This window comes from Saccostrea echinata, unplaced genomic scaffold, assembly GCF_033153115.1.
Source record: "Saccostrea echinata isolate AGI-Se365-2 ecotype Australia unplaced genomic scaffold, CSIRO_AGI_Sech_v1 ptg000054l, whole genome shotgun sequence".
NCBI classification, from domain to species: domain Eukaryota; kingdom Metazoa; phylum Mollusca; class Bivalvia; order Ostreida; family Ostreidae; genus Saccostrea; species Saccostrea echinata.
Genome location: NW_026889803.1, coordinates 32222595 through 32286335, shown reverse-complemented (window position 1 = coordinate 32286335; position 63741 = coordinate 32222595). Strand labels below are relative to the sequence as shown.

Sequence of the window (63741 nt, the reverse complement as noted above, 5' to 3'; positions counted from 1 at the left end):
TTATTTTCACATTGTGACGTCAGAAACATCTAGCAAAACATTACATAACATCTGCTATTTATAGAGCATATGAATGACCGTATGTGCATCAAATTTCATTCTGATCTGAATTGTGGTTTTGTAATGATAGAGATAGTTCGCGAACTTTTTGATCACCCCTCGTATTATTGCTCAGATATTCAACTATTTTTCTTACTGTAACTTGGCGATCTTTCAAAACAAATTGCTCAACTAAGGACACATCTTTTTACCGGCTTGCTTTCGCTGGTCAACAGAACAAACATCATTTTTAACTATCTCCCTGCCTTCACTAAAACATTCAGTCCAATTAATGATTGAACTTCTGGTAAGTCTTTTGTCTTCATAAACCTTGTACAAATTATCATATTCTACTGCAAAGGAATTTCCGAGATATACGTTAAACTTTACAGCCGTTCGTTGCTCGAGTACGACTGAGTCAACCATTTTTTGTCACAGTAACCTACATACTGACGTCATTTTCACATTGTGACGTTACAGACACGGAGCAAAACATTATTTAATATCTGCTATTTATAGAACATGTGTATGACTAGATGTGTGTCAAATTTCATTCTGATCTGAATTGTGGTTTTTTAAATATAGAGATAGTTCGCGAACTTCTTGATCACCCCTCGTATATTCAATTTGGTTATTGAGCCCAACATTGAATTTTCTCTCGATCCCGATCAAATTGTACAACTATTTCTTCGAGGTAACAGCTAAGACGTATACTACTAAGGAAACTGCTTATGTACTGCTAACATAACTGCTTAGGCAAACTGTTTTTCCCCAGCATGGGCAGCTAAAACATCCTTCTAAGGAAACTGCTAACTGCTTAGGAAAACTGTTTACTCCCCAAGCATTGGCAGTTATAATAGATCAGTTAAAGCTGAAACTGTTTGAAAACTACTTGAAATTTGAAAAAAATGCTAAAGAACTGCTTAATAACTTCCTATATAGGCAGTTCACTTTTCCAGGGGAATAGGCATACTTTATCGGGGGCTTGTAAACATATGTCACAGCATTGATTGTTAGAATGGCTACCAATATGTTTGGCTCCGAAATACTCTGCAATACACAGCTTTCTGCAGACTATGGAGTCCAAAAACTCTTTCATTGATGTTTTCATATTTCTTGCTGCAGCATTTGTTGCATTGCTGAACAGCAACGCTTCAGCTGAGTCACCATCTCGTCCAGCTTTGCCTACCTCTTGTACATATGCTGAACAATACCTTTTAAGGTTTTTCCATCCTCCTGTGATATCATAGGTTTTTGCAAAAACTTTTACTGATTTAAATTCATGCCAAATTGAAAAAATATCCTTTGAACTAAAGCTTGTTAATTGATGTAATGAACAATATTGTTAAGTAAAAGAATTGAAAAAATGTATATTTTCAATATTTAATCAATTATTAAATCTTTAAAAAATGTTGCTAAGGGCAATAACTCTTTCTCGGGTATCTTCTTCAAGCATTTTATTTATTGTACTTCTAAAATTAAATGGCTTCCTTGATATTCACAATTCAAACACATTTATAAAGTAGCAATTATTTTGGAACTTTCAGCATCAGAATTGTGTATTTCAACCAGTTTTTACATAATTTTTATAATACTGTGTGCTTAAAATGTATGATCTTTTATGACGACATATACCCTCTGTTTAATTATGTCTAGCATCTTAAAAAATATCGCAACCTATACATTTTTTGCGATTATTAGTTGATTTAAACTATATTCAGTGAAAATAAGTGCAGTTTTTCTACTTTGAACCATTAAATTTGTGATGGTGGAAATACCTTGATTCATCCTGATCAATTTTTGTCTGTTACCTTGTCATACTTATCTGACAGAGCTGTCCTATTTAAATAAATGAAAATCTGGTCTCTTGTCCTTAAATCATGTAATACAGGGAAACCAATATAATGATAATCTTAGTATTTTGATCCTCTTATCACATGTATATGTGCACAATCGATCTACATCACAGATTTGCCAAAACAAATAGCCTTTCATACTTTCTAATATTGAGGGCGCTCCAATATGTACACTTCTTCTTGCGTGTCTGAGATCTGCAACCATCCTCAGTGCAACTGTTGAAAAGATGAGACAGACGCTAGCTATCCCATTTCTAAGAGTCAAGAATGTACCTTTCCACCTATGTTGTGGATATCCTTAGTGCTAATGTTATTATCTATGCATATATACTTTGAATAATAAATAATTGGTAAATTGCTTCAAAAGAATAAATAGCTAGATTGTGAAATTTTCCCCAGTATTATCATAATCGAAGGAAATTAAATTTTGATTGTTGTGATCTTGAGTATCGATCAGTTTACTTATTCCTGATTACACAAAGAATGAAGAGAGAGACATTCTCCTGAGTTAGTTTATGGATAAAATTATATTTGAACTGAGAACACCCATGTGTATTACAAAGATAAGTTTTTTAAAAAAAAAAAAAAAATTATTATTACATATAGTCAATTTTTAAGGTCAAGGACCAACTACTTGCATCTACTTCTTTAACCCAGGAGTGTTTACTCCCAACTTATCTAAGTACATTAAGCCATTAAAGCTACAACTGTATCAAAGCCTTCGGGATTTAAATGAGGCACTGCACAAACTAGTCATATATTTGGCTGTGTATTCTTTTTAGTGCTTTTGGCAGAAAAAGAAGCATTTAGTAAATCAAGTACTTGCACATATTGTAACTAAAAGAGTTTTCATCAATATTTATATCTTAGACTAGCTCATTTAAAAGAACGCTAAATCGAATCTATGCTCATTGACGTACTAATAAATCAAATTCTGCCAAATATCGTACATGCTTAATATAAAACATTTACAGTATATTATATGACTAATATCGAAAAAGAAGAGATCCGTAAGCTCAGGACATCTTTTCTCAAGAAAAGGTGTCTGCCATTTAACTACTAGTGGTAAATCTTGATTCAGGTATGCATTAATTTATTATTTTGGAAATACTTGAAAATATTACTCATTATGTAACTAGGGCACTACCAATATCTTGATTTGTAAGGCGGGAATGAAATTTTAAAATGTATACACATTTGTACGAATATTACAGATAACTTAATGGCCAAAATGGTCATTAAAATGAAATGAATTTGATTATTATTAACTTCTTTATTGGATTTAATTTCTTAGTATCAGTATATAATTTATTTATAGGGTTTACTTATGAAATGACTTTCATTCATATACTTTTCATTTTAATGTGACCGGTCGGCAGGGGATTCTCACTCCTCCATGGCACCTGATCCCACCTCTGATGATTTGCAGGTCCGTGTTTGCTCTGCTCCTATTTTGTATTGTTTAATGGACTTTTGAGCTTGAATACTGTTCGTTATCTCCATATATTTCATACTTTTATACCCTGGCAATAACGTACATGTAATTATTTTTTCTGTATAATTCAAAAGACGTACAGGGTTCTCAGCTCATTGGAGAGTCGCCGACGTGGCGCAGTGGTTAGGGCGTTTGCTCTAGAATCGCGGCCGGAGTAAGGAGCTGATTCTCAATCCCACATGGAGACCGGTCCTTCGGATGAGACCGTATAAACCGTGTTGCAGAAGGTCCTGGCACTATAAAAAGATCCCTCACTGCTCAAAGGACGTAAGTCCCGAGTATAGGTCCAAATTTGCAGCCCTCTACCGGCAAGTGGTGGCGTCTCAATATAAGTGAAAAATTCTCGAAGGGAAATTTAACAAAGAAACAAACAAAAAATCTTCTTGGAGAAGCTAATGTACATGTAATAACAAACTAAATAATTTGTGTATGGACATTTTTTCTCCACTTTATCCATGCAGAATTAGTCGTTTCTCTCGTGTCCTTATAAATGTGCTCTCATTTCTAACATTTTAAGATCTGGTTTGTTAAATTTCCTAGATATTATTTTATTTACCTTTAGTTAGTATTCTAAATACAAACAATTAAACATGATTGACAGAAAGGTTTCAAAGATTTTTCTTTCATTTTGAAAAAAAAATTATAAAAATGTCAGTGTTGACGTTTTGAAATGCATTGCAGATAGAAAATCTGCACAGACAAACATTGACGAAAACATGACTTTTAAGTTCCCTTGTGGAGATAATTAAGACTGTCTATGTTAGATTTAAAGGTAAATATCATTTATCCCGATGCTTATCTTTATTATTAGCAATGGCTGCATGAGATTTTTGTTTGTAAACAATGAGCAAGAAAGCAACTTAAGTTAGTCAAGTTTCCCTGTTTTGAATATACTTGAAACAATTTTAATTTGTTTTGCGAACAGTAATCTACTGTTATATGATGAAATTAAAGATTTGTTGTTTCATTTTGATGATCAAAAAGGGGTTGTTTGTTGTTTAACTTCCCTTTCGAGAATTTTTCACTCATTGCGCCACCACTTGCCGGTGGAGGCTGCAAATTTGGACCTATACTTGGTACTTAGGGTCATTGAGCAGAGTGGGAACCTTTTCGTGCCAACACCTGCTGCGACACGGGACCTCGGTTTATACGGTCTCATCTGAAGGACCATTTGCCACGTCCCACAGTGGGATTCGAACCCTCGACCTTAGCATCAACTGCTTACCTCGCGAGTCTTGAGCAAACGCTCTAACCACTGAACTAGGCGGGAGACTCAAAACAGGGTTTAGAACAGTTTATTGTGTAAACCTATCTTTTAGTATGATGATATAAAAATCTTCATAATATAAATAGAAAATAATAAGAAGTTTAAAACATTTTGTCATCACAATTCAGTGAAAACTCTTCCTATTTACTCGAAAAGAAGTGGTGGCGAATAAAATAAAAGCCAAGCGGATGCATGTTTGTCCTTTCACAAGTCTTTGACTAGAAGTAGAAACTTACTCTTCCGAATTTTATTACAAAAAGACTGTCGTCTGAAGGACAAAATGCATGGACGACTTAATTATACCAGCAACAGCAACTACCATCTTTTTTCATTTTCGACAGGCTGGTGGTTTACCTTTCGTAAATTGTTTTCTCATCCTGTCTTAATTTCCACTCTTCCAAAATTAAGATTCTACACCACACAGCATGGAATTGCCACTTTGCAGCTGAAGAAGTCTAGCTCTCTTTTCAACCTATCACTACTTTTAACTAAAATATGTCTGAATGTACATAACAGATGTGTTATAATAACAATTTTGACATAATTACGTACAACTGTCACGAGAAAACCTACCTTTACATATTGAAATATATGGAGATAACGAACAGTATTCAAGCTCAAATGACCATTCAACAATACATATCAGGGGCAGAGCAAACACGGACCTCTAAAATGTCAGAGGTGAGATCAGGTGCATGGAGGAGTGAGCATCCCCTGCCGACCAGTCACACCCACCTTGTGCTCCTTGTCATGATCGGGAAATAATTAAAAAATCCGTCAACAATTCAGTGTGTAAATAATGATCTAACAGTTAGTATGAAAAACGTCAGTCAGCATTTGACTTAATGATGATTGTATTTGCTGACAAGGTCATGGTATCGACCATAGATTTACCAAATGATGACTTTAAACGAGATTGCTGATATTCTTGTTTCATCAACTTGTTTGTCAATATTTTACCTCGTTTTAGAAAATGTTCATACGTTGAGCAAGCTATTGTTAATCCATTTTCACAAGTTCTCCATTACAGATTTTAAATTATGAGCAAATAACTCTTGAAGGATTAAAAAAAATCTAATTCGGATGAAACTGGAAATTATTTTTACAAAATAATAATAAGACAAGAGAAATCCTCTACTCCGTTTAGATTAACGAGGCAGAATTTCCTCAAGTTTCGTTCAAATTCTTGTGATCTTTGTTTTAAATAAAATATGGAGATAAGGAACAGTATTCAAGCTCAGAAGTCCATTAAAACAATAAAAATCGGGAGCAGAGCAAACACGAACCTCCAACGATCAGTTACCATGGAGGAGTGAGCATCCCCTGCCGACCGGTAACACCCGCCTTATGCTTCTTGTCATGATCGGTAAATAACGGAAAAATCCGCCGACGATTCAGTGTGTAAATAATGGCTTAACAATTTGTATGAAAAACGTCAGTCCAGCATATGACTTAATAATAGATTGTATTTGATGACAAGGTCGTTTTATTGTCCATGGAACTTACGATTGATTGATTAATTGTTGTTTTACGTCCCGTTCGAGAATTTTTCACTCATATAGAGACGTCACTATATACCGGTGAAGGGCTTCAAATTTAGACTTTTTCTCGGCACTTAGGGCATTGAGCAGTGAGGGTTTTTTATCGTGCCAACGCCTACCGTGACACGGGGCCTCGGTTTTTAAGGTCTCATCTGAAGGACCCGCAGCTTTCACTTCAAAGTGTCGAGCACTTGACGAAATAACAGTTGCTACCTATTTTTAGGTCACCTGAGTCACTCAGGTGACCTATTGCTATCTTTTTTTGTCCGTCGTAGTGCGTTGTCCGTTAACATTTGAACATTGTTAATTGTTAATTTCATGGCCCCTGCCCCCCCCTCCCCCCGGAGCCATAGGGGTGGGGCTAAAACTACCAAAATTAATGCAAATTCATGGCCCCAGGATCAGGGTTTCTGGTGCTAGGGTGGAGCTATATACATGTAGATAATATAGTGAAAGTGCGTTATTTCTTTGAAAATCTTCTCTGCTCCTCAAAAAACTGACATGATTTTGAAGAATTTCCCTCCTTAGAAAGAGAGCTATGGGTATAAGTTGGATGGCCACTTGTAGAATTAAATCCAAGTTCTTCTAAAATGCAATTAAAATAATGAGCATTACAAACAAAGACAGTGTTGTTACCTGCTTTGTCAGCTGGGACCAGTTTATACTGATCGTATGATTTAAGGTAAGGTTTGCGACCCTTCCAAATTTTATGTTTTAAATTGTACATATGTCGTACATCAGTTTGGGAAGAACAGCTTCATCATTTAACACGATTTTAAAAGATATTGCCCGTCCCGTCCCGTTTTTTTTTTTTTTTGTTTTTTTTTTTTTTTTGAGTTAAAGACGCCAAATTTGAGGTATTTGACGTTTTACATGTTCAATCATTTTCAATGAAAAAAATTGATTTATTTTATATATTATTTTAAAATGGCATGAATTATTATATTTTATGCTTAATTTATCTTAGATTTTTATTTCTGTTATTGAAAATGTAAAAATTTGGGTAAAAAGAGTTATTTTTCCTTTCAATTTTCCAAAATAAAGTGAAACCGTTGCCATGACAACAAACAAGTAAAAATCGCCATTATCTTTATCTACCGATTCCACGAAAATCCAATAAATTGTTAACTGGATCATTTTCATTACAATGAACTAAAAAAATATGTATGTCCTCAATACCGTTTCCATGGAAACAGCTCTCGAGGCTATATAACGGGTTTTGTACATAAAAATCAGATTTTTTTTCTGCATTTTAAAGTAAACATTGATACGATTTTGAGGAAGTGTACTCCTCATACTAAATTTTATAAGAAATTGTTTTTAGCAGAAAATTGACCACAATAACACTCCTTCTATGCTACTAAATAATCAGTTCATGGTATACATGTCCTATTTAAGGACGTACAACACACCCACCACCAAAAAATTCCTGTCGTTTAATTTTCGCTAATTTTGTATATTTTATACATGACTATATATACAATGCGTATGCACATTTTGGACAAAATCGTTCGAGTCGTATTTGGACAGGAAGTTCCATAAGTTACCCCCCTTTGGTTGTTCACGCCGGGAATAAATTTTCGATCGGCTAGCTATAAAATCCTTGATTTTCAAAAAAGTCCAGCTAGTCTGGCTGTCAAATTTCATCGACTCATTCATTTAACCATTAACCACACAAATAAAGTATTTTTGTAGAGGTACACATCGCCAAAATATTTTTTGAAGAACTTAAACAGAAAAACTATGGTTCATTTAAGCCTTGAAAAATGCGTCTTTTTCAATTATAATATTTTTTACGAAAAAACCTATCGTTTAATTTTGTAAAAAATACGTTTTTCATGTAACTGGTTACAAAAGTAATCTCGATAATTTTTTGTAATTTTTTTAAACGAGCCGTTTTGAATTTATAGCGAAAAATCACCCCCCCCCTTTCTCCTTAAATCACGTTTCTCAAGGCTCTTTCAGACGTGGGACGAAAACATTGTTAGATCTACAAATACACATGAAAAATTCCAAGCTAGAAAATATCTTTTGCTTTAAAAAAATTATTTACATTATATATCAGAGTTTTTAAAACTTTTCAGTTCATTGAAATGCAGATGTATAGACAATTTTTGACGAAGCCCCTCCCCCCCCCCCTTTTTTTTGTACGTAGTCATTAGAGCTTGATGAAACATAGGTTACCTTCGAGATATATATTTAATCTTTTAAATCGCTGAAGTACCAATTAATTAATTCATTCATGCAGATTTAAATTCTGACAACTAGAACAAGAGTTAAACTATCAACTACTAGAATAAAAGTAAAACTTATTATCTAAGGATTATATGTCCACCTGTCCAATATGTAGTCCATACACATGGCTGACATGCATTTAATTTTATACCTGCGTATGAATTCAACTTACATTGAATTTCAATTTTTTTTTTTCATTAAAAGTGAACGCACAATGTTGAAAATTCAACTCTTCTCTTATGTATACAGGCTGGTAAATGTAATATATTGTTTCTTATTTATTTCAAAGAAGAGAGGGGTCTAAAAGTAACCCCCCCCCCCCCCTTGTATGCATACTTTTGTTGCTTCTATAGATAAAATGGAAATTTCGTATTCGTCTACATTAACTTAAATTTATCAAACTGTAAATTCTCCATCTATGTTTAAATTATTCATGTGTCAAAATATTCATGTACAGTGATACATGTATGTATAAAACGTTTTGTTTTGATTCGAGGAAATGCGCACTGAAATTGTTGACAGGGGTATATCATAATCTAGATGGTCGGACAAGGCCAGTTTGTCGCAATTCTGTTACATTTTCGGTACTTACTTAGTATATATTATAGTTTTCAGTTCTTGAGTTCATCAGAAGTCATTGTGTCTTCATAACTGTTCGACAAACAGGAGGAAATAACTCAACTAGGGGAGGGCGGAAATCTCCCACATATTTAGAGTTGTTCCTCTTTGATCAGTGAACTTTTGGAAACGGGTTGTGAAACATTTGTTTTCTTAAAAGGAGAACAAAACAGTATTTATATGGCTAATTCTTAATTTGAAGATAGGCCCGTGATCTGTTAATGCGAATGTTACATAGCTAACTGTAACAAAAGAAAGCAATGTATCATAAAAAGATAAAGAATATTGTTATGCTAATATTAATATTAATAATAATCATGGATACGAGTTTCATATAAAATTAAAGAAATTTTAGACATAATCTTTCTTTTCTTCCCTTTTTATGGAAGAAGGGCGGGTTAAATCAAAAGCGCAAATAATCAAGGATACGATTTGGTATTTCTAAAGAAACCACATCAAACCCGTTTTCTTATAATTACGTCGGGATCGATTCGGTCGTCATTTTGACGCTTTATTATAAACGTCAAATTTGACGTCAAGTTAAACGTTTAATTGAAATCGCAAGAGTTATCTCCCCCAGTGTGTTGTACGTCTTTAAAGCACCTTTACAATGTTAATGATGAAATAGTCAATGGAATTATGTTTCAACACCTTTTAGAAATACATGTATTTATAACATGCTTGAGGTGTATTTGTTCATCATGGTTTCTTAGTATGCTGCTGTTTGAAAACAAGTTTAAGTAATAAAAGCTTTTTGACCTCATGTTGATTGAATTATTCCAAAAGATTGCAACTACATGTATTAATTTCTAGGCATCCTTTGCTAATGTCTACTCCAGTGGAGGGCTGCAAATTTAGACTGTACTCGATTCTTATGGCCTTTGATCAATGATCAGTGAGGGATCTTTTCCCTGTTCAGCAAATACTGCTATACAGGACTTCGGTTTATATGGTCTCACCCGAAGGACCGGTCTCCAAGTCACGCAGTGGGATTCGAACCCGCAATGCAAGGATCAACTCATTCCTCCGTGATTCTAGAGCAAACGCTCAAACCACTGCACCATGAGTGCGACTTTGATCAGTCCCAGATTCTGGATAAATGCAGCTGTATGTAAAAAAACAATAACATTGGATTTCAAGTTACAAATTCACATTTTAATGAGTTTACAGTGCAAGTACTTCCGATATCAGTCAAATTGTGAAATTTTGCAAAGTTATTACACTGTCATGAATATTGGACAAGAAGAGTAAAAAATAACAATGCCATAATGACACAGATATATATTCTGTCCATTATCTATGGATAGTTTGCTACAACAATTTACATGAAATTTTACAAACACTTTTTGAATGCTACATCGAAACTTGTTAAGCAGACATATGCCACCTTCAATTATTACATCTGATGCATACATTTATTGTACTGAATACAAGTTCAAAGATGGAGAAGCAATATACTGTAATCATCTCAGACTCTTATTTTTTTTTTTCCAAATATAAGGAAAACAGCTTATAGATAGAATGTTTTTGTGGAATCATTGTTTCCATGGATAAATTTATTGAGCAACCAGTCTCCTCCAAATCCTGGGCCACTGGTATTACAATGTAGCATATCTGGTTCCATACCTTTGCTCGATCCAACCACCTTTCTTGAACATTCATGAGCTGGAATACAATGGTCTTTACTATGATAGATGGCACAGATCTTCTAAGCAAGAAATGAAGTTCATTTTCTGATTCTTTTCCAATTAATGATTCATAATCTGAAATTGTGTGTTCATTTTCATATAATGGAAGGAATGAAAAAAAAATGAAAAAAATGAATTTTCAACATACTCACTTATAACTAATAATGGTACAACTATTATAAAAATAGATGTATACAGTTCTACAGATTGAATTAGATGAATGCAATTATATAAGCTTGAGGAGTGAATTTTCTAAAACACACCCAAGATTATTCATAAATAGTCAAGCATAATCTGGATCTCTTTTCATTTAAAAAATGAAATAGTAATATAATTAGAACTTCATTCACAGAAAGTATTCCCAGGCCCCATTAAAACCATTCAATCTAAATTAAAACTGTCCACATGGCCGTAGGAACCTGTCGGGGCTGGGGGGAGGAGGCGTGCCCCCCCCCCCAATAATTTTGCCGATAAATACTATTATATGCTGCTTGTGCCCCCTCAATGATAACGTCCGTTGACCTTTTTTTTTGTTGAATTGTCAAGGAATTTTAATATTATTGGTAGTGCCCCCCTAAACTGAAAATGTTAGGGTTTCGTTGTGCCCCCCACCCTAAGCTGAAATTGCTTCTTACGGGCCTGATCCACATTATATTAATTTACACTTGGTAAGGAAAAAATATAATTATACAAACTGTGCATTAGAAAAGCTCATCTGTATTATGTCATAATTCCAATTTGTGTTTTGACTAAACGACTTACAGCGCATTTAAGATTGATATTTGTTTTTAAATGGATTTGGGCTCCAGACTTTATTTCTGACAGCGAGAACTAATTTTCAGTTAAAATAGCGCGTCAATCAATAATACAAACAATATAAAAAAAAATGAAAATGCTTTCCTGATTGTATTAAAAATTGAGAGAGAGAGAGAGATTTAAAAAAAAAAAAAATTGGATGACAACTTTTTCTGCATTGCGGAATTTTAGTCACATGCACCTAATCCGAGACAATATAAACAGATAAAAGCAGGGTTTAGAGTCAGAGGAATCTCGATTTAACATGCACTCTGATCTGTTCATTCGTTACTGTTAATGTCCGTTTAGGTCATTGACAACTTTCCATAATTCGTAATTGTAATACGCGATTATGAACTACGAATACTTAAAATTAACAGTTAAATAAATTACCTGTCTGATGCAACTATATCAAACTGTCAAATGCTCCGTGACTTCTCTTCCCTGTTCGGAGTGCATTATCCCATACTGCATACACCATGCAGAGTGTAACAGGATGCTCCCACAGCTATTCTTTCTTTCGTTCGTGATGTCATTTAACATGTTTAAGTGAAGCGGTGAAGTGCATGATTCACAATACATCTGATTTTTAAATCTTCTTTGCTCCTGCTGACTTGAATAACCGTGCAACTTGCGCAGTTCCGTATAGAAAATAAACTTACTAGTTCTCTTTATTGCGTCATCAATCGTGCATCACGCTAAACGTCTTACATTTGTCCGCTATATTCTGATGAGATTCCTGCACTTTAAATTGTTACACGATTTTCTACTGGAAATGTCCTTTGTTTGTTCCCTTCATGTATATGTCATGGTGTTTGACAGACGAAATTCAGTAGCAATTGAATGCTTAGAATCGCTGGTTTAAATTTCACCGGTTTCAAACGCTTAAGTTATTCATAAGCGTTATCTCCCTGTGATCGCAAACCTTACCTTAAGGAGGTTGGATCCTGCCATCAAAAGTAATGAGAATTTTTTATCAAGTATATTTTTAGAATTTATACACATAGCTTTATTAAAAATCAAAACAAAAAATGGGGGTCAATGCGCTTCTTTTGGCGCTACAGAGCTTTTAGTTTGACCTTTTTGCACTGTAAATACGTCTTACATATAAATCAATTTTTAAAGTTTTTCCTTCAATATTTTTTGTTCAAATAAATTATGGTGAACAAACACAGTCTTATTTCATCTTAAATAGACACATTAAAATTTGTAACAACGAAGAAATTTTTGAATTACTCCGCATGTTCAATTATTTGACCTTTTTGCACTCAAACATTTTCATTTTTCTGGTATTAAAATTTAACAAGCAAAAAAATCATTTGAAAGTAATGACATTTTACTGAATTTAAGAAGAATGGTTAAAAGTATCGTATATATTCAGAAAAGAAAATTAAAAGTGGGGGTCTGTGATGTTAATTTTTAGATATTACTAAATAGTGCTAATTTTAAGCTTAAATTAGGGCTATTTTTTTTCTTCATTTCCACGATATATTTGCTATATTTATCAAATATGATGATAGAATTCATGACAGTTTTTTAATAGATAATTTAGGACCAGTATAAAACAGTCCACTGCACAAAATAACTATGTGTGCAGACTACATGTAAAAATAGGAATCCAAACTTAACATACTTTAAATACTTCGAAAGAGAATAAATGATCATTTTCTTCTAAAAAACCTTCCGCCACAAAATATAGTTCCTCACTTAATGCTTTTGGTATGGAATTTAATCATGGAGTTTTAACTGAATATAGTTAAATTGGCATTGTAGAATCCAAATTTATTGTAAGAATTAAAACATTATGCAGAATTTTTGAAATATAGGTTAAGATAAGAATCTGCTCAAAAGCTCAGGAGCGAACCTCGTTAATTCTTTTTTCACTTCTGAATTATTGAACACAGAAGAATAGATGGTTTTCTTATAGCCCCTCAATCGCTTAATGCGAGATTTATACATGCATTTAAATCATATACGGTAACAATTTTGATGCACCTGACGAGCATTTCGACAATTCATGTCTTCAGTGATGCTCATGTCGAAACGTTGCAAATCCAAAATATTTTAGAAAAGACTTTGAAGAGCTGAAAATATGTGCCAAAGACTGGAGCCAGATATAATCTGATACATTTAACCCATTCTGACAAAGTGTCAAGGGTTTTTTTGTGGGTTTTTTTTTTTCATGTCTGGCACATCGCCTGGTGTAATCTTCCATAGAATTCATAATATTTATGAAATTATGATTACAGTTGAAAGATCGGGGTTTCCTAAATTTTGGCCCTTTTTCCTCGTTTCTGAGGGAAAGGTAGAGGCAATATCGTTTAAGAATAAAAGAAAAGATTTTTAGTTTTGACAGAGAGGTAGTAATGAATATTTTTTAACTTCAAATTTACAATTTAATTGTAGTAAAATAGTAAAAATAAGTATAAGTAATAATGTTAATTTTGAATAATATGCTAAATCAAAAGTGAATTGTCAAAAAACTTTTTTGAACATCAAGATGCGTCTTCGCCAATTTTTCCAAATTATCTGTCATTGGTCATTGATAAAGCTCAAATATACTGGTAATGATTTTATTATTTCATCAACGTAAGAACTGTAAAACAAATACAAAATTTATCAGTCATTACATAACAAAATCAGAAAATTATACATTGAGCACACAAACATGCACTAATAAGACCTTTAGTATATATGTGTAGACTAGAATATTCAATATTGTCAGCCAATTGACTAGTAGTATGTAATATGAATAACTATACATTTATTTAATTCGCTACTTAATTACCAGTAACAATAAGAAAATACAACTTTGCTATTTCACTTAAAACATGTAAACAAACTTGGCGCTTTACCTTACATTACAGTACGAAGGGGAATAACTCTAAGTTAATAATGACACAAAAGTTTCATGTGCTCAACAAATACTTTCACAAGCGACAATTTAAATAATAATGAAGTCTATTTAATCATAAGAACGATATGAAATATCAAAATACAAATTGCTATGGGATCAATTATTATCAATCAACATTTCACTACTCGTTGGTCGAAATGGCGCCATGTATAAAAACCAAACTAGCAATGCTTGTACAAAATGCTCTAAATACAGAGTAATCGCTATGTCTGAAGTAAAAGTAATGTCTCCAAGCAAGCTCAGGGATGTTAAACGTTACTGTGAGCATATAAAATGCATGCATATAATTGTTAAATACCTTGTTCTCCTGACCAAGATCGTTAGACATTAACGTTGACCATCGAAGATGTTGGGCGAAAGTTACGTTAAGCACAAGTAGTTGCCGGACCCAGAGATAAGAAAATTGCCCATCCGGAATTAATTACTTAAAAATGTTGCACACGTGATAACTAAAATTACAAATAAAAATTAACATCGTAAACAATAGTAAAAATTATGACATTTACATTATCCGAATTAAAATTTTCAATTTGTTCTAATAATATAAGCTGTGGTAGAAAAAACATTAGTTTAAATCCGAGATGGAGAACTTGTGAAAATGGATTGACAATATATTTGTAAAGATTGGTTTTCTTGTGACAGTTGTGTTTATTTAGTTGAAATTGTTAATATAACACGTCTGCTACGTACATGTACATTCAGACATATTTAAGACGACATGTCAGTTGAAGTGTAGGCCTTCACTGGTTCGAAATTTACACGTTTTCCAGAATCAAAACATGAAGGTTTGCGAAGAGAAGTGGATGTAGGCGAAATCCTGTCGACTTCTCTAAAGAGAATAGGGTGGCTACAGTAACGTTAGAATGATACATCTTAGGAGGACTGTTGAATTAAACACATGATAAAACTAAGGTACTGTGAGCTCTGAGCCCACAAAATGATACCCCCCTCCCATATGAGTAAAATGACAAAATTCATTTGTTGCTATGGGAAAGCTTAAATATCTGCCCGATCAAAAGATAAACTAGAAGACTGCAGATTGGTACTATTTGATAAAGATTTTGTGAAAGTGTTAAATTTATTCAGTGGCATAGGAGGTATTGCTGATAAGAAATGGGTACCCCTGAAATTATTGAAAGAATGGCGGTGTCCATGTTTTGCTATGGGAAATACATATCCAATCAAAAATTAAAATTCCTCGTAGGAGGTGCACAATGGCACTGTGTGTTGAAGATAAAAGATGGACACCCCGATTTTGAATGTCGATCAGTGTCCATGTTTTGCTACAGAAAACCCTTAATATGTGTCCGATGAAAAAGTAAAATATGTGGTGCACAATGGAACTATGTAAAGTTATGAAGATTCTGTGAAAGTATCGTTTAATTTTATTCATTGGTACAGTAGGAGCTGCGGAAAAGAGATGCACGCGTACCCAGAATCGTAACGGACGGACACCACATCACTATATAACCCCCCCCCCCTTGCTTTTCAAGAGGGGGATTTAAAAAATGGTTTACTTCTAATAATTCCAATTTCATCATACATTAAAATGTGGTTTTGAGGGTTGGGGAATTATAATATTTCTGATTATTTCGCAGTCTTACTATGCGTGGATGTTTTTCTTAACCCCGCTTGAAAGCAGGGGGTGTATAGTGATTTTTATCAATACAGTTGCTGTGAGCTTTCATGAGCATCTATGTTTATGTAAGGACCGAAGCCTAGTTTTCATCATAACTTGGTTAATTTCATGTTTTATTTTTAAATATTCACTGTTGAAACTCGAGCTGACCATGTGTTTGTTAAAATAAACATATCTTGAAAATATATGGCAATTTAAAAAAAAAAATGAAAGTATGTTATAGATTTAAACAGTTAGCGACCGTGAAGTATATTCTGGAGATTTAATAATGAGTCGCAATAAGAATTACAGACAGTGTTTATTGCTAGATTAGGTCGTCAGTTAATTCTTTCTAGAAATGTACTAGAGATTTATTTACAATAAATGTGGTGCTCCTCTATCAGAAAGTGGTCACATAGATATGTGATGTGCTTTAAATAAATGACAATTTCTTTTTAACATTTTTTCTCTCTAGGGTGAGGAAATTTTCGAAAATATAACTTTCCTTCAAAAACGGGAAAACCTAAAGCATTTAAAATTACTCATACAGTTTAAGATAAGAACTATGTGTAAAAGGTACCTTATTCTTTCACTTTATTGAACATAAATCGTCAAGAATGTGGTCTTTTTTAATTGAGCATACTTTAAAATAACTGTTTATTATAAAATAATTTATTCCTTGATTTTATTTGCATTTCTTGTCTTTATTTTCACAAGCTTTTAATTATAAAGTTTTTTGTCTTTCGCATAATAATATTTTCTTTTTATAACTTTCTTGGCCGGATTTCTCAAACTTTAGAAACATTTTTTCCAGAAAGAATTCCTATAATACTTTATGGTCATTTTATACAAGACATGGTAGTAAAAACATCAGAGGATGTGTTTGTGGCATGAGACATCAATTATCCGGTATAACAAGATGAAAGTGGTACACGTATAAGAATGTCAGAATTTCAGACTGAAAGGAAATGCCGTAACATTTTATGGGAAAAAAAAAAAGAAGGAATAAAACAATGTAAATAGAATGAACCTTGCCGATATGTCATCCAAATTATCAACTATCAACAGCTTTAAAATGTTAACCTTTTAATAAGAACGACATTTTTACAGGGCACGATAATACTGAAATGATATTAGATGTATTTACGTGATGTTTATAGCAATCTAAACGGTCGCTGGAGCTAGAACGTGAAGAATCGAATGTTACAATGCGAGGCTGACATTGTTTTAAATTTCCGGTTGCTAATTATCTTTTTTTTAATGTTGACCAGTGTAATACCAAAACATATAATAGCCACAACAAAGAGCCAATTTCTCATAAACAATTTATATATTTTGTACAAATCACGAAAGTAAGGATTTTATCGCGATCACAATTGTTTCCTTCAGTGAGAGCGTCTGCTGTAGAGTCGCGGAGTAAGGAGTTGATCCTTAAGTCGCGGGTTCGAATTCCACTGTGGGACGTGGAGACCGGTCCTTCGGATGAGACCGTATAAACCGAGGTCCCGTGTCGCAGTAGGTGCTGGCACGAAAAAGATCCCTCAGTGCTCAATGGCCGTAAGTGCCGAGTATAGGACAAAATTTGCAGCTCTCCACCGGCAAGTGGTGGCGTCTCCATATATGAGTGAAAAATTCTCGAGAGGGATGTTAAACAACATACAAACAAACAAAACAATTGTTTCCTTCAGTATTTTTTTCTGAGACTGGATGAAATGTTGTCAATGACAAAAAGTTTGCGATTGAAAAATTATAAGCGAAGATACATTGTGTATTCCTCTTGCTGAAATTTAACATAAGACATAGCGTTGAAGTCCATTGTCTTTCATAATTTTATTAATACGAAAAATAGAATGAAAATGTTGCCTCCCCTCCCCCCCCCCCCCCAATAACTAGAGCAAAGCTCGCTGCAAAGCAACGAGTAGGTCTTCCGTCCGGTTTTCAGTATCATTGCTTGTAAGATGGGTAAAGGAAGATAAACCATTCATTAAAATGGAGGCCTCTAGACGAAAAATGATGTCTTTTATATCGAGTATATTTTTTATGATTGAATTATAACTGATTTTCGCGAAATACAGCAATTTATGACTACTTTCGCTTTGACCGAAAATGATGCCTATCGACAGAAATTTAGGTCGTAAGTCTAAGTGAAGTAAATCATTTCATCTTATGTTAATATTTGCAGAAATAAGTCATTTCTGGCTACTTCCCTCTTTAATCGGAAGTGGTCGAGAGTGACAATACTTGATAAGGAATTCAATTCAATACTTCCCGTTTGACCGGAAGTGACGTCATTTGACGTCTTTTTACGATCGCGCTAGCTCCTACTTGTTATTTTGATCATCTTTGCTGCTTTGATTTATTACAAATTCTCAATACTTTTTGAGATACTGAGAAAAATCTTTCGGTCCCTCCAGACCCCCTTTTTAGTGACCAGTCCCATTTCCATGATATCATTTGAAAGGTCTTGTAATTCTGGACTACTTTTGTTCTATATGCTTTAGCAAAGTATTAACAGGTAAAGAGATTTCGCAGAAAAAGTGTTAGAAATTTTGAAATTCTCGATATGATTTTTTTCGGGCGATAGAGAACGTCGACATGGGGCACTTCCGGTGGAAGTAAACGGCACACTACAAATTTATATATATTGTTCCATCTTCACTGTAAGTAACTTGTTCCTGTGATAAGTGGTTTGTTAGAAAACGAGGACAAACCAACCTTCCAAAAATCATTATATCGCCAAAATCTTCGGACCGCAAGTGACGTCATCGAAATGAAAAATGCATATCTAAATTCTTTAATGTTCTATCAGACCTGAAAGTTTCATGAAAATCGAGCTAGCCATTTTTGAGAACTTGCGTGCACAAAATCGGTAAGAAAAAAATAATAAAAACAGTGGAAAAGAGACCTAAGAATAACAGGGTCTTCCGCTGAACACAGAAGACCTTAAGAAGTAAACAAAACACCCCCCCCCCCATACAAACAACCCCAGCCCCCACCTTACCCCCAAAAAACGAATAGTTCAGTACATAAATAAAAAAAAATTAAAAAAAAGTTTCTTCATTTAAGAGAATGAGAGGTCCAGAGCAATTACAGATGTTAATTGAGACATGAATAATTTACACTTAATATCGCCAGATTTGCTGGTAACTAATATATTCATTTAAATCATCTTTCAGGGGATTAACACTTAGTTGTTGACCAAGATTGGACATCACGTATCATTTTTTTTAATTATCAAAACAAATCATTACAATCTCTCAATCAAAATAGCTGCCATATACATGCACAGCTGTACCATATAGAAAATTATACTAGTATTCCTATCATGGCAATTTCAAATAATAGATGCAAGATCTTTCAAAATGTATTTAGAAATCTAAATAGTGAGATAACGAACAGTTTACTATCAATCTCATAAATCCAGAATAGAAAATGAATAAAAACAAGCAAAAAACAAAACAAACAAACAAACCACGGACCCCTAAAACCCTAAGAGTTGGGATCAGATGCCAAGAACAAGTATTTCCTATGTAGCTTGTAACATGAGCTTTGATTGATTGCAAAGTCGGATGTAAAGAGCTAGGTTCACTTTATGCATAAAATGGCCCTGTAGATATACCAATTTATTGACTAACACATTGTGTACCACTTTCAACATAAATATAAAGTAGAGACTTAGTGCTTTCAGTTTATATAACAGAAGTTCCTTTGAAGAGTCCAGGCATTGGAAAACAGGTTGTGTGAAATCGCATTGTTATTGAATTTTGCAGAAAACAGGTGTTTTTGAGAACCTTCAGCAAAAAATTAAAATATGAGCACACCCCTCGATCCAAAAATTAAAATATGTTTTATAATCTTTATTAACAGTTCTTTTATAATATATTTACACATTTTGGATCGGAGGTTGTGCTGTATACGAAATTTTAAAAAATGGCATCATATTTTGGCCATTTTTGAAGAATTATTCAGGATGTGAATAATGACGCAATTCATGACGTCATAATGCATCAACTAGAAAGAAAATTACGTCATTTTCAGTAGATATTCATTCAGCAAGTGTTCAAGTATTATTTATTGCCTTGTCGACTAAAACTATACAGTTATAAATTTTCAGAAATTCACAGGGCCAAAAAAGGCCCTATGTGGCTCTTGCTCTTTCCGTGCACCCGACTTAAGCCGGGGGTAAAAAAACATGACGTCACAATGCATAGACGTAGTAAATCTTATCGAAAGCTTGAAACACAATTGATTGGATTTGTTTACAAAGAGTTCAACTGGGTCCACAGGAAGTAAATTCGTTATCCAGGTGCAATCAAGGGTGTATTCCATACACCCTTCGGCCTCAGGGTGCAGGGATTAAAACCCTGGGTAAATCCCGTACACCTTTGATTGGACCTGGATAACTAATATTATCTTCTGTCTACCATGCTAACCCTTGGGGGAGTGCAATTATTGTAAATGCCTCTCTTTAAATGTAATTTCCCGAAACCGTTGGATTAAGAAACGTGAATTCGAAACCTATATGGAATTAAATAACTTGAGAAGCTTAAAAAGGTTCGCTCCTGAGCTTTTGAGCAGATTTTTGTCTTGAACTATATTTAAAAAATTCTGTATAATGCTTAGTTCTTACAATAAATGTGGATTCTACCATCCCAATTAAACTATATTCAGATAAAACCCTATGATGAAATTCGATGCCAAAAGCATTAAGTGAGGGATTATATTTTGTGGCGGAAGGTTATTTAGAAAAAAATGATCATTACATGTATTTCTCTTTCGAAGTATTTTAAGTATTGTTAAATTTGGATTTTCATGCAGCCTGCACACAGAGTTATTTTGTGTGCTGTGAACTGTTTCATGCTGATCCTAAATTATATATTAAATAAATGCCATGAATTCTATCATCATATTTGAAAAATATAGCAAATATATTGTGAAAATCCAGAAAAAATAGCCCCAATTTAAGCTTAAAATTAACATTATTTTAATAATGTCTAAAAAAATAAATAAATAAAATAGAATAACGTCACATGCCCCCGCTTTTAATTTTCTTTTCTTAATATATGAGACGCTTTTGACCATTCTTCTTTAATTTAGTAAAATGCCATTACTTTCAAATGATTTTTTTTCCATGTTTGATTTTTAATTTCAGAAAAATGACATTTTTTGAGTGCAGAAAGGTCAAATAATTAACCATGCAAAGTAATTTGAAACTTTTTTGTGGACACAAATGTTATTGTGCCTGTTAATACAATATGAAATACGACTCTTTGTTCCCCTAATTTATTTGAATAAAAATTCCTCCAAAACTTTAAAATTAATTTGTCTTAGACGTAATTACAGTGCAAAAGTCATACCCATTTTTTGTTTTGATTTTTAATTAGGCTATGTGTGTAGATTCTAAAAATATACTTGATAAAAAAAAAATCTATTATACCCCACGCAACAAGTTGCGGGGGTATAATTTTTTTAACCCGTTAGTCAGTCAGTCAGTCTTTTTTTTTGTCAGCGCAACTCCTCTTTAACTGCTGTATTTCGTCAAACTTTGCAGATATTTAGGACACATTGTAAAGAATGTGCATATTGCCAGGAAATTCAATTCTGATTCCATTATTTTTCTGGGAATTTTGGCACTTTTCAACTTAGATTCTTGGCCATATCTTGAATATAGAGATGAACAGTTTGACAGCACAACTCCTCTTAAACCGCTGCACAGAATTTCGTCAAACTTTGCATATATTAAGGGCACAGTGTGTAGTTGTGCATATTGCCAGGAAATTCCGATTCCATTATTTTTCTAGGAATTTCTGTACTTTTCAATTTAGATTTTGGCTATATCTTGAATATAGAGATGAACAGTTTGTTAGCGCAACTCCTATTAAACCGCTTAACAGAATTTCGTCAAACTTTGCAGATTTTTAGGACACAGTGTGTAGATGTGCATATTGCCAGGGAATTCCGATTATTTTTGCCCTTAGAATTTTTGCTTTTATTGAAAAAACTTTCCAGCTAGGTAATAAGGAAATCTACTGGAATCAGGTTTTGTAATGAAATTTTATGTGAAATATGACCTTAAAAGACCCCTATTGATTTTGAGAACAAAATATTAGTGATTCAACACACACACACAATTCTTGGATAGAAGTACACAAAATTTCTCCCCCCCCCTTTCAAATAATGCTTTGCCTTAAATAATTTCATAAGTACAGTATATAAACAAATTAATATGACTACATCATAATTTTGTTTCCATCAATTATATAAATATGTAAATTGTCATATGTTGGACATGGTTTTACACTCATTAACAAATTGAAATCACTGAGGAATTTAAATAACAGTTTGTCAGCATAACTCCAGCACTGAATTTCCTGAAACTTTGTAAGTATTGATTTAGACATACATGTAATGTGTAGATTTGTATATTACCAAGAAATTTTGATTCCATTATTTATCTAAAAACTTCAACCCAATTAAATTTGTAACATCCAAAGATTTGAATGTTTTTATATTCAAGAAGTTTTGATGTGATGATTTTTTTTGCCAGTGATGCCCCTTTTTGTTTAAAGTGCACCGTGCTATTCATTATGTGTTGCATTGTCAAGTTTTGGAGGAGCGTGGGGTATGTGAGCTTGCTCACATTTTCTTTCATTAATTTTGATAACAGGATCCAACCTCCTTAAATTTATCTTCTAAATCAGTTTACTCAACATGAGTTAGCAAAAGTTATTCATTAACAATAACACTTTAAAAACTCTACACTGATATGATCATATAAAATATGTGGCACAAAGGCATCAGACATTAGAAGTCTAGAGTAAATTACTGAAACATAAAGATAAAAAAAAAATACGTCACCTTATACTTCCCCAGTACTTTAACTTTTGTTGAAAATGAACAGTAAAATACACTTAAAGTTCAAAGAAAATTAATGGTTTTCCTAGTTATGAGACAAGAGAGGAAAACCATTTTAACAATTCTGCTCCTTTGTTTCTGCACATTGGCAAATTTTATGATACTTTGATAAATAATGTATGGTAACGTTTATCATCAGATCAAATTGCTAAAAGGACATTCTTTTTAATCATTAATTAACTTGCAGGATGTGTTATAAAGCTGGTTTAATGTCTCTGTAAATTAAAGAATGGTATTCTACGAAAAAGCCTTGAAATGGTGGCTAAAATTAGGTTGACTCTCTATTTCCTTTAGTACAGCTTAAAAGGTGAAAGGAGATAGCGTTTTTATCCATTTGTTTGTCTTTTCATCTTTTTACTTATGTCTGTCCACAAGATTTACAGATTTATAAGGCCTCAAAGGTTTTTTTTATCTTCTTAATAAATTTGGATTTACACAATCTGAGGATGCTTATAAAATATGATTTATATTGTGGACCCGCTGCTCTTGAAATAAAATTAATTTTTTTTTCCATATTAGAATTGGAAGCCTTATTATGCCAAACCTTAGCTCCGGGGACCGCTTTTTGAACACTGAAATCGACACTAATCAAGAAGATTTTAGGTAAGTTTATTTTTATGCCCCAGATCGAAAGATCACGGGGGTATATTGTTTTTGTCCTGTCTGTCTGTCTGTTGTCAACTTTAACCTAGCCCATAACTATTGCGCTGTCAAGGGTAAGGCTTTAATATTTGACATGAGTGTTCATTATGACAAGACCTTTCCAATGGTACACAAATTTTTTTATCATGTGACCTCAACTGTGACCTTTGACCTACATTTGAAAAACTTCAACATAGGCCATAACTATTGCACTGTAGTCTACGTCTCATTCCAGAATAATGTTACCATCGGGGGCATAGTGTTTCACAAACACATCTTGTTTGTCGATGTTTTTCCCTTAAGAATTCGAACCTAAGGGTACTTTATTCCATTTCCAATGATTTTGGGGAAACAAGATGAATTTATGTGAAAAATTTTCTACTTTACGCCGACAATGAACTGATTTTAATCTGACGCTGTTGAGGTAAAATTGACAAATAATAGAAAAAAGTGAAGAGAAAAAATGTATTTCATACATGTATTCAAGTAAGAAATACCTTTTTGCACGTTCATAACAATGTACCTCAATATATCCCGTGTTTAATTTACACTGCATTCAATTACATTACATTCATGAATGTTATACAAATCAGAATTCCTTAGCTTACATTATCACATACATGTAACTTGATTTCTATTATGAGAGTAGTAAAATCTATCACATATGCATTGTTCGATGTATGTTTTTTTTTTTCTGTATGGTGTCTTTACTATTGCCTCCTTTTTAATAATGGAAAGAGACTCAATGGAATGTTTGGACAAAGATCACCAACTGTTGCTCTTTTAATACGTCACTACTGGTGCATCTATCAGCCCTCTTTTCATGTGAAAGGTCATGACCTTAAAAAGTTGTACCCAAGCAGCTTCCATTTCCTGTGTCCACTTGTCTCCAAAATGAGGCTTGATGGCAATAACAAATTGATTTCCAACCAGCTGAAAGAAAGATGGCCAATTAAAAACCTTTATTCAAATGATTTAATGTTTCAAAAAAAGTTTCTTTTCCCTCATACTAATAAAATTTCTTAAATACACAAAATATCATCCATAGAGTGCAATTCTGTAGAATTAAGCTCCATACTCTTTACTTGCATGTGTACGACAAGGAAATAATTATCTAATGGTTGAGTGTTAATAAAAAGCTCACATATTTTTAAAAAAAAACAAAACAAACAAAATTATGACTAATTGAATTACAGGGTCCTTAGCACATACTTCTGTGAACCAGACTTCTTGGCCACGAAGTAAACACTTTGTGCTCACCGACCTGTATTCTACATCAATTACCTCAGACTATATGCGAGAGTAACAAAATTAAATGTCATTACCACAACTGTATCTTTAACAAAACCGTCCCCAAAACTAATTTGTAATATCCACTGAGGACAATTCTTACATGCCTTCCATCAGCAGCCATTCAAAACATTTTAAGATTTTTTCAACATAATTGGTAGAATTCTTTTCCAACCATCTGCATTTTGAATATGACCGAGTAGAACGAAATTTAAACCAAAACCGTCTAGAACAAATTTTAAAAAAATCCTTAAGTTTCTATAATTTGCTATTTTTCCTGATCGTAACTTACACTTACATATATTCATTAAAAACATTGAAATTACTCCCTTATGTTTTTAGACGTTCTGCAGATAGAACAAAACGGGCATACATTGGATGAAAAAATAACCTTCAGTCTTCTTTGCGGAGGTAATAAAGACAACAAAACATTCCACTCTATAAATGTCATTTACATAGATGATTATTAATGTCGTATTAGCGCTGTCGGGAGGTATTGGATGAAAAAATCTAAAATTAAAAACGTGGGTCGCAATAATTATTATTTTTCTTCCAATTATTAAGTTAAAAGTTTTATAGTAAGTTTCGTTGAACTATATGAACAAACTTACGTGATTAAATTCAGGAATTGTGCTTCAATTAAAAAACAAAATCTTTACGTAGAAAATGCGATAAAATCTAAACCACCTTCTACCTTTAAATACGATAGCAAACTTTTTTATGAGAAAAGAAAAAAAATTATCTCAAGTATTTTGCCAGTCATCTTTTCTTATTAATTCGAATATGTGATAAAAGATAAAGGACAGACAAACTTCTTCTCATAGTAATAATAACTAGAGGTACATATACTTTGAGCACTTAGCTCAGAAAATGATACCCCAGCTTCAATATGAGTTTAATGGCAAAGTCCATGTTTTGCAATAGGAAAGCCCAGATATTTGTCCAATCAAAACCTTATGTTGGAGGTGCAAAATGGCATTAAATTATTTTCACTGGAATAGGAGGAGTTGCAGATAAGAGATGGGTACCCCATAACATATTATAGAAAGAATGTCAGTGTCTAAGTTTTGCTATGGAAAATTCCAAATATGGATTCAATCAAAAAGTAAAATGTGTGATTCATAATGGCACTACAAGTATGTAAAAAGATTCTGTGAAACAGTTCATTAAAATTTGGTTTAGGCCCCGTTATTAGCAGACCTATGAAGCAGAATTTGTCCAAAATCTTGTACGTGAAAAGAAGAAAACACTTGCTGTGGCGTTCAACTCGACATTTAGATATATCGACGACGTATTGTCAATCAACAATGGCTATTTTCATTCTTATGTCGATACGATATATCCTGGTGAACTTGAGATAAAAGATACCACAGAGTCTGACACATCTGTTTCATATTTGGATATTTTACTTGAAAAAGACGTTAATGGTAATCTAACAACCAAGCTTTATGATAAACGTGATGACTTTAACTTTTCAATCGTCAACTTCCCTTACTTATGCAGCAATATACCTTCATCAACTGCATACGGGGTATATATCTCTCAGTTGATTCGATACGCAAGAGCATGCTCTACGTATGTACAATTTCTAAAACGAGGTAAATTATTGACAAATAAGTTGATGAAACAAGAGTATCAGCTGTCTCGTTTAAAGTCATCATTTCGTAAGTTCTTTGGTCGATACAATGACCTTGTCAGCAAATACAATTTATCATTGAGTCAAATGCTGACGTTTTTCATACTAATTGTTAGGCCATTATTTACACACTGAATTGTCGACGGATTTTTCCGTTATTTCCCGATCATGACAAGGAGCACACGGCGGGTGTGACCGGTCGGCAGGGGATGCTCACTCCTCCATGGCACCTGATCCCACCTCCGATGTTTGGAGGTCCGTGTTTGCTCTGCTCCTATTTTGTATTGTATACTGGACTTTTGAGCTTGAATACTGTTCGTTATCTCTATATATTTCATTTAGGAGGAGTTGTGGATAAGAGATGGGTATCCACCATTATTATTTATAGAATGTCAGTGTCCAGGTTTTGCTAATGGAAAGCTCAAATATGTATCCGATCAAAAAGTAAAGTAGGAGGTGCACAATGTAATAAAGATTCTGTGAATGTCTCATTGTTTTATTCAGTGGTATACAAATGTAGGAGAAAGTTGCGGATAAAAAATGGGCACCCCAAAATGTAACGGACGGACGTACAGGCAGACAGACGGACACCCCCATCCTATACCTGCCTCCCTCGCTTTTAGCAGGGTATAATAATAATATGGTATTGAAAGATCATAAGAATTAAGTTGAAAATTTGTAAAGATTAAAAAAAATGAATAAAAACACTAACTTTAAGAACCTTACTGTGCATATTTGTGTAGATCCCTAGCATAAGTCGAATTTTAAATTTAAAAAAAAATAGCTTATAACGAGTTTTATTTCTAATGAAATGATTCTCTTCTGTCTGGGCGTTTAACTCCAAAATTAGTTTTTTTAAACAATCAACATATTGATATATTTATGTATTATGATTTTTCTCATTAAGAAAGCAATTCTAGTCCTGCATTGAACATGTTTACGATGAATTTTAAAGTTGCAGCTCTGAACAGTTCCGTCCTTAGTTAAAACCTTGCCTTAGGTTATTGATGATTTTGATCATTAGTACAGGCTAAGTTTGAAAATTCGCCTTTATACTATTCTTTGTATTACATATGACCTACTTCAGAATCTTCGTTTCTGACCACGGAATTCTAAATACATACTATACATACATGTACATGTATAATACCTTATTTACATCTTGAGAGATTAGTTACACCCTTCAAATAATTAACAATTACTTCAGCAAGTTAAGAACCGGATAAATAAATTAAGACCTGTTCAAAATTACTGGCTAATAAATTTTTTTTTTGGAAGTAAAAACTTCAAATTCACTACTGTCGATTAAAAGTATGGTTTATCTATTCTTCTCAATGCAAATACTTTGAAAAAATTGCAAGAATATAAATCTATTTATAGGCTGTTTCTATAACAGAAATGGACAGCCCACATGCAGAGGAAAGATAGCTCCTAAGTAGTTTAAACTACTGTATACATGGATTGTTGTACATGTATACGTTTATTCGTAGCTTTTCGGACGAAATCCTTCAAAACTTTTGACTGAATTAAGATTAATTACTAGGTCATGCACACCATATAATCCTTACGTCAACAAAATCGTATCTTGCATTGTAGTGCGTATGCCTCTCTCCCAGTTCGTGCATAAGGTTATGTAATTTTTCGGGAGTTTTTATTCTGCCTATGCACTTTTCTACAGTTCCCATAACCCTCAAAGCATGTGACCGTAGAATGGCGCTGTGTTCCATGTCTTCTTTTGAAAGTTGCTGGAACGGCAAAAAGGCATCTTGCACTTCTGGGTGAGTTTGAAATAAACTGAAAAGATACATAAATATTTCTTTTTATTAATGTGGCATAAGTTTTTAAATTATGGACTTTTTTCAGAACTAAAAAGGGCAAACAGTTTTCGAATTCCGATTTGCAAGTACCCGACAGAAGAGAATAAACCGGACCAACTTAGACATGTATGCACCAAGCATTGTAGTAATTGTTTGATTATACGCGAATTTAAGAATGTAAAATTAAACAAGAAGTGTCTGTGAAACACTGATGCCCCAGTATGGCAGCTCAAATGCATGTCAAATTCCAAGGTTAAGAGATCAAATTTGTTGTTACCCAAAGAAAGGACTTGTCACAAGTCATACACCTCTGAAATACGAAAGGTCTAGCACCAACTGTTCAAAAATTCTGGCCAAGTTTAAAGTTGTCCAAAAGTAGATCAAACTCCAAGATCAAGGTCAAAGGGTCAAAATTGTTGGTACTCAAACGAAGGTCTTGTCACAAGGAATACACATGTCTAATATGAAAGCCCATCATTGTATATATAGCTCCAAACATTCAAAACCTATGGCCACGTTTAAAGATTTTTGTAAGTAGTCAAACTCCAAGGTCAAAAACATTACACCCAAGGAAAGGTCTTATCATAAGGAATACACCTGTGAAGTATGAGAGCCCTAGCCCTAACCGTTCAAAAGTTATGGCCAATGTTATAGTGTGGTAAAATTTTACAAAAGTGGGTCATACTCCAAGGTCAAGAGGTCAAATATGTTGATACCCAAAGAAAGGTCTTCACACAAAGAATACACATTTTAAATATAAAAACCATAGCTCCAACCAATCAAAAGTTATGGGCAAGGTTAAAGTTTTTGCGGACAAACAAACGGACAGACGGACAGAGCAAAAACTATATGCCCCCAATCTTCGATTACGCAATAGACAAATGTTTTCTTACTTAAATACTAGACCAAAATGTCATGAAATCACAGCTGAGCCTTGAAGAAAAAAGATTGGTTTGCATATCGCTATTGATGTTTTATAATAATGCTTCAGATATGAAGGTAAGTAATCGTATTGGTCTAATAAATTTGTAAGAACTCAATAACGTTTACACAAAAATATATTCCATTTAATTTAAGTTGTAAGTCCTTTCTAACATTTCTAAGCGAAATAATATTCAACTTGTAAATATGGTTGGTAAAGAATTTATATGTTGCATGTTTTAAATGAAAATATGAACCATAAATTAAGTAAACATTCAATACAAGCTTATTCCTGACACAAGTATCATTATTGTAAACAACAGAGCACAATTTACTTTATATTCACAATGAACTTTTTCCTGCCTGTAATATTTCTCTATGATTATCAACGTAGCTAAACAGTTTTTTAAAAATGCAGATGTCAGACAATAAATGGCAAATAAAAAAAAAATCGAGATACCGTGTATGCTTTTAGACACTTATTCCATTTAAATTCTTTGGGATGATTGATAACTCCTTGAAAAGAAACAAATTAATGTTGTTTTTGAAGCACTTTTTACATATTCCGTTATAAATAAAACGCTTTACTTCTTTCTTTTTTTTAAAGAATGCATTGGTATTCCTTTTGATTTTCATAATCACTTGACACAAGAAATATTTGCTAGATTAGAATGATGGGGAGACCTTAGAGACAGTTACAAATCACATAACACACAAGACAGATGCAATAAATATCATCGAAAACAGCAGTAAATTTTGGAACAGATCTTCGGCACACAGAGCATCGTCTCATACGATTGATGAAGGTAATATGAATGTCTGAATTTCAAACAGCAAGGAATAGGTTTAACATTTTACATAAGAGAGAATAATGTGTAGAATTTATAGTGTTGATAAGATGCTATATAAGTTGACAACAATATTATTCGATATACAACCGATTTCAGTTCTTATATGCTATAAATCTACTATGAATTTTAGGGGACATTGCATTTTTAAAGAAATGAGAGATATCCTAAATGGATATCATGTATGCATATGACAAGATAGGGTTTAATATTTTACTTCAAAACTCATTAATTTTGTCTTTTGATAACACACCAAACAAAATACTGTGGGATCATTTTAATTCGTGGAGGTCATTGTTCCTTGGCTTTCAAAATTGTACTGTTTCGTGCGACGTAATTTCGTGGGTTGCATTACACAGAAAACCCATGGACGAAAACACTGAAAAAAACATCGCTTGGGGAACGTTGGTATACATATAAGAATGACCTGCGAAATTGCAAAAAAAAAATTGATTCTCCACGAACAATGGTGATTGAAAAGTTTTATTTACACCAAACGGTGATAACACAAAAACAAGACATGTTTGTGAAACACTTATGCCTCCTCTCCCCCCCCCCCCCCCCTGGACATACATCATAGGGTGCACAAGCCTTTATTGTGGGCAGTATACATTATGGGCAGTGTTCATGGAAACAAAATTGACCTTTTGAACTTAAAATCAATAGGGGTCATCTACCGCTACTATCCGAGATGCATCAACCAGAAATAGTCTTCTACATCACATCTTTGGCTAAAACACTTTTCTCATGATATTTCATGCTGAGATAATGAACGGATTTCAAATAACTGGATTTTTTCTAAGTCCAAGGGACATAGCTCTGTCAAAAATTGCTCGATCGTACCCAAAACAGAATTTGACATAGTTATTCTTATGAAAAATCTGTGTACCAAATTTCATTTCAGTATGTGCAACCTCTGCGAAGAAAATGAACGGAAACTGTTGGTGGACCGACCGACAGACAGCAGCAAAGCAATATGCCCTCCCTATTTCAAAGGGAGGCATAATAATTAAATGTATTAACCAAATCCATATTGTACTAAAATTCAAAACCCAAGAAGCGTGTTCTGAAAAATAAACAAAATTATATGCATCATTGCTTCACAATCTTTGTGTAATGCATTGAAGTTCGGAATTTGATGCCTTTGCTCTTTCAATAAATAAATAACGTGTTCTATCCGTTAATAATCTTTGGCTCATTTTCCAATCAGAAAATGATCTGGAAAGGTCTACGATAAAATATTTAAAAAGACCATGTGCCACAACGCTAATATAATTGATCTGTTCTTTCTGACACAAATTTCCAATAAATTTTATACCATGCCCATCCGAGAGAAGTGATTATAACAAATTGAACATATTTAGAAAGAATGATTGCATAAAGTCTGTCCCACGGTACCTACGTCATCCCTCTTTATATCTCAAAATACATAAATTCTTCGGCCTTCAACTGAGTTTGATCAACAGATCTTTTCTTTTTTTAAATCTGCTTTGAAAGATATCTAGTTCAACTAGTACATTGACAATATCAAAGTCAACAGGAATGTGACATTACAAAATGGCCCTCACTTTGGAAAGAGATCCATGATTTTCCGTTTGCTTGTCGTCAGTAACGTACATAGTACACAGCTAACTCGGTAAATCTCTTGATCTTGAAATAACAACTACTTCGCGAACTTGATAGAAATCGCCGAAATGAAATCTACATTGTAAATTCCTGCATATTTTGAATCTGTCAATATAGTAGTTGAACTCAAGAGTTACTTACATAGCAGAATGCTTGGACAAAATTTGTCATATCGGAATGTTTTAAGTTTTATATATATATATATATATATATATATATATATAGTCTGACATAAAAAATGTTTGGAAATGATGAGATTTTAATGTTTGATGATAATTTCTGTAAAAATAAGCCAAAGTTTATTTCATATCGTTTTATGTATGGTGAAAGGGCTTATGTGGAAAAGACTATTTGAAATATGGAAATAACGAACAGTAATGAAGCTCAGAAGTCAATTGGAACATTACAAATATGAAGCAGAGCAAACGCGGACCTCTAAAAGCATCAGAGGTATGATCAGGTGCCATGGAGAAGCAAGCATCCCCTGTCGACCGGTCACTCCCGCCTTGTGCTCTATCATGATCTTGCAAACAGAAAATCCGAGGCTAATTCAGTGTGCAAATAATGGCCTAATACTTAGTATGAAAAACGTCAGTCAGCATTCGGCTTGATGATCGATTGTATTTGCTGACTAGGTCATTATACCGACCATAGAACTTGTTGACTTCAAATGAGAGTATTAATATTCTTGTTTGTTTCATCAACTTGTTTGTCAATAGTTTGTCTCGTTTTAGAAATTACTCGTGCTTTTGCGTATCGAATCAACTTGGAGATGTAAACTCCATATGCAGGTGATAAGGGTAAATTGCTACATAAGTAAGGGAAGTTGACGATAGAAAAGTTGAAGTCAACACGTTTATCATGAAGTTTTGTTGGTTACCATGCTCATTCTGGGAAATGATATCCTTATCCACCCATCCTATTGCCGAATTTCGCTATTTCTGACAAATGGACTGTTCTTGTTATAAAAAAAAATAACTTGCATGGTAAGAAATATGACTCGAACAAATCTTTTAGCTTTTGTGAACAGGACGATACGGAACATGTCACGTGACTGCCTGGATCACGTGATTCACGCATGGGCAGAACGGTGGCAGATGTGCATTAAAATCGGAAAGGGCTACTTTAAAAAATAATGAAGACTGAAACCTAATTTTATTTCTTATATTTAAGTAATTCAATTAGCTCACGAACTTTTTGATCACCCCTTCACATTCATTAAAATTGTTTTCAATATACCTTTAAATACTTGAAACAAAGAATTCAAGCGATGATCACCCCGAAGTTTGTGCAAATATGGATCAAATCATAGATATTTTGACATTTCACGATTATAAGAAACGCCTTATTACGTTTCCTAAAACTAAAAAAAAATACATGTAGATTTTATGCTATCACAAAGAAAACATTCTATGAAACCTTCTTTTTTGCTTGAAGGTTTCTGAACTGAAATAATCTAAAATATAGAGCTCGCTTTTTCATCAGTAACAGATATTAAATTACCTCATTTCTTTTTCCTTCGCCAAGCGCTCGGCACTTTGAAGTGAAAGTTGCGGGTCCTTCGGATGAGACCTTAAAAACCGAGGCCCCGTGTCACGGTAGGCGTTGGCAAGATAAAGAACCCTCACTGTTCAATGGCCCTGAGTACCGATTAAAGGTCTAAATTTGAAGCCCTTCACCGGTTTATGGTGACATCTCTATATGATTGAAAAATTCTCGAACGGGACGAAAAACAACATACGAACAATCATATCCCTAAACTTTTTGGTGTATTTTAATAGTGAAATTTCTGTCTTAAACAGCCTTTCAACTGTATCAGCAACAACAATGCTATATTAAATACCACGAAAATCTAAAAGTTAGCGTTTGAAGCTTAATATACTCGGCATAAATGAACGCGTGTTTAGTGTTCGATTCGCCCTGCTTTCATTAATAATAACAATGACGTTGCAAACCTGTCATGTGTATAAATCACATAAATATCTGCGAATAAGTATAAATCTGAAATTGAATAAAAGTTCTGAAACCTTAAGATAAAAACTAAAATTAGTTTTGCTTCCCCTTCTTGCAGTTTATCGACATAAAATACTTTTAATTTTGGTGAAAACAAACATGAAAATTCATTAAGAGGATTAAGGACTCTAATGGAATAGATGAAAGATGAGCACTAGACAATAAAAATCTCCTGCTTTGTTTTTGCACATCGGATTGCATTTCATGATGCCTTGATATCTAATGCACGGAAGCACACTTTTTCGTCACAAGATCAAAATGATGGAAGGGACTTCTCCATACATAGATTAACCTTGGATACGTGTTTTAATAAGGTTTTCCATGCATGATTGTGTAATGATACATCTAAATTAACCCCTGTTTGAGGAAATCAATAAAATCGTGACATTCTTTACAGTGTTTCAAGTGTCATTAAGTGCACATAGGTTTGAACTAGTAGCCGTGTTAATGTTGATCACTGTTCCTTAATTAAATCATCTGAAGAAGTTGGAAGGAGTGTTTTCTGCCTTTCCTTAATTATCGATCTGTACGTCCTGTTTGTGTACAACATATATCAGAAAACATTAAAGACTTCTTACATTTTATTTAAAGTAGTCGATATACATAAAAATTCAAAATCACAAAATTTTGTAACATCAGAACCTATGTCTTTCCAACGCTTCATAAACCATTCGTTTCATTCCAAACGAAAAATTTAAGACCAGGCTTTTTGGCTTTCATAAACAACAGCTTCCTCAATAAAAATGTAAATTCTCATAGTTGTGATTTGATGTCTACAAAATCACACTGTTAAAATCATCCCGATTCTACACAACAAGTCTTCCGAGGTTGATATTAAAAAGATGCTTCGGTTTCTCATTGACAATATCTAGGTACTCATTGGAGATCTGGTCTTCCAACAATCTGTTGGAAATCCGATGTGTTTTATGTGCACCTTAATGTTTCAATATTCTTATGAAGCAGAATTTTTTTTCAAAATTAACATTCAAAAACTTCTACATGAGAAAAAAAAACTCTTGCTGTGGCTTTCAAGTTAATATTTCGATATATCTACGACGTTTTATCAATTAACGGGATACTTTCATTCCTATGTCAACTTTATATATCTCTGTAGGCTCGAATTAAGGTAATAAATGGTCTGCTACATCTGTTTCATACATTACTAAGATGTTTAATTGAATATAGACGTGAACGTCCAACTAATAGCTAAACTTGAAAACAAATGGGATAACTTCAGTTTTTTGAGGTCTCTCGATGGATTCCATATGCAAGAGCATGTTCTGATAACGATCTTTTTTTAAAACCGAGCTAGGCAACTGAGAAATAAGTTGAAACTACAGGGTTTTCAACTACATGTATCTGGTTTAAGGCAAGCATTCCGCAAATTCTATGATGACCGTCGTTGTAATTATCTTGTTTGCAAATACAACCTATCGTTGCTTCGTATTCTGACATATATCTTAATAATTGTTGGATCATTTTTAAATACCACATAGTATTGATTATTACTTAATTTGCCTGATCAATACAGAAGGTGTGACCGTTCGACAGGGGATGCTTACTCCTCATGGACACTTCCTCCCACCTCTTTTTTGCTCGATTCGTGTTCGTATTCTTTACTGGGATTGTGAGATTTATTGCTGATAGTTATCCCCACTTTTTAATTCCTTTACATATGAAGTTACTTTATGGGTTTTATACATTATGCCTGGTCTTTTTTGGTATACATTGAGAAATGCGTTTATAGCATGTGATCAAATTAAACATTGAATAACTGCCCCTTTGTTCAGTCGTTCCTAAGTTCTTGAGTTTGGTTAATTTTTAAATCAACCTTTCAGTGTGGTTATAGTCTTCAAAACCATATTACAGTAGCAAAAGTAGACTTCAAACTTTAGATTAACATTTTTGTGCCGCTTGAAGAGCATAGCGACCTTAGGAATCACTTTACCCGGCGTCTGTCAGTCCGTCCGTCTGTCACACCCTATATCTTGAAAACTGTACGAGGTATGGATTTTATATTTTGCACACATATTGCTTGGCACTGGGGGTCTGGTAAATTACCATGGTTACCGACCTCTGACCCTTGAACTTGACCTATGACTTTTCAAAATAGTTCAGTGTCGAGATACAGCATATTTTTTTGACATTTTAGATGTAAGTTTATGCTATTTAGAATGTGCAGTTTATCATAAAATATGAAAAGTACTGATGACTTGACCTTTGACCTTCTTTGCAAAAATACTTTGGATGGTTAATTTAACTTGCATGTTTCGAATTTTTTGAGACAGGGTTCTGAGAATTAGCTTTTATATCGCATGTTTTTGAGCTTATAATACTGTACTTTGAAGCTGTATGATATACAGTTACCAAACAAACTGAAATTTTTAAATGATAATAAGGTTGGAGACCAACAATTGCAGTAAAGACAGTCTGGAATCGCTTTTGATGGATTAAACCTAGTATAATCAAATAATGAATTTATTATTAGGTATTTCTTATCATTTAAATTTCATGACTCATCTATCCATGGATTTTTTTTAGGAAAATGCATGAAGTATAATGCTATATATTTATATGCATCTTTAATGATGTTACAAAGCAGCTGCAGGCGACTCAAGCGTTCCTTGAAACATTCTAGTTATGTTGTAGTGATTCGAAAGTTTAGTAGATGGACTGAAAAAAGTAACAATGAACACAACGGAGAATATGTTTCACCTAAAACATTGTGCGAGTTTAAGCTTGCATATAACCAAAAGCTTATTGAGGATTTTCAATTGAAACTTGTTCAGCGTGTCTTATTATACCCCACGCAACAAGTTGCGGGGGGGGGGGGGATATTGTTTTTGACCCGTCATTCAGTCAGTCAGTCCGTCAATCCTGTTTTTTGTCAGTGCAACTCCTCATAAACCGCTGCACAGAATTTCGTCAAACTTTACAGATATTTAGGACACAGTGTGTAGATGTGCATATTACCAGGAAATTCCGATTCCTTTATTTTTTCTGGGAATTTCGGCACTTTTCAACTTCGATTTTTGGCCATATCTTAAATATAGAGATAAACAGTTTGTCAGCGCAACTCCTCTTAAACCGCTGCCCAGAATTTCGTCAGACTTTGCAGATATTTAGTACAAAGTGTGTAGATGTGCATATTACCAGGAAATTCCGATTCCATTATTTTTCTGGGAATTTCGGCACTTTTCAACTAAGATTTTTGGCCATATCTTAAATATAGAGATGAACAGTTTGTCAGTGCAACTCCTCTTAAACCGTTGCACAGAATTTGGTCAGACTTTGCAGATATTTAGTACAAAGTGTGTAGATGTGCATATTACCAGGAAATTCCGATTCCATTATTTTTCTGGGAATTTCGGCACTTTTCAATTTAGCTTTTTGGCCATATCTTGAATATAGAGATGAACAGTTTGTCAGTGCAACTCCTCTTAAACCGTTGCACAAAATTTGGTCAAACTTTGCAGATATTTAGTACACAGTGTGTAAATGTGCATATTACCAGGAAATTCCGATTCCATTATTTTTCTGGGAATTTCGGCACTTTTCAACTAAGATTTTTGGCCATATATTAAATATAGAGATGAACAGTTTGTCAGTGCAACTCCTCTTTAACCGTTGCACAGAATTTGGTCAAACTTTGCAGATATTTAGTACACAGTTTGTAGATGTGCATATGACCAGGAAATTCCGATTCCATTATTTTTGCCCTAAGGGTTTTGCCTATTATTGAAGAAACTTTCCAGCTAGGTAATAAGGAAATCCACTGAAATCAGCTTTTGTAATGAAATTTTATGTGAAATAGACCCCTATTGATTTTGAGATCAAAATATTAATGATTTAACACACACACAAAATCTTGGATAGTTCTCACCCACCTACCCTCAAATTGGTGCTTTTTCTTAAATAATTTCACAAGTACAGTATATAAACAAATTCATATGACTATATCATAATGTTGTTTCCATCAATTATTTAAATGTGTAAATTGTCATGTGTTGGACATGGACTTACACTCATTTACAAATCGAAATCACTGAGGAATTTATATAACAGTTTGTCAGCATAACTCCTGCACTGAATTTCCTGAAACTTTGTTCCTGCTAACATTTTCTTTTTAAACTTTCTACTCTAAACCCACTCCATCAATTTCAATTCATCTGAGCACAACCCAAAAGAAAGCTCTTTCAGGTTTGTTCTAATGATGGGCCATATTTAGTCCCAAATGGGAGATGATCAAAGAGTGCTGAAGAAAGCATAGGCTATGAAAAATATTCTCTATAAACCTACTGAACAGAAATGACGAAGCAAGAGAGTAATAATTTATAAAGGATTTAGATACTATTGTTTAAATCCTGTTTCCCGAACAAGGGATGGGACCACTTTGCATGAAGTATAGACCTGCTGAGGAGCTTTGCTGTGGTTTGGAAGTCACTGGATCAAGGGTAGTGGCTTCCTTTTCTTAAAAGAGATTTTTTTTAAATTTCCATGCAATTACTTGAGAAGGATCTAGGACGGATGAAAAGCGCTGTTGAAATTTCATCTTGAGTCTCTTGTTTCTTGCTATTATAGATAGAATTTGGTTTCTTTGCATTTGCGAGACATGATTTCAACTTTGGGATGAGAAGTAAGAGTGATGAAAAGCACAATTGGCACTGATGTAGGGGTCGGGGGATAACTGCTCCTGGATTGTATTTTTTTGGTTGCCACCCAAATTAAAAGTCTGGACTAAACTTTTAATATTATTATTTTATAAATTAGCCAATAAATGCCAATATTTTCTTTGTAACACATCTGAATGCAAGAAAACTGGCAATAATTCGCATATGGGCGTTGACACTAGGTTCAGTAGTTCATCTTATAATTCCATAATCAAATATCATCCATATTGCTAATTTATTGTGTATTCTAAACTTGAAGATTTCTACCTTGCGAATCATGCTGCACAGACATAAGACACTCTGTATTTAGAACGTCTAATACCATAATAGAATGGTAAATATTAAATTCATTGTATTATCACTTTCCTGACTTATGAAATGAATTCACTCAAATTTCTAGTGATGAAGACGTACACAGATTTTTCTTTATTAATTAATAATCGCCTTACTCGACTGCAAATCGAGTCCAATTTAACACAATATTTTCTAATGGCCTGTGTTCTTTAAATTCTATACAATTCTATATCCAAAAATCTTTTCCCTTTTAAAAACAGAGACTTTTGGTTCTTATTTGTTCGTTATAAAGTAGCCTAGCCACTGTATTCTCGCATTTTTCGCAAGTACAATTTTGTACAACTTAAGTTTACCCCTCCCCCTTTCTTTTAACTAAACGTTTTAAAGTGTTGAGTAAGGTATACATTTCAAAAAAGAATGCAAATCAAGAAGGCAGACCTTTGCAAACGAATTTCTACATAAATTCGAAAGCAATGTGCAGTCTACTCAGACCCTTAGAACCAATTTCAGCATGTACACACGTATACACTAAGGAGTGCAATAACAATGATCGCATACTCATCCTGGTATTTAATTTATTGTAGATTGACAAAGACCACTCCATATTAGCTAAAGCAATATATACAGAGGACAAATATTCAGAGGAGGGAAATGTGAACAAGATTAAAGTAAGAAAATGAAAAGAATAGGATTGGAAAACATTATTCTGTTTTATAAATCACTAGTGTCGCCCGCTTGGCAAAGTGGTTAGAGTGTTTGCTCTTGACTCGCGGTGTAAGGAGTTGATCCATACGTCGCGGCTTCGAATCGAGACCGATCCTTCGAATGACACCGTTCATCTCTATATTCAACATATGGCAAAAAATCTAAGTTGAAAAGTGCCAAAATTCCCAGAAAAATAATGGTGCCTAAAATATCTGCAAAGTTTGACGAAATTCAGAGCAGCGGTTTAAGAGGAGTTGCGCTGACAAAAAAAAAAAAAAAAAAAAAAAAAAAAAAAAAAAAACGGGACTGACGGACGGACTGACTGACGGACGGGTCAAAAACATTATACCCCACGCAACTTGTTGCGTGGAGTATAAAACGATCCCTCGCAGCTTAAAGACCGTAAGTGCCGAGTACAGGTCTTCATGTGAGTGAAAAATTCTCGAAGGGACGTTCAAAATAAACATAATAAATTACACAAAAGACATGTCGCTCTACATAAAGATAATTTAATCGATACTTCTTATTCAGTGTATAAACAGTACAAGCGACCACTTTCACAAGTCTCTAAGCAAAAATTTCAGAAATTGTGTTTTACAAAGGTCACGTCTGAAAGAATGTGTTTTTAATTATATGCACTTCGATGCCTCGAATAACATACAAGAAAAATTCAGTACAGCTAAATTTTTGTATTAAAAAATATGAATTATGAGAAACATATGTACATAGATGTTGCTTTCATATAAATGATAAAATAAATTCATTCGTATTATTTCTTTGATTTGGAAATTATTTTAAACCCTATGGTATATCATTTATGCATTAATGGAATCTTACAGACAAGACAATAGACTATTCAAAACCATCCTCGAGATTAAAGAAACAACTTTCTTATATAGAACTATCGGAAGATAAAAAATACTCAATTTAAAATTACATTAAACATATGTGCAGTTTCAGTGTGGCTGAGAGCATGAAAATGTCAAGAACCAAGTAATTCAATTCATAATCCAAATATTATTTTGAAAGTAAACAGTTCTCACATTAAACCTCCCTAAATACGTATGGTTTCCTTCAGAGTATCGTTGTGACGTAAACTCGCTAACAGCACATGCATGTAAACTGCAGAGTGAAAAAGTTTAAATAGGATGCATTCTAGTAGTTGTGAGGAAAATCGCACTGCTTCACCCTTTTAAATGAAGACATTTATATATCACGAGATATTATATAATGGCGATTCTGTCTGTAATTCTATCGTACTAAATGCTAAAGGATTTAAAGGAAACAGGAAATATCGAAATAAATTAAAATCTAGTCATACCTCCAAACCTATTAAAATGTTAATGCAATACAAAGCATTTCATAAAACTGTTTTCTCTTTTTCAAAACAGGCAAAAACTTTATTTATTCGTTAAAATTATCAATAACTTACAACATTCTCCATTGCCTGCGACAGGTTATCATTAGGGTTTATACAAGTACATGTAGCATGTGCTTCTCAAAGACGTTTATGAATAATTTAAAGGGGGGAAATTACGCAGCTTCCTTTGATTCACGAAAGAGAATGCTTAGTGGATCTTCCAGGTACCGGACAAATTGAAAGAATATTTTGGTATTGTCCTTTTTTCTGTACAAAGGATATGCAAAAGAAAAGGATAACTTCAGAATTGAGAGGAAACAGACATATAGGGGCAAATAGCTAAAAGAAAACTAATAAGTCAACAGATATATTTTCATCTAAATCTCTATAGATATTAAGTGCCTGGGTCCCGATTTTCCAATTGATTTACGTCTAAGACCAACAATTTACGCTGGCATAATTATCTTGACTACCTAGTTGTCTAAAAATGTCTATTTTCTAATTCTTATAATGAAAAAGGTGAAGATAACGAACAGTGATCAATCAAATAAAACCCGTAAAGAATAAGAATTCTGAACAGGGCAAAAGCATGGACCCATGGAAACACCAGAGATGGGATCAGGTGCTTTTGAGGAGTAAGCATTCCCTGTCTGTCAAATGTAACCATCTGTATTGATCAGGTAATGGAAGTAATCCATGGTCAAAATTAGTCAAAATACGACACAATGATAAGTTGTATTTACAGACAAGGTCATTATAATAATAACGACGATAGAATTTGCGAAATTCTTATTTCAAGTCACAAGATCCATTGATTAATTCGTCAGTATCCTGCCTCGGTTTAAAAAAATTATTGTTCTCAAAGAATGTTATCTACCGAATCAGTCTAGAAACATAAACACCATACGCAGGTGACACTGCATGGTAGTAGAATATTACTATATTAACAGGGAAAGTTGATGGATAATATGATGTCAACCTGTTTGTCATATAGTTTAATTGCTAGTATATGGTTATAGTTAGTAAAACATCTGAATATGGAAAGGATAAGGCAGACTCTGTGGTGTCTTTTATTTCGTGTTCCCTGGGATATATCGTGTCGACGAATGAATGAAAATCAATATTGTTAACTGATAAAACTTTTTTTTAAATTTAAATGGGAAAATGGTGGCAAGAGTTTTCTTCTTCTGATGTAAAAGTTCTATAATAAAATCTGCTTCATAATAAAAAATAGGCCGGCTAACAAAGGAGCACATAATTAAGTAAACAAATCGTTTTCAACAGATGAATAATGAAACTATTTTGTTTTAAAAATATTTTTGAAATTTTTTTATGGTAGAGGGGTGCAATTGCACCTAATGCACCCCTTTTTCTAACAAGAGAAACAAGAACAAAGTAAATGTACTTGAAATCTGAAATTTATTTCATTATGCCAGTTCATTTCGACTACTTAAATAATTAATACACATTAACAATCCATCTGTCTATCATAAGAAATCGTGTCCTTTGTAGCTATAATCATGAAAATATTAAAAAAAAAAAAAAAAGGAAGTTCATAACGTTCTCCAGATATTGATAATGAGAGCCGGCGACACGGTGTCTGATTTTCAAACTGTCAATCCAGAATCATGGCGCAATGTTTTGTTAAGTTTCTTAGTACAGTAGTGATGATGAAAATGTTGATATTCCTATGTCCCAGTTTTAATTATTAAAGACAGTTTTAGCTCAATTGATCCGAAGGCTCAAGTGAGTTTTTCTGATCAAAGTTTGTCTTTCGGTGACGTCGGTGTTAACTTTTCCCTGTTTCATTTTCTTCTCCAGAACCACTGGGCCAATTTCAACCAAACTTGTTACAAAGCTTCCTTGGGTAAAGAGGATTCATGTTAAGATGAAAGGCCAAGTCCTCTTTCAAGGAGAGGTAATTCAGAATTAGTGAAAATTCTCCTCAAGAACCATTGGGCGTGAGAGGATGAAACTTAAATTAGGTGAAAGCATCATTACAGAGTGTAGCTTTAAGTTTGTTTAAATCGTGACTCCGGGGTAGTATTGGGCCACAATAAGCGATCAAAATTTAACGTAGGAATTTATCAATTTATAGGGGAAATTTTCAAGAACAACAAACCAATTGTTAGTCGTATTCATATAGAAGTATTCTTAAATAGTGTAGATTCAAATTTGTTCAAGTCATGCCCCCAGGGGGTGGGGTGTAGCCACAAAGTTTGATATATTAGAAAAGTCTTCTCAAAAACAGAAAAGCGCCATGATTAGTCATATTTATACACTGTATGTAAGCATCTTCAAGTATAGTTTAAACTCAAGTTTGTTCAAATAAAACCGCAGGATGGGTCGCAATGGGTCATAAAAGTTCACATGAAATATTGAGTAGGGGTATATAGTAAAGTATCTTTTATAATCTTCTCAAAAACAGCAAAGCTATGATTAGTTATATTTATAAAGAAACATCCTCAGGTAGTGTTGAATTAAGTTTATTTAATTCATGGCATCGGGGATAGGGTGAGGCCACAATATGTAATCAAAGTTTTACAAAGGAATATATGGAGAACCAGAAGTCTCTGATGAGACTGTAACTCAACTGGTTTGTATGTATAACAAAGGAGGAGTACAGTAGCTCTTGGACTTGAAACTGTGGCAACAACAATGAATAGAATAATATCTTGGTTTATTCTCTTTAAGACAAATTTTATTGCAATTGGATTAAAACTGTAGGAGGAGTAGCCTTCTAAAAGAAATTCACAGAAATTTCTATTTTTAGTATCCACGGCAACACCTTTGTCAAAATCAAAAACCGATAAATAATTATATATCTTATACTGTAGTCTACTTGTCTACAACAAAGTTTTATTTAAAATCAGACTAAAACTGTAGGAGGAAGACCATTTTGAAAGGATTGCGTAGAAATTTCTAATTTTGGCCCCATGGTAACGCCATTAATCAAAATCAAAAACCGATATACAGAATTATGGATCTTATTCTGTAGTTTACTTGTGTACCAAGACTTATTTAAAATCAGACCAAAACTGTAGCAGGAGTACCATTTTGAATGAATTTCACAGAAATTTCTATTTTTTGTGACCATGGCAACACCATTCATTAAAAACAACCGTTCACCGAAATAAAAAAAAAACCGATATATAATATTACTTATCTTTAGTGTAGTCTACTTGTGTAGAAATTTTTATTGAAAAAAAACATCAAAGATGTATGAGAAGTAGCATTTTGAATGGATTTCACAGAAATTTCTATTTTAAGTAACCATGGCATGCAACGCCATTCATCGAAATCAAAAAAAAATTATATAAAGAATATTATGTATCTTAGTGTAGTCTACTTGTGTAGAAAGTTTTATTGAGATCAATTCAAAACTGTAGGAGGAGAAGCATTTTGAATGAATTTCACAGAAATTTCTCTTACAGTAACCCTGGCAAAATACCGTTCATCGAAATAAAAAAAAATGATAAAAAGCATTAAATGTATCTTAATGTAGTCTACTTGTGTACCAAGTTATATTTAAATCGGACCAGTTGCAAAACTGTAGGAAGGGTAGCATTTTGAAAAAAATGTTTACAGACAGACGGACACCTTACTATCGCATAAGCTCTTCTGTTCTCTGACCAATAGAACTTAATATCTGCTAATGAAGCAGGGCTTTGGTGACTCAGTGAGCATTAAGGCTCTGGGCCTCTTACTCTTTAATGTTGTTTGTCTGCCACAACTTAAATATGGCCATGATTATTGAACCATTAAACAGATAATGTTATTATTATGGTCAAGGTTCAGTTTATCTCAATCCTTGAAAAAAAAATTAAAAGGTCAATTTCAGGTAGAAAACGTGACCGCCACTGACAAGTGCAAATTATTGTTTCGGCATTCTAGGTCACCTTTGATATTTTGAGTGACCTATTGCTATCCATGTTTGTTGTTTTTACTTTAAAACATTAGAACCCCTAGGTCAATTTAAACCGAATTAGCCGACAATACTTTGATACGGAGGAATCAACCTTGTTCAAATACATGTACATAATAATTACTGAAAAACAGAATGCTCCAAAAATCTTTATCTTCAACCTTCATTTGTAAAACACAGGTTTTGTTAAGCACTCACTACATGAGTGATCATATTCCTCTTTGCAATCCTAGGCCTTCTTGGACTAATTATTGCTTCAGAATGAACCCTTTGGTATAGAACTTGAAGCATCGCAATATCTGAAGCTTCATTTCTGAAATGCATTCACATAGGTGCAATTATGGCTATGTGAGTGTGGTCAATGTAGATTTAATGCTATCTTAAAATTTAAATGTCCTAGATACTGCAGTATCTGCAGCCTTTTTGTATCCATCCTTAGTTATATCACAAATGCAAGATGCAAGACTTGCATTCATTTATTGCTTATCTTAAAATTCAAATGTCCTAGATTCTGCAGTATTTGAAGTCTTTGTATCCATCCTTAGTTATATCACAAATGCAAGATGAAGACTTGCATTCATCATACAATCAATCTGCTCTGTACATTTCAACTTGATCAACATTTATCCAGGAAATATGGGTCAAATGCAGCATGCCTAGCTTGTAAATAGTTGTAACATGCATTCTTATCGGCACTATCCAACTTTTGTTTGAACAATAGTTGGTGAATGGAAAAAGAGTAACTCATAATCTTTATTCACTCAACCAGGAAATGTACATGTTGCTTACATACAACGTCCGTAGCATCCCATGTAATGCACATAACAGATGAATATCGATGAAAATCAAGAAGTACTAGATGAAATCCCGCGCAAGCGCGGGGAATTGAATTTATACCACTACCGACAGAAAATATATTGTAGTTCTCTACTGACAGCCTACAGGCTTATAGCAGGAACAAATACTTTGTTCAAATCCCGCAGGAAGTAGATTTACCTATCCACCCCAACCCCCGTTTTTTGTGTTTGTTTTATTTTATTATTGTTTTTTTTTTAACTTGAAAAATAGCAATTTCATTAATTGACGTTCATTGTGAAACCTGTTATACTGTGTTATGGATATTGTACTTCAGATGCTCTTATTTCATTTCCGTCAAGGATAAAAGCAACGAATATGCACATTTTACTAATAAATTGATTGGGGGGGGGGGGGTGTAAAAATTCACAGGTACTTGGGTCTTGGTTTATAAATATGTTTGTACCTTATTGATATGTAAAAATGTATTTTACTTTTTTATTTACCTATCAATAATAGGTACATACATATTTATAAACCAAGAACCAAGTACCTGTGTAAAAATTAGCTTTTAACGCCCTATGAATAGGCTGAGTATTTGATACAAAAGACTAAGCTGCAATAATGTAGCTCTCTCCGATTTTTTTTTTTTTTTTTTTTTGATCTGATATTTTCTGGCCTCTCTCTCTCTCTCTCTCTGCCCCCCCCCCTCCCCTTTCAAAAAAGGAGAGGGCTACATTATTGCAGCTATAAAAGATTGTATTCAGAAATTAACTGTGCATTGATTAAAGCGGAAAATATCACATCTTTAATTGTATTTGAACAATACCTTTTTCATTAATTTTCTCTTTTCATGTAAGCAAGTTTATTACGAAGAACAAATTGTACTTCGGGTTCGTTGCCACGATGCTCTCAGTAAGGAATATATACAAATTTTACCGAAAGATTTATTAGGAAAACCTACTACATACATGTATATGTAATAGTCTTTCGACATATAATCATATTCACAACTTATAGTGTTATCAGTGATTTACCATTATTTCAATTATGACCATTTACACAAAAGCTTTTTTTATGGTCATGTAGCTATAATCGCCTCGTTTTTTTTCTTAACATCGGGCTCGATGCTATATGATGTTCTAGAAGCTTCCGTCAATATAAAGATCGGTGAATGACGAAAATATTTTGCACATTTCCCTTTTTAATCGGTTATCACAACTTATTTCTTTTATATAATTTAAATCGAGTTTTGATTGAATAATTCAGTGATGACGTTTTCTGTAATAAATAAACGATTGCTTGTTGTCAGTTTCATTAAAAATTGCCAGTAACTTAGATCCGCCAACCGGAAACGCCACCTTACTCACGTTTTAGCTATTTCATGGCTGTTTATAGAAAATGAAAGTAGACTTTTAATTTAATGTACAATACTTACTATGCGAGTGAAATCTAAATATAGTTTACGGACATCAGCTTGCATCTAGTGTATTGTTAGAGGACTAAGTAAGAACTCTGGTGCACCCGTTTCGGAGTTTATTTGCAAAATTTATTAATTTATAAGTATAGATGAGTCGCCCGCGTGGCGCAGTGGTTAGAGCGTCTGCTCTAGAGTCGCGAAGTAAGGAGTTGATCCTTACGTCGCGGGTTCGAATCCCACTGTGGGACGTGGAGACCGGTCCTTCGGATGAGACCGTATAAACCGAGGTCCCGTGTCGCAGTAGGTGCTGGCACGAAAAAGACCCCTCACTGCTCAATGGCCGTAAGTGCCGAGTATAGGACAAAATTTGCAGCTCTCCACCGGCAAGTGGTGGCGTCTCCATATGAGTGAAAAATTCTCGAGAGGGACGTTAAACAACATACAAACAAACAAACAAGAAGTATGATTCTGGTCTCGTGGATAGGTATCTGCTCCCAAAAACACACCAAAATTTATGGGTCACATGCTTCTTGCAGCATGCAAAGACTGTGTGACTGCTTGTACGCATCTCAAAATGAAATGCAACATCTATGCAGGATGGTCAACGTAGGACAAATGTAAATTGGGAATGGATTGGGAATTGGGAATGCCCAAAAAGAACTACATAGAACTATCTAGAATAAGAAGATCATACACAGAATCAACACTTTAGAATGTTTGCATAAAAAGTGTGGCCCTAGGCATGCTACTTTTGAAAAGATTTTAAGGTTCACCAACTCTAGCCTGTTAAGAGAGGTAACTCTCACTGGGAAGAATAAATATTATTCTTTATGAATTTTTTAAGTTGAACTGCCATTTTTGTCAGATTTTGCCCCGCAAGGTATGGTGTAATTGTGTGCGTTTTAGTTATATATTGGATTTCTTTTTGGAAAGCCATAAGCTTTTAGGCAAACTTTTATATGAGTGATCAGAGAGACGATGAACCGTAATATTTTATATATTCTGTGTAGAACTCTGATCTCTCATTGTGGCCCCACTCTACCCCTTAAAGACAATGATTTAAAAAAAAAGAACTCAAATATGCACCAGTCGGAGATGCTTAGATATCATGACCATGTTATTACGTTCTTTAAAAGATTTTTAGATTGTTCCTGTGTATTCAAACATCATCTTTGATCCTCCATTGTGCCACCAAAGATAGCATCATACAGTGTTACTGCAAATCGATTCAATTTACGTAGCCTTCATCAATAAGCATTTTATTTCCAGAAATGTACTACCATTTGTATATATGTTGTTATTAATACTTCTATTTAGGTACTAAAGTTTTTTTAAAATGAAATGAATGAAATTTAAATTACTTTTTACAATATCTTAATAACACATGCGCTCTTCTAAAATATGACAAAGACTGTTCCAATATATGTTACATTTTGCAGAAAAGTGGATCAAATTTGATGTGTGTGTCAATGATTTCTTTCGGTAATATCATAGTAATTTTATTATCTTTGACAATCAATAAAGTTTAATTTGAATAAAATTGATTATAAGTCTATAAATGGAAGTGCAATTTCATACATTTCTACGTGATGTCAATGCCATTTTATTACTTATAATACACGTACCTGTAGAGGATCTTGTTCTAAAGGAAAGGGAACCTTAAACGTTCCACAGATCGCAAGAAAAAGTAATTTACATTGAATGGAATCTCATTTATCTCTTTCAACACAATCATATAGAAACCAAAAGGGTTCAAAATTCCAACTCCTTTTAATTCCTTCAACATGTTCAATTTATAGTATATGTAAAACATATTTTTGAACTATGAGTATTTTGTAAATTATTTCACAATTTATTTTATCATTATAACAGTAAAATATAGATGCATGTAAATATACAACGTGTAATTCATACATAAGTAGCTCACAACTGACAGAAATCAAATGTAACTTAATGTTTCTAGTACGACAAGCAGTTCTCAGTTTTAGGTTTCGACGATACGCACAATACATAAGGTGGCTTTAACTCACATACATGTAACGTTATGTGAGAGCCCTTAGTACCTGTTTTGCCAGTTTATGCGAAAGATGTTTGGGTCACACAGAACATTTCGTCCTGTGTACTCGAGAACCATACAGATCTGAACCAAATTTTGTCAGACCGCAAAACCTGCGGTTCTATTATACTCATTTACATACTACTGTGTCTTTAAAAAAACGTTTTCATGACTCCGTGTCCAAATAGTAAAACTCAAACCGGACACTGAGACATCAGACATTCCAGACTTGTGTAAAAAATGATACATCGAACCTGAGACATTGTACATCAGTCATGTTGGATGGTTCGACGTCTTTCACATAGACAGTTTTGCCTTGAGATACTGAAGACACTAGTGAAGTTTCTGTGTCTCTTTATTTTATTATTTCAGAGGAAAACCGCTGACAAGATTTTTGAGTAAAGGGCATTGACTACAATAGGAATAAGATTTTTGAGTCGAAAATTGTATTAAACGATTTATTAAAGAGGCAGTGATATATACATGCAGTATGTGCTGAAAGACAAAACAGATATTAAAAGCACAATTTTTATCATATTTTGAATGACTTGTCCTTTGGCCGAAAGGCGGGAACCCAATTGCAGTTGGTCCCATGTCTCTACAATTAATCGTGTTTAAAAAAAATCAGTTAGACCGAAAAAGAAAAAATCGTTTGAGTTGCATCATCTTTTAAAGGTCATAGGAAACGATTCTTAACACTAGGATTTCACTTTTTAAACCTAAAGCTATATATGAAAGAATGTTAAATTAAGAGTAGTAATATTTTTTGGCCTTTGTTCTACTGAAAAATAAAGGTGAAAACTTTTCCACTTGTTACTTTTCTTACCCGCTTATCGTTCTTGATTTTGTGGTTTTATGACGTCAAAAGAGCCCACAGAGGTAAACAGAGCATTAGACTAATGTATTTCTACCATATTTTACCTAGTTAATTTAAGCTATTTTTGTAAATATAAATGTGCCTATGTTTTCGGGTGTGTTATCTGATTTCGTAGTTCAGTCAATTCAGTTTGAGCGAGTCGATAATGAGGCACGGCAACTCAAAACTGGAGCTTTTTATCGGAGGATGATCCTGATGAATATCCTATATAAAATTACGCTTAAATTAAGCTACAACTTCGATTACTTACTCTACATCAAACCTTTAGAAACAAAAAAATATTTCCCTGTTTAATACACATATACGACATACCAAGAGGATTTCATCGTCATTCAAAAAAGTTAAGTCTTTTTTATTCCAAGAAAAATCGCATAATGCAACATTGGATAGAACACGGCGAGTGTGGCTGGTCGTCTGAGGATACTTGCTCCTCTTTGGCGCCTGATTCCACATCTGATGTTTTTAGAGGTCCGTGTTTGCTCTGCACCAAATTTGTATTGTTTAAATGGACTTTTGAGCTTTATACTGCTCGCTATTTTCATTATTACAAAACACTGGTGAATGTTTATCATCTCTGCGGTTTACTGTTTCTGAGGAGTAGCGATAACATAATTTTCCTGCAAAGGGAAATAACTGTAGATGACTCATAGGTCAAACTCTTTAGGCTGTTTTTCAAAATAAATTAAGATGTCCAATATCAAGCACAGTAAAGGTTTTCGATAAGTCTTTCGTTTTATAAGGCCATAAAAGAAAATATTGATAAACAGAAGCATAATCAAGATATCACTCCCTCCCTTCCCCCCTAAAAAAGAGGTTTCTCACATTATGGTCACAAAGTTTAACCCACAAAGGGGTTCAGGGTAAGTTGTACAAAATATAACAATTACATACACTTTGATGAAATATGTAATCTTCCTCCCCTCCTATGTTTGTATACAGTAAATAAAGGTAATTTAATCGATATATCAAAATTAAAATCATTGAAATTCAAACAGACTGGATGATGTGTGCATGAGGTGGACAAATGATATGGCGGGCTTTACTTGTACCTACTAAAAGATACCGCTGAAGCATTCACAATTCATTGTAATATGTTTGTTGGTTTGTATGTTGTTTAACGTCCCTCTCGAGAATTTTTCACTCATATGGAGACGCCACCACTTGCCGGTGGAGAGCTGCAAATTTTGTCCTATACTCGGCACTTACGGCCATTGAGCAGTGAGGGATCTTTTTCGTGCCAGCACCTACTGCGACACGGGACCTCGGTTTATACGGTCTCATCCGAAGGACCGGTTTCCACGTCCCACAGTGGGATTCGAACCTGCGACGTAAGGATCAACTCCTTACTTCGCGACTCTAGAGCAGACGCTCTAACCACTGCGCCACGCGGGCGACCATTGTAAATTGTAATATGTAAGCAATGACCAAATGCTTCATTAAGAATGTTGGGTTCTAATAAGTTAAAGATACGTTTGATATTTATTAGGATGTCGTTGTTCTACAGTTCTCAAACAATAGACCATTATCATGCCAAAAGCATAAACAAAAAGGCGTAATTTAATTATACCCCCACTCCGAAGGAGAGGGGGGTATACTGTTTTACCCTTGTGTGTCTGTCTGTCCGTAACAAAGTTTTCGTCACAGTTTTCTCAGCGACTATTCATCACACATGCTTGAAATTTTTGCACACACTTCCCTAACAAAAAAAATACTATAGTAAACTATAGTTAACTATAGTTTACTATAGTTAACTACAGTAAATCAAAGTTCCAAAGTTTTCACTATAGTAAATCAAAGTTCCAAAGTTTTCACTATAATAAATCAAAGTTCCAAAGTTTTTACTATAGTAAATCAAAGTTTTTACTTTGGTACTATAGTTAACTATAGTAAACTATAGTTAACTATAGCTTACCATAGTATTTCTTTGTTAGGGTTTGTTAAGGCCTGCCATATGGTGGGATAAATTTTTGTACGAATCCGATGTCAACTTCCTGTTTATCCGTGCGTCTGTCCGTACCATACATAACAAATTTTGGGTGGTGTTTCCTATATTTACTTTTACATTACTTTTGGTAATCTTTTCAAATGGCCAATATCGCAATTTTGGTGTACTTATTTTTGGGACATTTTGAAAACAATCTAGAAATCATAAGAGGACAACAATTAATGATTACCTTTTGTTATATTACGAAGAGATACAAAACAGATATTTGAGGAACGTATCTTCAGATCTTAAAGAACTCATGAAGAGGTCTAGAGTGTCCGATCTACTTTAATTATACTCTCTCTCTCTCTCTATGTATCTATCTATAAAAATACATATACAGTATAAAGAATTGTTCAAAATCAATGATTATTGAGTAGAAACGCAACAGACTGACTTTGCGTTTAAACGCCGAATTACTGTCTGTGTTTTAACGGAAAAGGTATTGCAAATAATCGCAAAAGTTAATCAAAATACTTATTTGTGTAAGCGCGCACATTTGCATTTTAACGCAATCTTTTGGGTTTAAACTTAATGAATTGCGATTTAACGCAATCTTGTAGGTATTGCGTTTAAACGCAATAAAAAAATTCAATATTCTTCTCAACGCTCTGGACCTTTCAAAAGTTTTTTTAAAAAATGTTAATTTAAAAAAGTAAACATCGAAGTTTTAAAAAAAAATTCGAAAAAAAGAAACCCACAAAAGTGTAAAATATTCGGTTACACAATCCATGTTATCCTACATGTATATGTATACATGTGAATATGCGGTTTGAAAAATACATGGCTTATATAAAAAACATGCACGCATGACATCTGCTTATAATTATATCAATAGTGTGTTCTATTACATGCAAGGGAATACCAGATACATATCAAAACTTCATATGTTCATTTTTCCTGATATTTCGAGAAACATACATTTTGATAATTTTTCTTACATAAACACTTCGCCAATGAAGCATACCAATGGGTTTTAGATGTCCTTGGCAAACTCAGTTATAAATCGAGATTTACTGATACCAGTATTCCCTATTAATTACAATTTACTGACCGGAAAGCAAGAACATTTCTATAAATGCCCTTCGGGTGTTTACCTGTTATTCAGAGCAAATAAATATTACAAAAAGGAATTATGAACGTTTTGGGTAAAATAATATTAAGTTACAGGGAATAAAAAGACCATTGAAACTTAAATAGAAATTAAGTTCAGGTTCAAGATTCACATTACTTACAACATGTTAAATTTCACATTGCAATGTCTTGTTGCTGACAATACAATAATAACACAATGACATGCATTATACCTGACTCTGTTCTCCCCCCATTCAAGTGTCGATATGACAACTTGATAAAAAAATCCTCTCAAAAAAGGTTATACCTTTGTACCGCATTTAGTTTTGAATAAAATTGTAAAAATCCAAGAATTTGAGAATTAAAAAGTTCATTAGACTAGCTATAAATACTCACTTCATAAAGGTTATAACTCCTACTTTGGCAATATCATGCTTTAGCGAGTCCCACGATTTCTCCAAAATTTCAATATGTGTGTCTGTCAGTACTGGCACTTCCGGCTGGACATATTTTTCCTTGTTATTGTTGGAGGCAAACCGCGACTTTAAGCATCCCATGTTTATTATCCAAAATTCTACATTATTATATCTCCCTGAAATATCTGTCCCGTATTCTTGCTATCAATAATAATTCAAGAACTATTTCACACACAACCTCGTGAACTTTGAAACGAAACACTGCAAGTAATTTACTATTTCCGTATCCTCTTGACTTGAATGCCAGATTTTTAAATTGAAAATCGGTAAATCAGCCTTCAGGCGATACATTCGATATGCTTTCTGTTTGGTAAATTGAACGTGTCAATAAACAAAATGTTAACCGATACATTCAAGAAGCATAACTACACGTAGTACTTTGTTCAGGTATTGCCACAACCTGGATCGACCATGTCATGAATTAAACCTCCCCATAACGAGGAACATATGTCTTTGTTCGCAGCACTGAATGAATAAGAAGGAAATATTATTAAATAGTTGTGCAATCACGCTATATTACGCATTGACCCTTTTCAACAGTAAGGAATATATGAAGCACGAAAAATTCTAGTCCTCATTTAACATTTTAATAATTCATAAACCTTCAAACTATGTAAACTTCTTTTGTTGATATACTATAAGGAGTGCATTGTTATCAGACTTATAGCGAGTATACTTCCACCAGCTGATAGTTTGTGCCTGTTGAATTAATCAATGGGCGCAGATACTGGGAAAGACAACAGCGGTTATAGAATGCAAACAGTGCTGCGTACTACTTTGTTTACCGGATAGGAGTATGAGCACACATACTTAGTAAAACTAATTGCATACTTAGCAAACAACTGTCTGATCTTTTTGAAATCTCTTAAACACGGCAGATAAGACTCAAATTCAAAAATGAGATATTCTGCCTGATTATCAAGATAATTGAACATTTCGATTTGAAATAGTTAAAAGACCCTTTTATATAATGCATGTACGTATGTGTATAAAGCATGGTTCGTTATTGATTTTGTGTGAATGAAAAAGATCATTCTGTTAATTTGTCAATAAAAGCAATTTTTTATATCGATTTTTGTCTGTTCACGAACCTGTATCAAATTTGAAAATCGAGACGCATGTGGCAGAAATAGGAAAAAAAACATACTAATTTAAACACTCATACACGATTGTCATATTGAGAGATCGATATTGATAACTGATGATTTTCTCATATCATGGAGAACTGAAAAATACGCTTAGATTTGTTAGTTTACATATTAAAAAAACATCGAATAGCAGTTAAATGTTAGCATGCTTATATTTTGTTATATTTATTGCTAAGCTTTTTTGATATCTGATTATATGAGATCTCAACACTTCCAAACAAGTATTAACTCAGAAAATTTTAACTACATTAAGCTCAAATCAGCATGTTTAGAAATTAAATTTATTTATATTAAGGGATCTTATTAATTATAATTAACTCAAGAGATAACTAGGAATGAAGTCAAGTCAGTAAAAATGTTTGCCTCCTAAGAACACAGAGGAGATTTTTTTTAATCCAAGAAATTAAAATCTTTTTTCATGTTTAAGTGAGATCATTCCAAACCCAGAACTAGCAAGAGGGCGACAATAGGCAATCCAAATTTTGTAGAGAAAAATATTCAAATAAAAACTTCCTAGATTCTTCTCGACGACGGAAAAGTGATGTGTTTGTATAATTATATTTATATGTAAAGATTACCAATAAGTACATATTATATTTTATGTTCATATCTGGGTCATATAGTATAAGGAAAGGTTAAGTTTTACATTCAGGTGTATAGTAAACACCCAAGAAATCTCTAAGAGAGTTCAACTTCAACTTCCAGATAAATAATTGAGTCTCTTCCCTAAAATATGCAAGGCCAACTTTGAAATAATGTTTGCTTGCCCTCTCTCGACTCAGAAAGAGAAAATTGAGTCGGTAGGTAGGTGAGAAAATTTTTTTTCAAAGAAAAGAATGAGTGCACTTTAGAGTGTCATTTGGAGCCTTAAATTAGACTATATTGCTAAATTAATCTATGATTATTGTGCATACATATGCTCTTGATATTTATACTTCGAATTTTTTGTTAAACATATTGCTATAATTCCACACAACGTCATTGAAAAGAACATGTATAAGCCTTAAATTCCGGAAATTTGAACTGGACCACTTTCGAATTTAAGGTACCCGCAAATGGGCGGAGATATTTAAATCGCATGGAAGTGGAATGTAAACATTTGCACATTATTTCCAGATTGATTCTACAGTATGAATTTAAATGGAGGAGAGAAAGATTGTGTAGTTTCATGATTCACACAAATAATAAATGATTCATGGCCATACATATTGATCATTTTCATGATTCGTATCCATATGTTTGATGCCTAGCACCGAATTAGATCAATCTTAAGTTTTCGTATATGATAAAAAATGCCCCCTCTTTTTTCTTTAGCTTTATCATTTTTCGTTTTATATGCTGAATGCTTTTCAATTCAAAGAATGAATGTATGTTTTAAGAAAGATTCACATGTACATGACTTAGATGTCGCACTACATTTAATCGTAATTCACTGTACATGTAGTACGTAGAGTAATACTGACAAACGAGTAGTGAAACAAATTATACATGTATGTAGTACTCAATGGTGATACATAATTTATTATATGTATGTATAGATAAATAACATTCGGAAATGAAATATAAAATTTTAACTTAAAATTTGAGTCGCTAGGTTAACATGAAAACTCCAAGAAATACAAACTATCTGTAATTTAAATTAACATTTTATTGACAGAACAAGTATATTTCAGATTAAAAAACATGGTCAACGAAAATTCTACAACGTAATCACTCGCTTATGTCTTCAATATCTCTTTCATTTCGGCAATCCAAATATTCTCAGATATGATACTAGTGTTTAAGAATGTGTCTGTAGATGCCTGCAGACCATAATACAGAGGCGACAAGATCTAACACAGCTACATACTAATCGTGCATTGGCAATACCAGAATTTCCTTCAAAATACCATGCAAACGAAAAACACAATTTAGTGAAAGAAGACAAGGTAAACTTTAAGATCCTAATAAAATTTTCGCAAAATTCTTCATTATTTTGAAGTTGTTCAGGCCGGTACAAACGGTGAGATTTGTAGTTACTGTATAATACAAGTATTATATTTGTATTATAATACTTTCCTGTACACACGTTTGTACGTTTTATTAGATTGTTAATAGACTTTAGGGATTTCTACGTGTTTCCCTCGCAATATTTCTCTCTCTCTTTCTCTCAATAATGGAAAACGAGGTTCTGTTAGCAGTATCTGTTATCGTATTATGCATTGCATTAAAACTGAAAAAAAAACAAAACATTGTAATGGAAACAGCGGCGGAACACTCGTATATGCACTTGGTGCACACAATGCATCGCTAGATGAGGTGCAAAGAGAAGACCCCAGTAGTTATAAAAAACTTCTTTAGAATAGATAACGCTGCATTTGAGCAACTTTTACAATTACATGTAGTTACTCCTTTTGATCTTCTTCCCATAAAACAATGAGTTTTTCGATATTTTTACTGCTAAAATCGACCATTATTTACCACGTGCTTTTCTTTGTTATGATAAAAATAGGATGACTACAATGTGAGTACTTTTGATTGGTTTAAAAATGAAAGGTAAGTTAAAACTTGTATTAAGAAATAGAGCATTGCCCTATTCTTAATACAGTTTTATAAGATTCGAAAAATCTTAGGATTCACCGTATTAAAAGTCTATATATAGTCAGATTGTGTACTTAAATACATATCCGTGTGTACAGCCCTGAAATCCATTGATAGACACAATGAAAGCATATCGAACAGTGGAATGTCACGTGAGTAAAGTGATTATAATATCAAACAGGTCAAAATAGGTTGACACTCGGTGACCTGTTAATTTAGTAGCAAACCCGACCGTAGTTTGGAGAATTTTTTTAAAAATTACATATGAGCCGCAAATTGTCCAACATTGCCCTTTGGATATGTATAAGTTTAAATCAAAATACACATTCTGTGCAAATGAGAAGAATGGACAAGTTGCGGCTCGATGTAAACAACGTCGTTGAAAACTGGTATGCATATGAATAACAATAGAAATGTGACAAAACTGCTAGACCCCTGTCGCAAAAACCAGTGTCGCTCGGCATTATTTAATATTTTTATGTGAAATAATATATCAAACCCTGCTCTTAAGATATTGTTTAATAATTCTAATTCCAAAAGTTTATAAATTTCGGAAATTTATTAGTGGCAAAGCACCGGGATCCAACTCTCATAGCTTAAGTGCACTGATCCTTTCAAAACCAATGCTGAAATTTCTAAATCTATTTTCCGGAAAACAAAAAAAAATAATTGCTTCCTGGAGGTTGAAAAAAGTTTCGAGTCGGGCCATATTTAGCCAGTCGGTCGGGAGAGGGCAACCAAACATTTTTTTTAAAGATGGCCTAACTCGCACAGGAGATATACATGAAAATTTAAAAAAAAGATGCAAACTTTAAGATACATGTGGAGCGGCCCATTACCGCCTCCGATATTACACTCCTCAGATTTTCTTTTTTTGAGGAAGAACGAAGATTTTTTAAAAAATATTCTACAAGTGGAGCGGCCTGTTTCCGCACCCGATGTAACACTCACACAGAAGCTATACATGAAAATTTTACAAAGAGATACAACGTTACATGTGGAGCGGCCAATTACCCCGCCTCCGATATTACACTCCATAGATTTTTTATTTGAGGAAGAACAAAAAGATTTTAAAAAATATTCTACAAGTGGAGCGGCCTGTTTCCGCACCTGATGTAACACTCACTCAGGAGATATATATGAACATTTTACAAAAAGATACAAAGATACATAGGGAGCGGCCCATTACCGCCTCCGATATTACACTCCATAGATTTTTTTTGAACAAGAACAGCAAAATTAAACAAATAGGAGATATACATGAAAACTTTACAAAAAGATACTGTACATGTGGAGCGGCCCATTACCGCCTCCGATATTACACTCCATAGATTTTTTTTTCATTGAATAAGAACAGCAAAATTAAACAAAATGTGTTTGTGAAACAATGATGCCCCCATATGGCAGCTTATATCGAGGGTTGAAGTTTCTCAAATGCAGGTCAAGCTGCAGGGTCAAGGTCAAAATTGTTGGTATCCAAAGGAAGATCTTGTCACAAGAAATATACCTGTGAAATATGAAAGCCCTGGTACTAACTGTTCAAAAGTTACGGCCAATGTTAAAGTTTTTTAAAAGTGTGTCAAACTCTAAGGTCAAAAGGTCAAAAAATATTTACGCCCTTTGAAAGGTCTACTCATGTGAAGTATGAAAGCCCTACCATCAACTGTTCAAAAGTTATGAACAATGTTAAAGTTTAAAATTTTTTGGTGAAAGTGGTTCAAACTCCAAGGTCAGAGGTTAAATTTGGTGGTACCCTAATAAAGGTCTTGTCACAAGGAATACACTTGTGAAATATGAAAGCCATAGCCCCACCCATTCAAAAGTTATGGGCAAGGTTAAAGTTTATGCGCACAAACAGATAAACAGACAGACAGACGGGCGGACAGGACAAAAACTATATACCCCTGAATCTTTGATTACGGGGGCATAAAAATAGGAGATATACACGAAAATTTTACAAAAAGATACTGTACATGCGGAGCGGCCCATTACCGCCTCCGATATTACACTCCATAGATTTTATATTTTGGATAAGAACAACAAAATTAAACAAATGGGAGATATATATGAAAATTTTACGAAAAGATACTGTACATATGGAGCGCCCCATTACCGCCTCCGATATTACACGCCATAGAATTTTTTTTAAGAACAACGTTGCCATTGCATTACGATACAACCTCAAGATACAACTGCTCTTCTCTGCCTCACTGTTCGAATCTATAAAAAAAGAAATTAGGGGGATATTATTACACAAAAATAAGAATACATTTCATTGTAATATGAATAAAGCAACATAATTTTTTTTTTCTGAACAGGAGCTTTGAGCTTATTTAGTTGTAAGACTAGAGACAAAGAGAAACTTTATGTGTTGGATTAAATTGTCTGTAATAAATGTTATTCTCATCAGAGGTGTAATAAATATAATTTACTTCCTGTGGATTCCTGAGTCAGGACAGAGACATGACGTCTTATGGTGTCGGCAATTTCTGGGGACATGGTGTTGGCAACATCAGTGGTGTTGGTCAAAGAGTGTCCAAACTTCTCTTTGGGACAGTTGCCTGACCAAATCTGTGTTGCTTCTCGAGGTGTGTCTCCCACCAAGATGTTTCTTCATCTGACAGGCTTCCACATCTTTTCCACTTTGGGAGATCTTCATCATGGCATTAAAAGGTCCCCTGCCTTTTTCTGGCATGGTGTTGATGGGAAGTGGTGAAGTATCAAAGGTTCTGGCCAACTCCGTAATGTCCAGCTGCTGGAAGGCTGCTCTCTGCAAGGGCCATTCCTTGTAGGACATGATGACCCTGTCCTCCTGAAGATGGCATTTGAAGCAGTGAGGGGACTTGTGGCCAGACAGCTGGATGGGTGACTGGAGTGCTAGAGCTCGATAGTCCCAAAGGTCATTCATGTACTCTGTTGTGGGCTGGGGGTGGTAGGCCGCTTGGATTTCCTCAAGTAGGGTATCTAGGGTCTTGATGGCCATCTTCCCTATGTGGATAGCTATTCGTGAAAACAACTGATCCACATCCTCGTGGGTATGGCGTACCATCAAGAAGGACAGCGTCACCTACAGATAAGGAAAACCATTATAACCATATTTATCTACTGATACTTAATGCAGTTGTATATTATGTCAGTATACAAGTTATTACAATATTTTGAAAATCCCTTTGAATGAGATTTTCTTACACTTTTTGATCAGTCGTTGGAAATGGTTGTAAAAACCATACCTTTTTAAATATTTACCTGAGAACCAAACTCCCAAGAAACCCCATCATGATGAAATTTCTGTTGTCCTATGCTGAATTGTCTGCCTGAAGGTAGAGTTTGGGAGGCAACCGTCTTTGCTGCAATGAAAGGAATATTTAAAGTCTTAATTTGACTGATATAATAAACAAAACCATGGTGTAAAATTGATTACAGTAGGGAATGCCAGGCAAATTACAAAGCACATGTATTATAAAACTATCATACTGAATAAATTATATTATAAAATTAAATGTGTAGGTACCATAAGTAGATATTATTAAAGAATAAAAGATCTGATTAAGTGCAAACGGTTTATAGTTTCTAGATACATACGGTAGCATACCTTTGCAATGTCATCAAAGACTCTCAGCAAGCAATACATTGTGATATTGGAATCACATGAGAATTTGTCTGTCCATGTGAAGACATACGACTTTCCCTGTCCATGGGCTAGGATTGCTGTGACGTGGTGATGGATCCTGGTGAGGCTAATATCTCCCTTTTATATGCATTTATTTCATTAACTACCAAAAAGCTATCAGAAAATATAAGATACAATGTATTCCTTGAGAGCTTTAAAGCACTTACGGTGTGTCTTAATGGAGTTTTGCAGCGACAGCGGATTCGGACAGGAAAGGCGGACTTGGAGAATTTTAGGGATAATGTCAAAATACCTTTTTAGGTAACATTAGATATCATATACTGTATACAGCGTTAATATCTCCCCGTTTTATTTTCGCCTTTTCACAATTTCAAATAATTTTGCACAAAGAAAGAAGAGAGATGGGTGACCAGCTGCTGACATTTCTGAACATGAGCAACATTCGTATCATGGTACACGTTCTTTATAAAATTGTTTTATATTTAACGTATTGCAAATATTTTACTATTATAATACCTACTGAATCTACTTCTGCACGAAATTCCTGCGTAGACTTGAACGGCCACCGTCCACCATAACATTACCCCCCCCCCCCCCATTTAATATACAGATTGATCAAATTAAATTATTTTTTGTTGTTAGTTTTAATGTATGTTTTCAATGCGTGCTTTTTATACTTCTTTATAGATGAACACTCAAAAATAATAAAATAGGAAAAAGGACAAAAACAGTTTTCGGATGCGGAGATACTTATGTTGCTGAGATCTTATCATCTGCACCCTTGGAACAGAATCATAGATTCTATAAAGGAAAATTAAACTCCCATTAGACGCCCAGAAAATGCATAGGTCTTCAAACCCAAAACAGCTAAAGGATCGACTTTCCTCGAAATTGACATCAGTGTCGCTTGTAAAGATAAGCAGCAGTTTGATAAGACATTTCTTCATTGAATTTTAATTTTCCTTTACTAAAATTGATTAAGATTAAATTAAAATGAATGTCTTAATAATTTTAATTCTTTTCATTTTTAAAGAGAAAAATTACAAAAGATTGAAAGAATGGGGTTAAATCCTATGAAAGAGTCAACAAGCAAGAGCCCACATAGTGATAAGACAAGCCTTATGCGGCACTCTAGGCTCATAATGCGAGGAAGAAATTCCGGTGAGACTACATACTTCAAATTCGCTACAGGTATCGCAACCAGATGGAAAGCAAGGTCCTTCAACATCAACTATAATTAAATAAAAGGAAAATGAAAAGAAAGCGATTAAAGAAAAGAGTCCATGAATCAGTTAATGACACAGAAATAAGAGGAATACCGTAGATTCATAACCTATTAAAGTTCCAAAACTCTTGAAAGCGTTGGGTGTAGGCAGTTCAAATTCTTCAAGCGAATCTGATTAGAAAAGTGTATTATTTGAATTCAATAAATTATGATACAGATTTTTTTTTTATCTACTTATCTCATAATATGGATTCCTTTACAGTGCAGTTTTCTGGTGATATATCTTACCCTTTATATAAATCCTTGTTATAGCCTTCTGCATAATAGAAAATGTAAAAATTGTTCTTATGATATGATAAGTTAATTGTCAATTTATGCTACATTAGATAAGTGTTTTGACATTTTCCCTGAAATTCTTCTAGTCCGGCATCCACTGTCCGAATCCGCTATCATCGCAAAACTCCAATAATTATTTTGGAAAGCAAAATAGTTCAAAATTCAAAAGACTGTACAGCATAATTTTGTAAATTGATTTACACAATTTGTTAAACATTGTAATTATCCAACAAAACTTGTCATATGTGAGGTACATGTATATCAATGCTGTAAACTTGTGAAATATCAGTAATTATTGTACTTTTAGTTTAAAGATTTTTAAGTCATTGCAACTTGCATTAAGACGAAAGAGGGCGCTATGCGGAAATGCAAGTTGTTTCACATTTTTTTACGGGTATTTACTGCAAGCCATACTGCATGTATGCTCTCCAGATGTCCCTAAGGCTGTTTGCAAAAAAAAATTAGACGGTTGGATACAGAAAAGGTGAGGGGTATTTCTTAACATCGTAAAGATTTTCCATTAAAATTTATCGTTGAGAGATTCAAATTCTTCAAATTAAAATACATGTAATAACTTTTTTTGTGTTGTGAAAACGTATGCCTTCTCCCACATTTTCTGGAGGAGAAACAAAACGGTATTTTTTTTTCTAGCATTGATAAATAATGAAAAAATTTATAAATAAACAATAGATAAATAAGTATGAATAAATGAAAAATAAAGAACATAAATGAAAAGCCTAAAAGACATCACATAAACATGAAAACAATTTCAAAAATTCTTTGAAATATGAAATACAGTATTATAAGCAAAATACGTGTATCACAATATGTTGTTGTCCGAAATGAAATGGGGTCCAAAAGCACCTTAACTACTTGTATTTGATATAGTTTGAAATCTTAACCGCAGTAACTATCAATTAACTAAGGTTTCCCACTTTCTTCTATGTGGCCAAAATTATGACAAAACAGAACAATCTGGACTCCGAAATAAAAACTGCATGTTTGAAGTGAATTCAAAGATCTGGAGTCAAATGTTAACTCCCTAGGGTTTATATTTGACTCTGTTAAAGAGCACCGCTGAATCAGCCATGAAGCAGTCAGAAACCGAAAAGAATGACCTAAAGAGGTCAGATTCTGAACACATACAATGTAGCACACAGACGAACCGAGATTGAATAATGAAGTCACCGAGTGACGAAAATGCCAATAGTGTTGACTCAAACATTGGCCTGAAAGCAAGATATATGAGGGACAATTTAGTTTTCTCACATTTACCAGAGTACAAAGGAGAATTCGAAGATACAGAGGAGGTACTTAGATGTTTTCTAAGTATCGATTAATCGATTATGAAATATCTTTCGAGAGGTCCACAGAGTGGGAAAGTACAGTGAATCTAGTGATCGACCTA

At 33.7% G+C, this 63741-nt stretch overlaps 1 protein-coding gene across 1 annotated transcript; it reads right to left on the bottom strand.

Moving 5' to 3' along the window:
* Positions 1-24090: 24090 nt before the first annotated feature.
* On the bottom strand, positions 24091-53867 carry LOC133172171 (neuroglobin-1-like). Its single transcript, XM_061307011.1, has 3 exons — positions 53334-53867; positions 28121-28346; positions 24091-24559 (listed from the first exon to the last, which is right to left on the bottom strand). Exons 1-3 carry the CDS (start codon positions 53492-53494, stop codon positions 24410-24412), a joined length of 537 nt encoding a protein of 178 aa, XP_061162995.1. The 5' UTR covers positions 53495-53867; the 3' UTR covers positions 24091-24409.
* Between the last annotated feature and the right edge of the window lie 9874 nt (positions 53868-63741).

What these genes read in the sequence shown, in the direction of transcription:
- LOC133172171 (XM_061307011.1), bottom strand. Translation starts at nt 53,494, where the DNA reads ATGGGATGCTTAAAGTCGCGGTTTGCCTCCAACAATAACAAGGAAAAA. An exon ending in GGAGTTATAACCTTTATGAA is followed by an intron (nt 28,347 to 53,333) that starts GTGAGTATTTAT and finishes GTATCTTTTCAG; the next exon opens with TTTATTTCAAACTCACCCAG. An exon ending in CAAGATACGATTTTGTTGAC is followed by an intron (nt 24,560 to 28,120) that starts GTAAGGATTATA and finishes TCTTTCTTTCAG; the next exon opens with CTGGTTGGAAATCAATTTGT.